Raw genomic sequence first — 69345 nt, forward strand, 5'->3', positions numbered from 1 at the left:
GGAGGAAAGGGAAGAAGCAGGCCCCACCAATCCAGCGTGGACCGAGGCAGGCGGAAGACTCCGACGAGGCCTTCATCACCGCCCCGGACCGCAAAGGACCTCGAGGCCCCCCTCGAGGTGGAGGCGGCCTATTCGATGACATGCTCAAGAAGCCGTGCACTTACCACAAGGGCTCGGTCAACCACACCCTTGAGCAGTGCGAAATGCTCAAGAAGTACTACAACCGCGTCGCGCATCGCGATGAGGACAAGAAGAAGGATGCTGGCGACAAAGGTGGAGATGACGAGTTCCCCCCTGTGGAGAACGCCTTCTTCATCTTTGGAGGACCAACGACGAACATGACCTCTTGGCAGCGCAAGCGTGAGCGTCGGGAAGTCTTCTCCCTCACCAAGGCCACGCCATCCTACCTCGACTGGTCGAAGGACACCATTTCCTTTGGCTGCGAAGACCACCCCGACTATGTCCCGCACCCGGGACGGTACCCGCTTGTTGTCGACCCCATCATCGGCAACACCCGCTTCTCCAAGGTGCTCATGGACGGAGGCAGCGGCCTCAACATCATGTACGCCCACACCTTGGAGCTCATGGGGATTGGATTAAACAAGCTTCGCCCCAGCAAGTCGCCATTTCATGGCGTTGCGCTGGGGAGGCGAGTCCAACCCCTCGGCCAGACCGATCTACCCGTCTGCTTCGGCACGGCAGCCAACTTTCGCAAGGAAGTACTCACCTTTGAGGTGGTAGGGTTTCGGGGATCCTATCATGCCATTCTTGGTCGTCCCTGTTACGCTAAGTTCATGGCCATCCCCTACTACACCTACCTCAAGCTGAAGATGTCGGGTCTGAAGGGTGTCATCACCGTCGGCTCTTCGTTCGAGCACGCTTACGAGTGCGATGTCGAGTGCGTTGAACACGCGGAGGCTCAAGCGGAGGACGAGGCCCTTGCAGCACCCTCGACAAAATGGCAAGCAAGGCCTTGGACTCCACGCATCGACACGCGGGAAGCTTCGAACCCGCCGAGGGTATCAAGAAGGTGCCCCTCGACCTGAATCGCTCCAACAACAAGGCGTTGCAGGTCAGCGCCACCCTCGACAGCTAATAGGAAGTGGTGCTCGTCGACTTTCTCCGCGCCAATGCAAACATCTTCGCATGGAGCCCCTCGGACATGCCTGGCATACCGAGGGAGTTCGCCGAACACTCCCTTGATATCCGACCCAACTCCAAGCCGGTGAAGCAGCGTCTGCGACGTTTCGGCGAGCTCAAGCACTGAGCTATCGGCTAGGTGCTACAGAAGCTTCTGGTGGCCGGATTCATCAAGGAAGTATTCCATCCCGAGTGGCTAGCTAATCTAATATTAGTGAAGAAAAAGAATGGGAGTTGGCGGATGTGCGCAGACTACACTAGTTTAAATAAAGTATGTCCGAAGGTTCCCTTTCACTTGCCACGCATTGATCAAATTGTAGATTCAACCGCGGGATGCGAACTTTTATCCTTTCTTGATGCTTACTACGGTTACCATCAAATTAAGATATGAGAGAGTCTGACCAGCTCGCGACTTCTTTTATCACACCTTTCAGCATGTACTGCTACGTCACGATGCCCTTTGGCCTCAGAAACGTTGGAGCTACATACCAGCAGTGTATGCTCCACGTTTTCAGGGACCATCTCGGGCGGAACATAGAGGCATATGTCGACGACATAGTTGTAAAATCCAGGAAGGCGGACGACCTGGTTGCCGATCTCAGGATCGCATTCGATTGCCTAAGGGCTAAAGGGGTAAAACTCAACCCTGAGAAGTGCGTGTTCGGAGTCCCTCGAGGCATGCTCTTGGGCTTCATTGTCTCCCAGCGGGGCATTGAACCCAACCCAGAGAAAGTCTCAGCTATCACTCGGATGGGACCGATCCGAGACCTAAAAGGGGTACAGAGGGTCATGGGATGCCTAGCGTCCCTCAGCCGATTCATCTCGCATCTCGGCGAGAAAGGCTTACCCCTGTATCGACTCCTGAGGAAAACCGAGCGCTTCACGTGGACCCCCGAAGCTCAAGAAGCCCTCGACAAGCTGAAGGCATCGCTCACTCATGCCCCCATTCTCACGCCACCCGCGGATGGCGAGCCCCTCTATCTGTATGTAGCCGCGACGATCCAAGTGGTCAGCGCGGTGGTCGTTATCGAAAGACAAGAGGTGGGCCATGCTCTGCCTATCCAACGGTCGGTGTACTACATCAGCGAGGTGTTGTCTGAAACCAAGACACGCTATCCGCAGATTCAGAAGCTGCTATACGCAGTGGTTTTGGCACGGCGCAAGCTGCGGCACTACTTCGAGGCCCATCCCGTCACCGTGGTCTCGTCTTTCCCTCTGAGAGAGATAGTCCGCAACAGGGAAGCCGAGGGTAGAATTGCCAAATGGTCTATGGAGCTGATGGGAGAAACTCTCACCTATGCCCCCCGCAAAGCGATCAAGTCCCAAGTCTTGGCTGACTTCATGGCCGAGTGGACGGACACTCAGCTGTCCCCACCACAAATCCAGGCTGAATGCTGGACCATGTACTTCGACGGGTCGGTGATGAAAACTGGCGCCGGCGCCGGCCTCCTCTTCATCTCACCCCTCGGAGATCACATGCGAAATGTAATGCGATTGCATTTCCCTGCGTCTAACAATATGGCGTAGTACGAGGCCCTCCTCAGTGGCCTCCGCATCGCCATCGAGCTTGGCGTCAAACGCCTCGACGTACGCGGTGACTCTCAACTCGTCATCGACCAAGTGATGAAGGAGTCTAGCTGCCACGACCCAAAGATGGAGGCATACTGCAAAGTAGTACGCTGCCTCGAAGACAAGTTCGACGGCCTAGAACTCAACCATGTCCCGCGTAAGTACAATGAGGATGCCGACGAACTGGCCAAGATCGCGTCAGGGCGGACCACTGTCCCCCTGAACATCTTCGCTCGCGACATCACCAAGCCCTCCATCGAATTCAAGGATCCGGTGGAGCCAGGCCCCTCGAACGCCGGGCCCTCTGGCGGGAACCCCCCGGCGGACGAGGCCGAGCTTATGGACATTGACTTCGAGACCTCCTCCACGGACGAGGTCGAAGCAATGGAGATCGACGAGGCCCCCACTTCGCAAGATTGGCCCGCCCAGTACCTCGACTGGATGATTCGAGGGATCCTACCCTCGGACCGTGCTCAGGCGCGGCGCCTCGCTAGGCGGGCCAAGTCCTTCGCCCTAATCGACGACGAGCTGTACAAGCGCAGTCTCTCGGGCATTTTGCAGCGATGCATCCCCATCCCCGAGGGCAAGGAGCTGATTCATGACATCCACGCTGGCACCTGCGGTCATCACGCCGCGCCACAAACCCTCGTGGCTAACGCGTTTCGACAAGGTTTTTACTGGCCCACCGCGATCGCCGACGCCACTGACGTCGTACGGACCTGTGAGGGTTGCCAGTTCTATGCTCGAAAAGACGCACGTCCTGGCCCATGCTCTGCAGACCATCCCCATCACGTGGCCGTTTGCCGTGTGGGGATTGGACCTCGTCGGCCCGCTGCAGAAGGCGCCTGGGGGCTTCACCCACTTGTTGGTGGCAGTCGACAAATTCTCCAAGTGGATCGAGGCTCGACCCATCGGCAGGATTAAATCCGAGCAAGCTATTCTGTTCTTTACTGATATTGTCTTCAGGTTCGGGGTCCCGAACTCGATCATCACCGACAACAGCAACCAGTTCACAGGCAATAAGTTCTTGGCGTTCTGCGACAGCTTCCACATACGTGTGGACTGGTCGGCTACGGCGCACCCACAGACGAACGGGCAAGTGGAACGTGTTAATGGCATGATCCTCCAAGGATTGAAACCAAGGATCCTCAACAAACCGAATAAGTTTGGCCGGAAGTGGCTCACAGAGCTACCCTCGGTTATTCGGAGCCTGAGGACGACCCCAAGTAGAGCCACGGGCTTTACCCCGTTCTTCCTCGTCTATGGCGCCTAGGCTATACTCCCCACGGACCTGGAGTACAGGTCGCCAAGGCTCAAGGCCTATCAAGAGCAGCAGAACCAGCGAGCCCGCGAAGACTCGCTGGATCAAGTGGACGAGGCTCGAGATGTGGCACTCCTACACTCTGCGCACTACCAGCAGTCTTTGCGAAGATATCAAGCGCAGAGAGTCCGGCGCCGAGACCTCAACAAAGGGGACTTGGTGCTGAGGCTTCAACGGGACAACAGGGGCCGTCACAAGCTCTCACCACCGTGGGAAGGCCCATACATCATCGCCGAAGTGCTCAAGCCCGGCACATACAAACTGGCGAACGAAAACGGTGGAGTCTTCACCAATGCTTGGAACATACAGCAGCTACGTCGCTTCTATCCTTAGAGTTCTGAGCTATTTGTATATTGTTTGTACTCGCATTTTCGATTTCCTGAAATAATAAAGAAGTATGCTTTACTTGTTTATTTTTTGGGAACCTTCCGGACCCTCGGGGGCTCGGATGCGCACGAACACTGAGGTACGCCTGGCTTTACCCTCGGCAAAGCCAAGCCTCCCTCGGGGGCTGCTACGGGGGGAACCCCCGAACGTCCCCAAAAATCGCCAACGTTTTTTCGAAACATTTTCGTCTCTAAGCTTCTCGTACACTTGGAAAAAACGGACGCGGGGCATAAGCAACTACGGTACGAGGCCGGCCGAGTCGTGGGGCCGCTTACGCCTCCGGGATACGGCACCCCCCTCACCATCCCACGCCTAAGTCGCTTATGAACGCGAAATTCCCCGCAGAAGTTTACCAAAGTCGCATACGAGAACATGGAAGTAGAGTAAAGAAAACGTGGGCTCGAATGCACAAGGCCTCGATGGGCCACACTATCGATTTATTGATAACAAACTTCTTAATTTACAAGTACAATTACAACAAGTACTAATTCATTACATAGGCTCCGAGGCCCAGTCTCCCTATAGGTTATCATCCCCCCTTTGCGGGTCTGCCACATCGTCGAATTCGGCTATCGGGGGGATGTCAGCTTCGAGCTTCTCGGCCAGGACTGTGGCAAACTCCTCGGCGGCTGCGTCGGCGTCGTCCATGATGGCCGACGTGGAGTCCGCATCGGCATCGTTGGGAACGACGTACCCCGACGACACCCTCTGGAGATCCATGATATAGTGCGTCGAGGCCACGACAAGGGCTCGCAGGACACCGAGGCGGAAGGTGCTCTTGGCATGCTCGGTGATCCGGCCACCTATCGCTCGCAGGCGGCTGATCTCTGAGCTACTAGACACGGTGCGCTCCCCCTCGAGCTCCTGGCACACGCTCACAACGGTCCGCTCCAGGTCAGCGTACTCCGCCTGCGCTCCCATGAGCGCGGTGTTGACCGCCTCCTTCGTCGCAGTCTCGTCTGCCACTCTCTGCCTCAGCTCTGATCAAAGGAACCAAGATAAGCTGCGAAAAACTAGAATCCAACAACAGCAAAATTTCAAGCACCCACCTGCGATGTTCTTCTGCGCCTCCTCCTGCTGGACTCGGGCGGCCTCCTCGAGAAAAGACAAGGAGTTCTCCTCCTTGAGGGCGGCCTCTGCATTCCGGAGGGCCACCTCCTTTCCCTCGAGGGCTTTGCCCATCTCCTCAAGGGTCCCGGTGAGCGTGGCGACGATTGCCTTCTCGCGCTGGAGCTCGGCCTCCTTGCTTTGGAGCTTGGCCTCCTTGCGCTGGAGTTCGGCTTCCTTCTGCTCAAGCGCTATCCTAGTGTGCTGCAGCTCGGTGGTTTGTGCCTCGGCTTCCCGAGCCTTCTGCTCTGCTGTGGCCCTCTGGACATCACGCTCGCCAGCGGCCCGCGCCAGCTCCTTCTCTAGCGCCTGCTGACGCGCTCCCAGATCCGTCATCTTGGTGTTAGCATCGATGTTCTGGAGCACCAAGCCAGCATTGTGCTGCCCAAGCCAGCGCACCTGAGAGTACAGCCGGGTCATCTCGGTGCTCTTTTTGCGCGAGATGCCCATCAACCGCTGCAGGAGGAAAGGCGTGGGTAAAACAAATGAAATCAAGGCCAAAATACGAACGATTCGCGGGAGGGAGCCGCTTAACTGGCTGATCCAGTAATCTGTCGTCCTATGGAGCTCTAGGGTGCGATCGAGGTGGTTCAGAATCTGAGGGCCTGCCTCGATCTGGGCCTGCCAGACGGCCTCCTCCTCCCGCTCGTCGTGGAGAAACTCTGGGGGGACCCCGGACTGGATGATTGCCCCGTGATGGGGCCCCTCGGATGTCCCCTCATCGAGCACCTCCTCGCAGGCCGACGTAAACTCAGCGATCTTGTCGGCGGCGCTTGCCGCAACAGCGGGGTCGATGTCCCTCGAATCCCCGAACTCCTCGCTGCTATCCGGCAGCTGCACCACCGGCGCCACGTTTTCCGGTACTGCCTGCGCCGTCACCACCGCAATGACACCCTCGTCCTGGGCCTCTACAGGCACCGAGATGCGGGTTTCCTCTGCCACCGGCGCCCTCGGCGCCGACTCCTCCCCCGTGATGCTCTCGACCCTAGCCCTCGGGGGCTCGGGGATGAGGGACTCCATCTCCGTTTGGCTGGCGGGGCGCTCCTGCGCACCCCCACTAGCTCCTTCCTCTGCGACTGGCCGGGCGGCACTATTCGCGTTGCTCCGACCGGCCTCGACTTCGACGTCGGAAAGAGCGGCTGCTTCAACGTCACGCTGGCCGGCATCGCCCCCATTCCCCGGCGCTCGAGCCTGTTTGGCCGCTTGGGCCCCTCGAGCCATGGCCTCCCGCAGCTTCGCGGCCTCCACCACAATATCTACGACGGGCGGGGGCTGCGGCGTCGAGTGTGGCATGGCGCGCGCCCCGGTCTTGAGGGCTTTGGCTGGCGCGAGCGGGGCTACATCCTTGGCAACGGCCCCGGAGCTAGAAATTGGGAAGAAAGGCTGAGGTTAGCAGGATTGGGGGATCGATTAAATGAACGCAAAGAATAAAACCAAAAACACATACCCGGACCGGGCGCTCATACTGCGTTTGCCCGTGCCACTCCTTCGGGCCCATGGCACATTGACGCCCCTCGTCGACTGATCCGAGGGTGTTGTCCTCGGACCAGCCTGGAGCCTCGAGACCGTCTGCGCGGGTGTCCCCGCACTCGTCGCGGACCCGTCGCCGCCCGTTGACGTCACGGGCATGGGGATTCCCTCACCCGTCGCCGGCAGGGGCGACCTCTGCTCTGTCGCGGGCGTAGAGGATCTTCCGCCCGCCGCCGGCGTGGGCGACCTTCGTCCCGCCGCTGGCGTGGGCGACCTCCGCTCCACCCCCACGAGGGGCGGGTCCACCAACAACCCCGGCATGGGCCTCGCTTCATGCAGCGTCGCTGGCGCGTCCTTGTCGCCAGGCTCTTGATAGACCGGCGGGGAATCCGCGCCTGTTGCCGCCTCGTCATCACCCGGAAGGTTGGCCACGGCATCCTAGGCGTTCTCCTCCTCATCCGTGGACTCGGGTGTAGCGGGCCGCGGCTTCCCCTCCGCGCGTGCGATCTTGCACGCCTTGTTGTGCTTCTCTTTACTTTTCCTCTTCCTGTCGGCAGCCGCCTCCGCTGCTTCCTTCCGCTTCTTCATCGCCTCTGCGTGCAGGCGGTTGACTTCACGTTCCTCCGGGATCGGAGGCCTCGAGGGGTGGCACCTGCGGCTCACCCCCTGCAAAATGCAATCAAAACAGAGTCAGGGAGCGGGGAAAGGAATAACACAAATCGACAACGGTTCGAAATCGAGACTCACTCAAAAGGTACCCCGGCTCGGGGTGCATCTTGATCTCCCAGAGATCATTTGCGTCGTCGGGGAACTCCGCCACCGTGTTCCTCGCCCTCCGGGCAGCGATGCCTCGGGGGAACAGCATCATCGACGTCCTCGAGCCCGAGGCTGGGAGCCCGGGGGTGAGGCCGAAGATCGGCAGGCTCCTCTCCATGAGAGGAATCACCCTCTGCCGGTGAAAGTTCGCGATGACGGCAGCCGCCGTCAACCCCTTCCTCGCCAGGTGCACCAACGCCTCGGTGAGGACCTTGAGCCTGGCTTGATGCGCTGGGGGCGATACCCCCTAGTCCCACTTCGCTGGTCTCTCCCGAAGTACCTTATTGGTGAACGCCGGGAGCCTGTTGCCGAAGTTGCACAGATAGAACCACCCTCGAGTCCATCCGGCGTTGTTCGTGGTCATCTTGTTGGGAATGTACAGGTTCTTCCGGCTCTGGCGCAAATGGAGCATCAGGCCGCCGGCGCGCGCGAACCTCTTCGGCTGGCCCCGCACGTTCTCGACGAAGAGCTCGCCGCGGAATAGGTGGATCCACAGATCCCAGTGTGCTTCGATCCTCAGGTATCCCTCGCAGACAGCGACGAAGACCGCCGCCTGCGAGATGGAGTTGGAGATGAAGTTGTGCAGCTCCACCCCGTAGTGCTCGCACAACGCCTGCATGAATCTACTAACGGGGACGCCGAATCCCCGCTCGTGGAGACGCACGAGGCTCATGACGTAGCCCTCGGGGGGATTCGGCTCGGTCTCCTCCGGCCGCAGAGGAATCCACGCCGGCCGCTCCGAGCTGATGTTCATCGGTAGCAGCCGGTCGGCGACCAGCTTCTCCAGAACCGCCTCTGTGGCGGTGGATTTCCCCCACGGCAATGGCTCCCGGACATCCGACATTGCTTCGAATTACGGGGGGGATGTGGGAAGGCAAGCTCTGTGGTGCCTAAGGTGCGCTCTCGTTCTCTCCTTCTTCCTCCTCTCGCTCTCGGCTGTGGGCTCAGGATGCAGGGGAGGCGGATGAGGCAACGGAGATGAAGGCAAATGACCAGGTGAGCCCAAACAATCCCCCCATTATCGCTTTTATTTCACCACGACACACGGATACGCCGCCATGGCCCGAATCCACCACATTCAATGCGGTAGATTTTGCCATCGCTGACGGATGGGCCCTATGACCGCGGAGTCTCCCATGCGCGCACTCGACAATAACTACGGCGCGGTACCCGATGGGCACGACGTGACTGTTGAACTGTTCCATCCGTCAGCCGCCTCCCACGCCGCTTCGTCTACCCGAGGTAGCCGCCTGAAAAGGTGCGCCCGCGCTGCACCACACGAACCGGGCCATGTCGCCCACGACCAGCGGAAGACCTGCGCATACGACCAGCGACTCCGCGCCACTCACGGACCGTGACGGAATATTCCTTTCGGGGGCTCTTCACCCTCGAGGGAACCTTATTCCGAGGCCTTACTGATCAGGGGTTCGAAGCCTGGCCCGTCGAGGGTTTGACAGGCGCCCCAGATCACCAGAGTCAGGGACTGCATGGACGTGCCGTACAAGCTACCCTCGAACGCGGAGTTTGAGACGTCCTATGCAGTGTTTAAGGCCAGTCGAGGGTGCCTAGCAGGGGGATCTCATCGAGGGAGAGCATCGAGCCCTTGGACCCTATCGAATGGGTCCGAGCCCCGCCTAGCGAACCTTTGTGAGCGCTTTATGTGACGTGTCCACGGACCATGAGCCGACCCTTATTGAACGGGGCACGGACGTCCACTTGAACTACCCTCACGGCTCGGGCTTGGGTAGCATGGTGCGCTTCACCCCTCCTCCCTGCGGAAGGGCGACGAGGGCCGTAACCAAAGTCGAGGGTTCCTCGAACGCCTTTACGTAGGCCGGGGCTCGGGGGTTCCTCACACACCGTGGCTCAGGCCGCACCCTCGAATGGATCAACGACCGCTGATTATGAAGTTCCGTGTATTTAACCAAAACTCCCGCTCTTGACGCACACCTGCCAGATGGTTAAACTGGACACTGGGTCGCTGTGCCAGCACGAAAAATGCCGATGCCGGCTGAAAGGAGTGCCGATGCCGGCTGAAAAAGACGTTGGACGGCCACCCCAGTGAAGCAACCAAGCGAGGCGACATTTATAGCCCTTGGACGAGTACAAACACTCCTCCAAGGCCTCGGGGGCTACACCCGCGGGTGCGCTGACACGCCCCCACGGAGGAAACTTCACACATTTGAGAACCAAAATCCCCTGCAGGGGTGGCACCCACCCATACACTTTCGGTCGTCTTCTCCGCGAAGGAGAAGGAGACTTCAATGATCTTTGTGAACAAAGTTTACAAAGGGTTACCGGCTTAAAGCCGTTGAAAAGTACAAACGCATTGCCACCCGCGTGGCAATTTTCCCTGTCTTAGGGAAGAGCGAGCGCCGATGAAGAGCACCGAGCCCTCGGCCGGCGCAACAGCCAGGCAGCTCGGGCTTGCAAGGAGCAGCCTCCAGACTGCACGGGTCCAGCGGGATGCCCTCCTCGCAAGTTTTCTTCTAGCGTCTCCTCCACCGAAGACCCTGCGGGAGGCCAAGCTGGCGTACAACGTTCTCCACACCATCTCCCCGAGAGCGACATTGTCGCCAGGAGGGGCGGTGCGAAGAACAGCCACCAAACTTGGCACCAACTGTCACACCCGGATCTTAAAAGAAAACCGAATGCATATGTATATGTATGCCAGGATCAAGTTTCATACATATAGAGACATTATAAGTGAATAATCAGTAACTGTATCACGTAAAAGAGAATTACAACAAATAGAAGATTATCAGAGTTATACAGCTTATCCTAGAAATGAAAGCTCCAAACTTCACAGGCAATCGACTGGGGATTGCGTACGCCTAGAACTCAGCATCATCTTCAAAAGACTTCACAGCAACTTTCCCTTCTGAGCAGCAGTAAGCAAGGGTGAGTACACTTATGGTTGGTACTCAGCAAGGCCACAAGAAATAACCAGAATATGATTTATATCCATCTTTAAGTTTATTAATCATGTGAGGGTCTAAGCCGCTCTTGACCGTGAGCACGGCTAACCGGTTAGTTTTAACTCTACAGAGGTTGTACACTTTCACCACAATTCGCGTAAAAGTTCCGAAGAACTTTGAACCCAACCACGCAATGTGCTAGCTAGGCATAGTATCACACTTCCAAGGTGTGATTGCATAGGGACGCTACGAGGCCTTTACAAAGATTCCCTAACCCGTGACAATCCGCTAAGGTTTCAAGCCAAAGTGGTCATAACACTGTCCTAGTGAGGTGGTACCTTGCCAAAGGACCATTAAACAATACCAATTGCCCCAAGAGGACCGAGCTATACCCCATCGATGCATCCCCTCTTGCCCTTTCGGTAAGACTGTCAAAAGCTAGAGTCTCTAATTAATCAGCCAAGACCAGAGCCATGTAGTATTGTGGTTGTACGGTTTTCTTGTGTGATTCTCCATGTTCCAATTAAATCATCATAATACTCTTGTAAATAAGCATAGATAGAAGGATGGTTAGGGTCACTTGCCTTTCTCCAACGAAAAGCTACTCTTACTGCTCTTCAGCTTTTGCTCACTTGGAACTCTTGATTCTTCAATCTTCGAGCAGCGATCCTTCTACTCGAAGCAATCAACGAGCAAACATACAAAGCAACAAACAAAAGATACAACTAATAACAATACACCAAAACAAAAGAAAGGCTTTAAAAGAGCGTACTAAAGGATAGGGGTCGCTACTACGGTTACGAAAGCGCAAGAAACACAGAAAACGGAACTAAAACGGTGATTCTATAGACTAAACGGTGATTCAGGGATCTAGTCGCGATTAACTATAAATGTGAAAGGCTAGCAAAAAGGATTTGTGAGGCAAAATAAAGTGTGCTCACAAAGGATAACATGATGATAGAGTTATTGCACACGTTACAAGGATCACGTGGGCGCAAGAATCGATGAAAACGGAGCTAAAATGGAGAAGTTATGGCTAAAACTAGGTTCTAGGGGCTTATTTGCGAAAGATTTAAAAGAAAAAGGGCTCTGGGTGAAGAAACCGAGGGCCTAAACATAATTAAACCTTATACGCAGGGGTTGGATTGCAAAAACACGACTCACAGATGGCGGGATGGATTTTAGAAAAACTCAGGGTTTAAAACATAAAAGGAAGGACCTATACGTAATTATTTTTGAACGCTGATGGACTGCGGGTTTATTTTGTGGAAACTGGGGGACTCTTTTGCAAAAGGGGCGGGGCTGACCGGTAAGCTGGAGTTTGACTCGTGCTGGGATCGATCTGGGCCGTTGGATCTACTTTCAGCGGCTCGGATCGGTCAAGGGGCTTTGATCTAATCTAAACCATTAGCAACGGATCGGACGACCGTGATTAGATGGAGCGGACAGCGGCGGCGCTGGGAACGATAGCGAGCGAGACGCGGCGGAGCGCGGCGGCGGGCTCGCCGGAGAACGCTGAAATGCATGATTCGGCGAGGGATTTGGACGAGAAGATTACGCGCGACACGGGGAACTCGACAGAAGCATCCGTGCGGAGGCTTTGCACGGCGGGGAGGGTGCGCGACGGCGGAAAGCGGCTCGGCGGTGAGACTCAGCTCCGGCGAGGAATTACGCACTGCACAGAGAGGTAAACGGAGAGAGAATGGGTTGACGAGAACCCTTACCTCGACACGAAGCGCTGGCGGGGGTTAAGCTCATCATGGTGACGGCATAATGGCAGCGCGGCGGTGGAGCAAAGCTCGGGACGCGGCGGGGAGCTAGGGTTTGCTGCGGGATTGAAGGCGACGCTGCGAGGGTTGAGGTTTCAGGGGCAGCGGGGCGGCACTTTTATAGAGGTCCCAAGGCCGGGGCCTCGACGTGCGGGCCTAGGGCACGGGAAGGCGTGTCCTGGCCGAACTCGAACTTGAGTCTGGTTTGGCTACGCTCGCGGAGGATTGGGTCAGGGACGGTGCGCGCGCGGGAAGGGGCTGCAGGTGGGTCCTCGGCGTGCGGGAAAAAAAGAAAGGAAAAAGGGCCGGGCTGAGATCTTGGGCCGAAAATAGATTTTCTTTTTTTTTCCAAACTCACTTAAACAAATTCAAATCAAATTCAAACTCAAGGAATTTGAATTCAAATTGAACCACAAACATTTAAAACAATGCAAGGTAGCATGGATGCACAACAACAAAACAACTTTGTTTAATTTTATAAAACCAACCAATCATTATTTATTTTTACTAAATTCCCTGTGAAGAAAAGTAAATGTTGCGAAAATTTTAAAATTATGAGAAAATTGTTTATTTATTTTTAATTTTAATCACATCCTGAAATACAAAAATTTCAGGGTGTGACACCAACGCCATGGTCAGGCGTCTCAACCCCCCTTGAGGCTAAGGGACATCGCAGAAGCAGGACCCCACGAGCCCAATGCTCTTCTGCTAATCCCACTGAAGCTAAGGGATGGTGCGCACGCCCTCTCCGGCTTTCCCCCGCCACTCGCAAGCACTCTTCTAGCATCAAAGCCTAAAAAAGCCAGGCCACCCCATCTGGGGGCCGGTTGTGAAAGACAAAGAAAAACATTACGAGACTTAGGAGATGCTAGAAGTAAGAGCAGGGAAGATGGAGAGGAAAGGGAGTCCCACGACCCCTATTTATTGCTGCGTCGGGTGCCATTCTTCAAGCCTGTCGAAGGGCGAAGGCTTGGACCGCCCATGACGAGACAAAGCAAAGCTGAGCCCTTGGACGCTGAGCGGCGCAGCATCGGCGCTGGCCGACTGCCCTCGAACGGCGCATCGCAAGGCGACCAGGGAAAGCGGGGCCGAGACCTTGAGCGCGGGATAACGTGGCAAAAGCACTGGCTGCAGAGTAATAGGCGCCATCGTGGCCCTGGCCCGCTTAGCACGCTGACGCGTCTTGTCCCCGGAACAAAACAAAAAGGGGCGCGCGTCTCGGAGTACTCTCTCCGCAGGTGTACTACCCCGATCGACGAGTTGTCACATCCGCTGGGCCGGCACCCAGGTGCGCCTGGCGGGAGCGCAGCATCGATTGATCACGTCAAGGGGTAAAATCGCCGAAATACCCATTGGCTGAATCCCTTGACTCGACCAAAGCCTCGGGGGCAACTGTCGGGGACCACGATAAGGGACACCCTAATCGGGGTACTAAAATCACCCTAAAAACGCAAACACATATTAGGCAACTGAGCCCACGAAGGCCTACGGCCTCCTTCCAATTTGGAGAAAGGAAAGGACTCAAAGAAGCCCAGCACACGGCCCATCCGCACCCCCTCGGACCCGCGGGGTGATCTCCGTCTCGCTCGAGGGCTCCCCATTGAGACCCTCGACCGCGCCCCGCGTCTCCGCCTCGCTCGAGGGTAGCGAGCCTACCCTCAGGGAGGCGAATCGTCTTTGCCTCGCTCGAGGGTAGCGAACCTACCCTCGAGAGGGGCGAATCATCTCCGTCTCGCTCGAGGCCACCCCTCGATGAAAAGGACAAACGGCCCTTCCGCTCACCTGCCCGTCGTACGGGGGCATTAAATGCCAACCACTCCTCCACAGCGCACAGGACAAACGGCGTCAGGCCGTCATTCCCCACAGTAGCTGTGACCGGAGTCCCGTCCGCCAACTCCGGTCACTGCTCCGCCATCCCGAACACTGTGGCAACACTATGGGAACCAGCGACGTGGTACGAGACGTGCTCGGCACAGCTCCCGTTACTATTCTGCCAACTCCTGCTGTCCGGACTCCACCTCACCGCACCTACGGCACCGGACACGTCCCCTACTCGGGAAGGAATCCGGCATCGCCACGTGTCCCCCAAGGAGGGATGCTCAGCGTTAGCAACCAGAGGCCTGGACCTCCCCCCTCGGGGGGTCCGGGACCTCCGCGTGACTCTCGGACCCCTTTGTGCATGCGCTAGCACTCCGCCCAGGGGGGTCCGGGACCGCCACGTGCCCCATTACCGATGACGCACATATATATATATACAAGACCCTGGCCTGCAGGGCCCACGGAACGCCGCCACGCCACATCTGGAAGATGGTACACCCTACAACGATGACCACGCCGCCTGCTGGGGCTGGCAGGATGCCGGCGCGATCTCCGCAAGACCAAGGACGATACCCAGGACGACTGCCACGCCCGACGCCATGCCCCACAGTGTACTTCCCACAGTACTCGACCTCTGCACCCCCGCGATTCGGGGGAAAGACGACGACTTCCACGATCCCCTGCGCATGTACACCGTCCCTCCTTGTGTTTATAAAAGGAGGAGGCGGGCTTCCTTTAAGGGGTCGCGCGATCAGACCCACTCGATAGGACGCAACACTCAGCACTACTGAGCACCCGATATTGGCACTCGCCTCAATCAACTTCTCCTCTAGCAGAGACTTGGGAGCTTCCCTCCCTCTCTCGCCTCGCTTGTACCCCCTACTACAGGCACCTCCGGTGCAAGATAATACAGTGCCCTCGCACGCCCACTTGCTGGACGTACGGCCCCGCGGCCGGAACTAGAATAAACCCGTGCATTACTGTATTACCTCTTGCATCAACATCTGGGACGAGGAAATACGCAGCATTACTAGTTGGGTCCGGATCACCGGGTCAGGACACCGACAAGTAATACTCGGAGAGGGCGACGGTGCGTCGCTCGGCTTCGTCCCACCTGCGCCATCGTTCCGCCGCTCGCTCCCTCTTCCCTATTCGATCATTCGTCCCGCCGATCGCTACCTCTTCCCCGTCCGATCCCCGGGGATCCCGCACCTCGCTCAATCTCCGCGCTCCTAGGCTCCCGCTCCCACGATCCTGCGCTCCGCACGCAATCCCCCGTCCACCTCGTGTTGCCGCCGCCTCGGACCGACGTCGTCGTCCGTGCGGCCACCGACTCCGTGACGCCATCCTCGCCACATCCACCTCACGCCGCCGGACCCAGGGTTTCCAAATCCGACCAGTCCGGTCAAACCGCCGCCCTCCGGTTGCGGTTTACTTGACCGGTTTGACCGGAAACCGGTAGAAACAGGTTGAATTCAAATCTAAATTCAAAATCGCATGTGCAACCGGTTCCGACCAGTATACCGACTGGTTTGACCGGTTTACCGGCCGGGATGACCGGTTTATCGGCCGGTATGACCGGTTTGGGAATTTTTTATTTTTTTGAATTTAAATTTGAATTTTAAATTGGGGCTGATAGACCGGTTTAGGAATTTTTCTTTTTTTGAATTCAAATTTGAATTTTGAATAACCGGCCCAAACCATAACCGGGCCGGACTGGTTTGACCGGTAACCTGTCAAACCGGACCGGTTCCACCGATTTTGTTAAGGAAAAATTGGTCTCATAGCACTGAAAGATCGCGACTTTCGTAAGATACCACCGAAAACGTGAGCCCCCGAAAAATATCACTCAATGCTGCAAATGTTACTGAAAATAGCATTCCATCACGTTTTCCGCTTCTTCTCCGTCACAAGCGTCTTCTTCCTCCGTTCCTTTGCCTTGCACTCCTCCTTCCCACACCGAGATTCCGTGCAGTCTCCCTCCCTCCCCTCGCCCTGGCCACCACCATGTCCCTCCGCTCCCTCGCCATGGCCATGGCCAACGCCGCGCTCCCGCCGGCGCACAAGCTCCGCTCCACCGTCTCCCTCCCTCTGCTCTCCTCCTCCACCCGCGCCGCTCAGTGGGCTCCAACTCCTCCGGCGCCGCCGCGGCCACTCCGCGGCCGCTCCCGCGCTCCACCAGCGGGCCGGCCGCGCCCACAGCCTCTGCCGCTAGCTGCCCGCGCACCACGGGTCGAGCGCGAGCACCACGACGTCGGCGTCCACCACGCCGTCGCGCCCCTTCATCGCGACGCCGGCGGCGCGGCCGTCCCGCACCACCACACGCTCCACCTCGCCGATGACGACCTTGGCGCCGGACCCAACGAGGACGGCCGTGGTGAAGAGGCTCGGGTGGACCTGCGCGGTGTACCTGCCGCGGACGCCGATGGGTCGACCTCGGTGCCGGACGCAGCGAGGACGGCCTTGGTGAAGAGGCCCGGGTGGACCTGCGAGCGCCGCCGGAGGCAGTGGGGAAGGCAGCGACTGCAGCGTTCTTGATGGTGGACCTGGCCATGACGGCGCCGAGGACGAGGAGGCACCCGCCGGTGGCGAGCAGGAGGCTCCGGAGGTCGTGCCGAAGCGCCCGGATGAGGTCCCAGTATGCGGCGGTTTCTGGGCCAGTGCGATTGATGGCGTCCGTGTTGAGCAGCGCGGCGACGGCAAGCAGCTGCACGGCGAGGGCGTTGCCGGGGAGCAGCGCCGCGGCGAGCGCGGCTGTGAGGGCGAGGAGCGGCTCAAAGGGGCTGGAGGACGAGCTCGGAGCTGGACGCGTCCGCCGTCCAGGGAGCTCGAGGAGGAACATGCTGCCGGCGCGGCCACGGCGGCAGGGTGGGGAAGCGGTGCCGGAGTTGCAGCCTTGGGCTGGGCCGCCACGTCGACGGGGGCCGCAGCCGGGGCGGGGCCTGGGATGGGTGGTTGCCGTGTGGCGAAGAAGAGGCAGTTGAGGTCAGAGTCAGCGAACGGAGGGTCCCCTATACGGTAGTGCGGCAGCCGGGATCTAGCTGTGCGGAGGCGCCGGGGCCGGAGGCATCGGCGGCGCCTGGCGCGGCAGGAGCTGCATCGGCGGCGGTGGCAGGTGATGGTGCCTCTGCTGCTGCTGGTCCACCTGCTGCGCGATGGCCATGAGATTGCCACTGTCCGCACACATGTACGCCATGGCGTCCCTACGCAGCACAGGCATGGTGAGGACGGCAAGGAGAAGGGAGTGCAGTTGACGACGTTAAAACGCAGCGTGACAGAATGCTATATAAGAGAACGTTCTGTCTTTTGATGATATTTTTTTTGACGGAGATCTTTCGATGGTATTTTTCGGAAACGGTGTTCTTTCGATGCTATGTACCCAATTTTCCCTTTCGTTAACCTGCTTGGACCACGCTAAGTGCGGCGGGACGAAGGGGGACTACGGGTATGTCTCCTCCGTCCTAGCGTCCTTTTTCCCACTCGCTGTTGCCCTGCCGCCATTCCCGATCGATCGAGAGGGAGTGCGTCGAAGAGGAGAGGCCCAGCCGCGGTCGGAGATGGGAGGCGCGGCTGCGGGGACCAAGTGGATCCACCACATCAAGCGCCTCAGCGCGACCAAGGTGTCGGCGGAGGTGGTGGAAATGGGGCAGAGCCGGGTCATCGACGCCTCCCTCACGCTCATCCGCGAGCGGGCAAAGCTCAAGGTCAGTGCGTGCATCCATTCGCCGGCTCACTCCCTAAAATTCCCTTCTTTTCTCAGCCTTCTCCTGATCCTACTAATAACCTACTGTTCTGTAGCCGCGCTTGTTCTTCTGAATATTCTATTCCACGCAATTATGCGATTCGAGTCGATTGGGATGCTTCTTGGGATCCCATGCTTCTTTTGTCCCGCATTTCGGCCCCATTAATGGCGATCAATCGGTAACCTTAAAAGAGAATCCGCAAAGCTTCTTTTGTCCCGCATTTCGCCCTTCTTTTCTGGTGGAGACTGAATGTCAATCAGATGTGGGGGGTGATACGGACTGGTCTTTCCCCCCTTTGTTTTTTTTTCCAAATGTGAAGGGTGATACGGACTGGTCCCCTAATCAGCAGTGCTTCTATCCCTGCCGAGTTGCATTCATTATACTAGTAGAATACAAGCTAAGTAATACAGCTGGAGTAAACAGATCTCTTGGTCAACAACAATTTCTGCTGCGGCTATTTCTTTCTTTCTAGTCATTGTTTATAGTTTCTTTCAGCTCAGGATGGGTACTGATCAGAAGGGAACATGCCCGGCGTTACACCAAAAATTGATACTGAATTGCCACTATGCTTTTGCCAGAAAGGTGCAAAAACTAATATTAGCAGAGTTAAAACCACCAAATTGTTTATTTGTTCAGTATCAGTATGAGTTAAGCACGGTCCCATGTGATTGACTGATTGCTACAGTGCAATTAGGTGTGGCCCTCATTCACAAATTGTAAATACCTGCTACTTATACTTGTAAAGTTCGAAATAATTATTCAGAGGTTATTCATGAACACCTCAACCTGAATGTTGTGCTTTCTGTGGTTTTTTACCCTTCACTATTAGTTGGGAAACTTACTTTAGACATATGCAGTTTGAGTCTTTTTAGACCTATAACACGGTTCTCTATTTGTACCATGATTAAGATAGGATAAGAAAGCTGCCATGCCATGAGAAAAGCCCAATTATTATTCACTTCAGCAGGAATCTAGCATTCTGACAGTTAAACAAGTGTTTCATTTCGAAAGCAGGCACATCTGACAGAACAGTGTAGAAAATTTCCTAGTCATAAAGTAAAATTTTACTCCTGTCTTGTTCTTGACTATATTCCTTTTGTGAATAAGTCCCAGTTCTCTTTGATAATTACATCTAATACACCTCTAAAAACAGTTAGGCTTTTTTCTTTCACCATTAGGAAAAAGAATCTGAGGCCTATTCAGACACTTGTTTTCAATTTATCTAGCTGTCCTTCAGGACATGTAACATGGTTCTTTAATAACAACATGGGTAAGATGTGGTCAAAGCTGACATGCACAGTCTCAGTACATTATTTGCTTCAGAAAGGGACCTAATACTCTGCTAGTTTAAAACTGTTCCGTTTGAAAAGGAAAGTCTCATGCGTAACGTTGCCACATCTGAACGGAGGGTGCGCAAATAGTTTATTATTCTGTACATACCATTTTTCTTCTTTTCTAAGTGCTTACTCTGTTCATGTTTGTGATTAAACCCCTATTCTCATTTATAGGTACATTTAATCAGATCAAGGAAAAAGCTTTATTCCTCAATGAACAATAAGTTAACTCTTCTTCAGAAAAAAGCTTCCTGCGCTTTTGTTGTAATGTGTACTTATACTTGTGTAGGCAGAGTTGCTGCGTGCTCTGGGTGGCGTGAAAGCTTCAGCTTCACTTTTAGGGGTTCCTCTTGGTCACAACTCATCCTTTCTACAAGGCCCTGCATTTGCTCCTCCACGCATAAGGGAGGCCATTTGGTGTGGAAGCACAAACTCTAGCACAGAAGAAGGTACGATTAATACAATTGAACATAGAGTAGCATGCATAGAATATCTGAAACATTACAATAAAAAGCATGATTTTTCTGCTAAACAGGCAAAGAATTGAATGATCCTCGGGTGCTAACTGATGTTGGTGATGTCCCCATTCAAGAGATCCGTGACTGTGGTGTCGAAGATGGTAGATTGATGCATGTAATTAGTGAGTCTGTCAAAACAGTGATAGAGGAGGTAAACATATCATCCCATGAAGATTGCTTCGTAATCTTTTTTTTTCATGATTATGCAAGATACTTACCTATTTATAGGTATCATTTAGTGGTACACTGTCTACAGTTTTATCTCAGAAACTGAAAATTGGTTCTGATACTCATTTTTGGGTTCACATATTTATTCAGAGTGGCACATTGTTGTGTAGGAGCCTCTTCGACCATTGGTGTTAGGAGGCGATCACTCAATATCCTATCCAGTGGTTAGAGCTGTGTCTGAAAAGCTTGGTGGACCTGTTGACATTCTTCATCTTGACGCACATCCAGATATCTATGATTGTTTCGAAGGAAACACTTATTCACATGCCTCTTCATTTGCCAGAATAATGGAAGGTGGTTATGCCAGGAGACTTCTACAGGTAATTGTGTTATTTCATCTCTGTATTCCGAGTTTGAGTAAAATATCAGTACCAAATCCAATATCCATCAATTTTGTATTAGGCCAAGGGCTATATGGTTTCAACAATGCCTGACTGGATGTCACTAAGCTTTTACTATGCTACAACTGCAATAAGTTTTCTTTCCTTGATTGAGTAGGCTTGAGATTTTGATGCCTTTGATTTGCAAGCTGCTCTCCTGTCACCAGCATGAATACCAATTTGTTATCATGTTTCTGTTGCCCCTATTATGAACCCAATGTGTTTCAGGTTGGATTAAGATCGATTACGAAAGAAGGACGTGACCAAGGGAAGAGATTTGGTGTGGAACAGTATGAGATGCGGACCTTCTCAAAGGACCGCGAGAAGCTTGAGAATCTGGTAACATAACAATAACGTTAATGTGTGTTTTTCTTGCTTTATTATCGTGTCAGTTTTCAAGGGATTCCAGTTTAAATTGTCAGCTTCAGTTGATATACTCCATTAACAATTCTTTGCTGCATATCTTAATTTTAAAATGAATTGTGCTAGCCTAGGTGGTCCTTGAATTTCTGTAATTTGCTGATCATCAGTGACCCAAACCCGTTTCAATGTTTTCTTTCCCTGCAGAAACTTGGGGAAGGCGTAAAAGGAGTGTATATCTCAGTTGATGTGGACTGCCTTGACCCGGCGTTTGCTCCTGGTGTCTCCCACATTGAGCCCGGGGGTCTCTCATTTCGCGACGTGCTCAACATCCTCCAGAATCTGCAGGGCGATGTTGTTGGCGCTGATGTGGTGGAGTTCAACCCGCAGCGCGACACAGTGGATGGGATGACAGCTATGGTTGCCGCGAAGCTGGTCCGGGAGCTCACTGCTAAAATCTCCAAGTGAACCAATGACTTTTTTTTTTGAATAAAAGTGAACCAATGACTGAAAGTGGATTGTGCTAGCTATCGGTTTTCGCTACTGTGGATGAGCCATGGAGGATTTGACATGTGACATGTGACAAGGATATGTTAATTAGGTTGCATGTAATACGGGAAAGCTTCCCCCATCTAAAAAAATAATTTAAAAGTTCTCTCAATGTAGCATGGGCTAGATTCTTGGTGGTGTGCTATATACTAGACCAGATGCTCTATTAGTCAGTAATTTTTTTAATATTTGGATTGATTAGGCAGCGAGGAATACTAAACCATATGATTATTAACAAATCTTCGAGGAGGAGGAAACATAAGTCCAATACGCGTTATGGAAGACTAGGGATTGCTAATCCGCCCACCATTTGTTAATATCTTATATACTTTTTCTTCAAAAAAAAAAGAATCTGGTATATTTTGGACAAAAATAAATCCACAAAATGTGAGCACTGAAGTACCGGTAGTAGTGAGGAAGGAGAAGATCTCACGAGCTCAGCTATGGGCACCACCGCCGGGAGCCTCCGTGGACCGTGCTTTTCATCTCGATCGCTGATATGTTTGTTCATGAAATTTTTTTCACGCAGCAACGCATGGCCATTCTTCTAGTCTCTATCTCTACTCCTCAAAATTGTCTAAGCGGGACGCTGCCGTGCGTCGTCCGTCGCGGGGTGCGATCTCTTCGCCCTTGGTTTGGTTCAACCTCGAGCAGTCACAGATGACTCGAGGAGCGATCCGAGCCGCTCTCGCACCTCCCCCGACCCATCCGCCCGCCCTCTTTTTGCGACACCCTCCGCCGCGCTGCTGCCAACCCGCGCCGCCCCCCTCACCCGCGCACCCCCCCCCCCCCCCTCCCTCCTCCGCCGCGCCACCGGATCTCCGCTCGCCGATCGTGGCCTCGCCCTCGCCCAGCGCCGCCGCTCGCCGAAGCGTGCAACTCTGCCTCCCCGACGCGCGCGGGTCGCCGGATCTTCGCGTGAGATCGACGGCTCACCTCGCCGCTGCCCTGCTGTCTATGCGCCGTACCCTCGCCCCCGGCCCCCTACTTCACCGCCGTCGCCGTCGCCGTCGCTGCCGCCTACCCCCGCGTCGTACGTCGCCGCTCCGTCCCCGGCCGCCGGTCCGCGCCGTTCTCGCCGTGCCGCCACTCTGTCCCTGACGGATCCGCGCCGGTCCGGCCGCCGATACGAATCCCCGGCGCTCCTCGGCGCCCTCCTCGCCCGACCACCGCGCCGTCCCGACTGCCGATCCGTGCTGCTCCGCGGGTCCGCCGGGTCGGTCGCCTCCCACGGCAGCAGGCTGGCCTTCGTCGTGCTGCGCCAGGGCATGGACACGGTGCAGTGCGTGGTCCACGCCGGCGGAGACGACAGCCCCGGCGTCAGCCCAGGGATGGTGCGCTTCGCCGCCTCCCTCGCCGCGGAGTCGTTCGTCTACGTCGAGGGCGTCGTCGCCACGCCCCGCGCCCCCGTGCTCCGGGACACCGCTCGGCATGTCGAGGTCCGCGTCAGGACGATCCGCTGCGTCGCCAGGCCGGGTAGCCCGGGCCTCCCGTTCAACCAGCCTCGACGACGCGACGGCGGCAGCGGAGGCGGTGGAGCTCGAGGGCCATGGAGCCGGAAGACCCCGCGTGGACCAGGACACCCGCCTCAACTACAGGGCGCTCGAACTGCGAACGCCCGCGAACCAGGCGATAATCCGGATCCTGTGCCAAGTTGAGAACGTGAGTAATGAACGAACTCTAATTTGACGATACTTTTTTCTGCTGATTCTGATCAAATTTGTTACTGCTAACGAACCTGCTTATGCATCTTTCATCAGTCACCATTCACCTCATATGATCTGTAGTTCATCGAGCACTTTGCACTTGAACTGTAAAACTAAAACCGAGCCTGCTGAACCTTTTGCAGCTTATAAGAACCGCTGCCTCCGGTGTATGCACATGATCTTACTCCAACCTTTTGCATCTTATCAGCTTCTGTTTTCTGTTGCAGGAGAGTTTAGTTTATGTTGAGTCATGCTGCTTGTTTGCTATGCTGATATCAAGTGCAGTTTTCCAACCATGCCTACACAATTAGGAACGTCTAGGCTCTACTTCTGTTTTGTTACAATGCTTACCTAATAAACATCACTTAATTCTGGTGAAATGGTTGTACATTCTAATTTCAGATACTATCATGATTTATTTGGCAAAGAATACTGGGTTTGTGGTACTCAATTCCCGACTATGCCCACATATCTCCATAGTGGCAAGATCTTGTTTTTAGGTTTTTTGTTGCCAACCCAGCCACCATGAGTAGCTTATGTAATTTTGGACCATTAGCTTATGCACATTGTCTCCTTTGAGCTAAACACTGAAATTGAATATGCAGAGGATCGACATCACGGAGATAAGAAATCATCCTTGTTTCAGGGAGAACCACCCAGCTGACCTAATGGAGCAATGGACGACAACAGTGTGTGACCGGTATGAGGAGCCATGGATGAGATATGCATATTTTATACTGGCTGAGCCGATCACACTAGCAAACATATCTTTTTATACATAGAAATATTTTTATTCAGTTTATTTTAGTATCATCAAGCATCTCTCAACTATGTGATTGTTTCATCAGATTCACTTGTTTGTTTTTTAGGAATCATTTGATTCAAAATTCACTTTTTTTTACTGACAAAGATGAAGACTGAACACAGGCAAGAAATATATATGTGTCCATCTTCTGATACTGATTAAGAGTAACACAAGTATACTTTATCAGATATATATTTATACATCATCAGTTTATATACTGATGATTACTGAACACAGACAAGGGACAACTTTGTGAAAGAGCGAGCATCAACAAAGTCCATAGTTTGCAAAACTTTTATGAATAGTTTAGAGTTGATCTGATGCACTCCTTGAAGGGTTCTCTGAACTGATGCACTTGTTTTTCTAGATTCGAATCTGGGAACTTGCCTGTGTGAGTATGGCGCATCAGATCCGGGATAACTTCTACCATTTGTTTGTGCTGATTCATTAATTTTTCTAGGACTTGGTAACTATCATTTCTTTTCTGCTTAGGGATGATGCATCTGGTTTCCATTTATATCATATAAACTAAACTTCTTTCTAATTCAAATGGAATGTACTGACCTTCAAGAGTATTGCAAGCAAATTGGTGGAACAGAGGCATGATGGGAGAATCTGATGGGACGGTCTAGAGTTGTTCATGCGCCTGTGGTTGGACGAGCTAAATGCACTACCCAGGTTTGGGAGGTCTTGATGAAACCTTTCTAATTGCATTGAGTGAGCTGAGTGTTTTATATTCTTTTAGTGTCTGACTGGGAGTGAAACATTTTTAGAGCCCACCTAAATGGAGATCAAACGACTATCCAACTATATTGGGTAACATTTTATTTTGCAATAGAGATTTTATTACTGGTTTCGACATCTTTATTACATCACATCAACGACTTGTTTGTAACTAAGGTGTATGTTATGTCTGAGAGAATTGACTTCTACTTTCTGTATAATATGTTTTGTTGTTTGGTTTGTGCTTGTTGCTTCTATCTTTTAAATTGAGATTCACTGTAATATGCAGTTCCAGTGCTATTTTTTTTTAAAAAGCAAATATAGTAGCATTTTATTGCGTAGTTTCTTCTTCTTCTTCTTCTTTTTTTGCATATGCTCATTCCCTTCTCTTCCCTTGGATACACGTCCGTCGGGCCGAGGACGGCGCCTGACGGCAGGAGCACGCGCATGGCACGTGCTCTGGTTTCGCCGTGTGCCAAGGTAGCAGCACACGGCGAAACTTGGTGTTTGCCGTGTGCCCGGTCCTCGCAAACGGTGAACATCGCAGTTTGCCGAGTGTTCTTTGTTTCCCGTGTGTTTTTGTGGAGACACACGGCAAATAGCTGGTTTGCCGTGTGCCCGATATATTGCACACGGCAAACATTCGGGCACACGGCGAATTGCTGTTTTCCGGTAGTGACGGTTGCGGTTCTGTTCTTTTTGTTAAAAGATGCATAAATTAAGAAGTTGGTATGTATAGTCAACGATTCTTTTCTTACACTTCATTTCATCATGTGATCTCAAAACATGTTTTTTCATACTCCCACTGTTGCATTAGAAATTACATGTTTTTTCATGCTCATGCTCCATATATCGCTTTAAAAAAATTCAGCCCCCCTAGCAACGCACGGGTATACACTTAGTAATCTTTAAATTTAATTATGTACGTGCGTCTATGCTAGTATAAAACAAAAGAAAGAAAAACACACAACTCCATGTTCTTTTTAAAATGAGTAGCTAAATAATCTTTCATAGACGCATCTTTCTAATAGCGTTGCAAAGTGATGCTTTGTATGCTTGTAATAATCTTTAATCTGTCATAGATGCATCTTTTATTATCGGAGTCGCTCCATCTTCTTAAGTTTATCTCTTTAGTGTGGGTCATAACGCATGTTCTTAACCTTATCTCTTTGGTGCGAGTCATGACGACCGATTTGAGGGATACTTCAGCTAATCTTTCTATAATATATAGAGGTCATAAAGAAGCGCTAGTTGCATCTTCACTTACGTGCACGCCATGTGCATCATATAGCGCTAGCGGCCGTGGAGTTCGTTGACTTCATCCCATATGTGATAACTACAGATCAAGATGATGCTGTTCTGCTAAGCGTTCCCGTGCCCAAAGCCACCATCTGCGAAGCCGCGAGGCTATGTCTCCCTCTACGCAAACTTCTCCCTTGCAGGCCGAGCAAGACGCCTGTGCAGAAGCGGAAACCAACCCAGAACTCTACCAGCATTTCGCCAACCTGGTCTCCTCCTTGCCGAGCTCGGAAGGCTTGTCCCACAACCAATTCTACCGCCATGACCAAGGTTGGCACACCGGCCTGGTGGTTATGGTCGGCGCCATGGTCGCCGACGCGTGCTTCACCGCGCGGCCATCAGACATCGTCGTCGCCACCCTGCCCAAGTCCGGCACCACGTGGATCAAATCGCTTCTCTACGCCACCGTGCACCGGAGAGAGCACCACCCCGCCGCCGCCGACCACCCTTTAACCTCACTCGGCCCCCACGGGTGCATCAAGTTCTTCGAGTACCAGATCTACACGAGGAACAAGGTTCCGGACCTCGACAAGCTCCCGGACCCAAGGCTCTTCTCGACGCACGTCCCGTCCGTGTCGCTGCCGAGGACCATCGCCACATCGGGAAGCAAGATCGTGTACGTGTGCCGCGACCCCAAGGACCACCTGATCTCGCAGTGGGACTTCGCGAAAAAGTTCAGGGTCATGAACCAGCTCGAGCCCTTCTCGGTGGAGGCCGCCGCCGAGCTGTTCTGCCGCGGCTTGTCGCCGTTCGGGCCATACTGGGACCACGTGCTCGGGTACTGGCGGGCGCACCTGGCGCCCCCCAGCAAGTGCTCTTTGTTATCTTGTAATCCTGTCAAAGCATGTTTACCGTTGCTAGTTGCACTAGGTAGTTGCATATTTCTGTTAGGAGCGTAGATATCGCGGGTGAACTGGAGATGTGCACAGATTACGCCGTGACCGCTCGCCAAGAACTGGTCTCGCCACGATGCCGTTTGCCGTGCATGTCGCGCGGGCGATCCGGAAGATAAGGATGCACCGCGCAGCGACCGCGTCGTAGCAGAGACGGAGAGCCTCAGAGCTTGTGTATCACTTCTTGCATACATAAAGGAATTGGCAACGATCGGGGAAGCTGCGCCCAACTGCAATAGAACACCGAGTCCATCTGTGTCCGTGGTCACCACGTATCTAGTGTCCATTCGTGTGTGTTGTGTGCCACTACTCGCGTGCGTTCGGAGGGAGAGAGAGGAGAGTTCGCCGGAGCTGATCAAGGTCGCGGTGGTCACTGCCGGACCCAACAACTAGCATCAGAGCCAAGGTGGATCCATTCTACTCCGGCTCCGTCAGCCCACTGTCGTCGCCGGCGTTGAAGAAGCAGAAGGTGTTCGAGCGCCGGGCGACAAAGAAGAAGATGGGTGAAGGGTCGAGCAGTTCCTCTGGCGGCGTCAAGGAGAGTTCACTCATGCGGTCCATGCTATCGCGCTCCAATTACACGGAGTGGGCGATGCTCATGCAGTGCAACTATGAAGCCATGGAGATCTGGGATGCTATCGAGCCCGGCGGCGCAATCGTGAAGCGCGCGCAGGATCGACAAGCCATGAGCGCACTGCTGCGTTATGTGCCCAAGGACTTGTGGCAAACGCTGGGCGGCAAGAAATCCGTCAAGGAGGCGGGGGAGGCCGTGAAGACGATGCGGGTTGGTGCAGATCGCGTGAAGGACGTCAACGCCCAGAAACTCTCGAAGGAGTTCGAGAATCTTCAGTTCAAGGAGGGCGAGACGGTCGACGACTTCGGCATGCGCATCACCAACCTCATCGCCGACCTGAAGATGCTCGGAGAGACGATCGACGACGTGAAGGTTGTCAAGAAGTTCCTGTGAGTCATCCCACCGCGCTTCACCAGCGTGGTGGTGTCCATCGAGATGTTCTGCGACCTCAAGAAGCTCATGATTGAAGAGCTGATCGGGTGGCTGCTTGCAGCGAAGGAATGTTTCGACGAGCGATCTGGCGACAAGGTTGATCAGATCACCGACAAGGCTGGTCGGCTTCTTCTCGCTGAAGAAGATTGGCTCGAGAAGCACAAGCACAAGTTCCACTCCGGGAACAAGCCTGGAGGGAGCAGCACCGGTGGTGGATCCTCAAAGGGCAAGGCGCTGGCACGCTCTGACGGCGGTGCCTCGGCTCCGATCAAGTTGACCTCCGAGGGGATGCCAAGGAGGAAAGGTCGGTGCCGCAATTGTGGCATTTATGGCCACTGGGCGCAGGACTGCAATAGACCAAAGAAGGAGAAGAAGGAGGCGGCGAACGTGGCTGTCGCAGATGCTGATCAGCCAGCACTGTTCATGGCGACAGCAAGCGGCATAATGCGTGAATCAAGGGAGAGTGCATCTCTCTGAGAAGAAAGTGGTGCCGGTGGTGTGCGACGAAGACACGTGGGTGCTGGACACCGGAGCCAGCAACCACATGACGGGAAGCCGATCAGTGCTCTCATGCCTGGACGACGGCGTGCGGGGTACAACCAGTTTTGGTGATGGCTCCTGCGTCGAGATATGCAGCATCGGCTCAGTGGTGATCGAGGGTCGCCATAATGAACATAAGGTACTCTCTGAAGTCTATTACATCCCTAAATTGAAGAGCAATATTGTGAGTTTGGGTCAGCTCGAGGAGGGGGGTTGTGATATTAGACTGAAGAATGGCCGGCTTACTGTTCTTGATCATGAAAATACTCTGCTGATAAGTGCACCTCGTACTAGCAACCGACTGTACACCATAAAATTTGGAGTAGTGCCACCTGTTTGTTTGCTAGCAAAGATGTCTGATGCAGCCTGGCTTTGGCATGCCCGGTATGGCCACTTAAACTTCAGAGCCTTGCGCCAGCTTGGTCTGAATGGGATGGTCAGTGGCATACTGGTAGTAGATCGTGTGGAGCAGGTATGTGATGGCTGCACCCTGGGCAAGCAGCATAAAAAGCCTTTTCCACAAGTGTCAAATTTCAGAGCTGAAAAGGGACTAGAACTAGTCCATGCTGATATGTGTGGCCAAGTTACACCACCTACATTGGGTGGGTGTTCCTATTTTCTGTTGGTTGTGGATGATTTCAGCAGGTATATGTGGGTGGAAATGCTTAAAAGCAAAGATCAAGCATTGTCCTTTCTGAAGAAGATCAAGGAAAGAGCTGAGGTAGATCATGGTGGCAAGATGAAGGCATTGAGAACTGACAGGTGGAGAATTCAATTCTCATCTGTTCACAGTGTTCTGCAAATGAGACAGGCATCAAGCACTATACAACCACTCCCTACTCCTCTCAACAGAATGGAGTGGTTGAGCATCGAAATCAAACTATGATTGAGATGGCTCAGTGCATGATGAAGAGCATGGCTGTACCACCTGAATTTTGGGGAGAGACTGTGGCAACTGCTGTATATGTGCTGAACCGGGCTCCTTCAAAGAGTCTGGAGAACAAGACACCTTTCGAGGCATGGCATGAGAAGAAACCCAGGGTGGACCATCTGAGAACCTTTGGGTGCACTGCTCATGTGAAAATTGTAGGTCCTGGTGTGAACAAGCTCTCTGACAGATCGGAGCTTATGGTGTTTTTGGGATATGAGCCTAGAACCAAGGGTTACCGGCTGTATGATCCAGAAAAGAAGAAGTTAACGATCAGTAGAGATGTTGTGTTCGAGGAGGATCGAGCCTGGAAGTGGAGCAGTGACAAGGATAGCACAGCAGAGACTGAAACTTTCATTGTAGAGCATTTTCAGTCTACTGTAGCTGGATCGACAATAGCACAAGATGAAGAAAACACTGCAATTCATAGTGTGAGCAGTGGAGATTCTGGAGGGCAAACACCTCAGCAGCATCCTGGAAGTCCCTCATCGATTGTAGGACCTGCTGGATCACCAGTAGGGTCACCAAGTGCAGGGCAGCCGAGCACACCACAGAACAGTTCAGGCTCTGGTTCTGAAGAAGGACCTCACAGGTACAGATCTCTGGTTGATCTTTATGACAACACTGATGAAGTCCAGAATTTCGAGTATAGTGGGTTCTGTCTACTAGCTGCTGATGAACCTACGAATGTGGAACAAGCTCTGAATGAGGGATGTTGGAGGGAAGCAATGCACTCAGAACTGCAAAGCAATCCATGAGAACAAGACATGGGTAATGACTGATCTGCCAAAAGGGCATAAAGCAATTGGCCTCGAATGGGTGTTTAAAGTGAAAAGAGATCCTGCCGGTGATATTGTGAAACACAAGGCAAGATTAGTGGTGAAAGGATATGCACAAACTCAGGGGATTTTGAGGAAGTATTTGCTCCAGTTGCAAGAATGGAGACAATCAGACTTCTCTTGGCCCTAGCTGCACATGGTCAGTGGAAAGTTCACCACATGGATGTAAAGTCTGCATTTCTCAATGGAGATTTGCTGGAGGAAGTATATGTGCAACAACCACTTGGTTTTGGTGATCCTAAACACAATGGTAAAGTTTTGGAACTAAAGAAAGCATTGTATGGCCTGAAACAGGCACCCAGAGCTTGGTACACCCGACTTGATGCAGAATTAATTGGACTTGGTTTCCAAAGAAGTGATGTTGATGTTGGAAATATGCCCTAGAGGCAATCATATTTCTTTGTATTTATGGTTAATAAAGTGTACCTTGAATATTTATGGATGACAACTTATATTGATTAATGCTTATGTGAAGTATTTGTGAAACTCTATACTTGTATGAATATTCTAAAATGTTCCTAGTCGGAGTTCATGTGAGGACACACATGAATATTAGACTAGCACATGTATTAGTTGATTGACTACGTTTCACAAGTCATGGATATGGAGATATCAAACTAATAATGTGGGCTCATATGAGACATGAGACTGAACTGACCCAATACGAGATGACTTCTCATTACACAATATGTACGCTGTGTCCTAAGATCTGAGATCGTCGTATGTACTCAAGATGTGAACCGACTTACTTAGGAGCCATCAAACGCTGCACCAAAATAGGGTAGTCATAAAGGTGGCTTTCGGGTCTGTCAAGAAGCATGCTGTGAGACATAGTCGGTCAAGATGTGATTTGCCCCTCTCTACAAGAGAGATATCTCTGGGCCCCTCGAGTGATTCGGATCACAAAATACATGGCCATGCTGGGGTTAGGAGTTAACCAAGGATTCCGAATCACATGATCGAGAAAGAGTGGTCGGCTTTAAGCTAGACCAAATATCGTGAGGCAAAGGGAACAACATGTATATGATATTGTGGCGGCTCGTCTGATATGATCTTTGTGTGCGTATAGGAGTTGACATGTCTTGCTAGAGGCCACTGTCTACTATTGGGTTGAGTAAGAGTACTCGGGCCATGTCTATTCGCATGTGAGCCCATAGAGTCACACACTTAAGGAAAAGAAGCCTGATAAGGATGAGATCCGAATTAGACTGGGATTAAATGCACTAATGGGCCTTTTAGGCCCAAAAGGGGGCACCCAAGGTGGGGCCCAAGGCATCCCACCTAAGGGGCTATATAAACAGAGGAGGGGGCGCCTAAAAACTCTAACCCTGGACGCCACTACGTTACCGTGAACAGTACTTCGGCGCTACAGTACCGTGCTGCAGTATCCACGGGTGAATAGTGCCACCCCTCTTGTGCACCAAGCCCGAGGTCGCCTTCGCGGACCTAGCAGTCCGGATCGTGACGCTTCATCCCGTACGTGTGGATACCTTGGAGGTACCGCATCTGCTGCACAAGGACGAGCCGCACGTGAGGAGGTTCACGCAACTGCCCTACCGGCTTCCATCTGCACTACACCGACGCGCTACAGAAGTTCCGCAACCGCGCATCTAGTGGTAATCCCGTGATCTATAACTGCAGTAATCCTGGTTTATGCGGTAGAAAACTTTTGTTTTTGCTACCCCATATTCCTGCAGTTGAACATGCTGTTTACAGAAGGGTAGAAGGATCATCCTTTCTGCTGGTTGGTGTCTATGTGGATGACCTTATTGTCTGTGGACCAGACAGCCAGAAGACCACTGAATTCAAGGAACAAATGAAGAAGTTGTTCAGTATGAGTGATTTGGGGCTGCTAAGCTACTACTTGGGCATGGAGGTGAAGCAAAAGCCTGGTGAGATCACTTTGAGTCAGAGGGCTTATGCCTCCAAGATAGTGGAGCTGTGTGGGATGAAAGGTTGCAATCCAACCGATACACCAATGGAGCAGCGTGTAAAACTGATGAAAGGCTCCAAGGGAGAAGTTGATGTCACCATGTATAGAAGCATTATTGGGAGTTTAATATACTTGGTGAACACAAGGCCAGACATAGCTTATGCTGTGGGACTGGTCAGCAGGTTCATGGAGGGACCAACAAAAGAACACTGGTCAGCTGTGAAAAGGATTGTGAGGTATATCTCTGGTACACTCAACTATGGCTGCAAGTACATCTCAGGGAAGAAAGAAGAACTGCAACTATTGGGGTTCTCTGACAGTGACCATGGTGGTGACATGGTGAACCGCAGAAGCACCATTGGCTTGGTGTTCTTCCTGGGTCAGAACCTGGTGCATGGAACTCTCGCAAGCAAAGGTCAGTAGCTCTGTCATCCTGTGAATCTGAATACATGGCTGCAGCAGATGGCGCTTGTCAAGGTGTTTGGCTTAGCAGACTACTCGCTGATCTGACTGGAAGTAAGGTTCAGAAGTTCAGACTGTTGATTAACAACAAGTCAACAATTGAATTAAGCAAGAATCCGGTGTTTCACGAGAAGAGTAAACACATTGACACTCGCTATCATTTTATTCGTGAATGTGTCAGCAATGGAGAGGTGGATGTTGAACATGTGAGCACTGAACATCAGTTGGCTGATATTTTGACGAAGGCGTTGCCCAGGGTCAGATTCATCGAGCTGCGAGGGAGGATCGGCGTCATCAATGTTCGACAGGATTAAGGGGGTGATTTGTTATCTTGTAATCATGTCAAAGCATGTTTACCGTTGCTAGTTGCACTAGGTAGTTGCATATTTCTGTTAGGAGCGTAGATATCGCGGGTGAACTGGAGATGTGCGCAGATCACGCCGTGACCCCTCCCCAAGAACTGGTCTCGCCACGATGCCGTTTGCCGTGCATGTCGCGCAGGCGATGCGGAAGATAAGGATGCACCGCGCAGCGACCGCGTCATGGCAGAGACGGAGAGCCTTAGAGCTCGTGTATCACTTCTTGCATACATAAAGGAATTGGCAACGATCGGGGAAGCTGCGCCCAACTGCAGTAGAACACCGAGTCCATCTGTGTCTATGGTCACCACGTATCCAGTGTCCATTCGTGTGTGTGTGTGTGTGTGCCACTACTCGCGTGCGTTCGGAGGGAGAGAGAGAGGAGAGTTTGCCGGAGCTGATCAAGGTCGCGGTGGTCACCGCCGGACCCAACACTCTTCTTCAGGTACGAGGAGATGCACAAGGACCCGGCGGCGCATGTCCGGAGGCTGGCTGAGTTTGTGGGCCACCCGTTCGGCACTGGGGAGGAGGAGGACGCCGCGGTGGACGCCATTGTGAGGCTGTGCTCTTTTGAGCACATGAGCGGGCTGGAGGTGACCAAGACCGGCAAGACTGATTTGGTCGTCGGCGCGGTTGAGAACAGCTCATTCTTCCAGCGTGGCGTGGTGGGGGATTGGGCAAACCATCTCTCGCCGGAGACAGCGCGCCACATCGATGCTATTACCGCGGCTAAGTTCATGCGTTCCGGACTTCCGGTCTTGTCTTAGCGTCTAAGAGCGTCTGCAGTGTAGTCGAGGCTTAAAATGTCATTTCACTGACGAGGCTTCGAAACATTTTACGCTGCAGTGTGCAGGCATCAATGCTGAAAGGGCTGTGGGGCCAATGTCGAAGTAAAAAAAATAAACTGGGCCCAACCACCTCTTCGGCCACCGCTTCATTCGCGTGGTGAGCCCAACGACCATGTAATTGTATAATCTTATTTTATTGACTGGAAAGAGTGAACATCGGTGATATAGTTAGCCAATGGGCCGGCACGGCACGGCCCGGGCACGACTCGGCCCGGCCTGATTAGGCCCGGCCCTATTGGCCCGATTATTTATCCGTGCCGGGCCGGCCTGACCCACATGCCGAGGCACTGTGCACGAGCACGGCATGAGACCAATTTGGCATGCTGGGCCGGCACGACCGGCCCATTTGGCCCGTTAAGCGCTGCAGCCTCCTGCTGTCGAGCGCCCGACGGCCCGAGGCCCCGAGCCACCGCGCGGAGGAGTAGTCGGGCGCCGGCCGTGCCACTGCGCGCCGGAAGCTGGCGGGCAGCGCTGGAAGCGAGGAGATCGCGGCGGCGCCAGAAGCGGCGTGGAGCACCGGCCGCGGTGGGGGGAGAGAAGGTGGCGCGGCGGGCTGGCGGCGACCGCGGCCTGGAGGAGGAGACAACGTCGGCGGCCGCGCGGAGAGAAGGGGTCACCGCTAGTCGGGTGCGGGGAGAGGAGGTGTCGCGGCGGCGACGGTGGCGGGCGACGTCCACGGCCTGGACCAATTGACCATCTAATCGGGCCGGGCTAGCCAGCCCACGTGCCTGAGGCGCGGCTCAGGCACGTCACGACGCCCATGCCAGGCCGGCCCGGCCCGGGCCTGTTTTACTTCGTGCGGGGTCGGGCCTTGTACCGGGCCGAAATCTCATGCTTCGGGCCGGCCCATGGGCCTCGAGCCCAATGGCCAACTATAATCGGTGATAGTACTGTCCCCGATGCTTGATTTTTGAAACTGAGCATCAGATGTTGCAATGGGAAAAGGGATGCCCAAACAAAAGAGAGAAAAACTGGGCATCGCGGCAAGCAATCAAGCTTTAATTTTGATTGAGAAGCAAACACGCGCGACTATAACCTAACAAAAAGCCCTTTTCTTTAATCCCATCAACGTAAACAAAAAGCTTCTTCATTCTCTCGTAATGCGCGCAGGCTAGCCTGCTTTGCAGCATGATTCGTGCAGTTGCCGGTCCAGCGGTCCTGATCAGCTGCCACATGGTGGAGGCCCATCCTTCCAACTCCTTGCTTATTACGGTCACCGATCATGTCATAATCTATGCTGCTCCACTGCCTTTACTGGGTTGTTAACTTTCCGTCTGACGAGACGATGGAGCCCATTGGAGTATTGCCCTTTTTATTAGGACTTTGTTTACACACTGGCCGGCTGCTGACCCGGCCCTATCTTTACCATGCGCCCCCGTTAAGCAAAGAGCTAAGGCAAAGACGTGACGGTATTCAGAAAGGTGGAGGTTTAAAAAAAAAAGAAGCAGTGGCTGTTTTGGGCGCGTGGTGGCTCTAAAGCCTGCTGCCTGAGGTCGCAGATTAGGAAAAGAGAACGGTAGGAGAGCTCGTCAGTGTTTGAATCGACAACGAGAATCGATCGTGTGTGTGCCCTGTCGTCAGCTCCACATGTAATGAAAGTTTAATACATCCAAGCTGGGTTGATTCATTTTGGTGCCCACCTTATAGTCATATATAATGGGGAAAAACGAACTAAGCATAGCTCAGCTGGTAAGGTTCCTTGTGATGGAACCTATCCACCAGAGTTTAAGTTCTCGACTCGGTACTAATGCTCGCTTTTTCTGGATTTATTCCAGGATTTAACCGGTGATATTCTTTCAGTGGTAGATGATGTGCCCGTCGATAGCAAAGCGTCAGTGGTGATTTTGTCAATCTTGACGATCTGCGGGCACAGTCTCTCGAAGGTGCTCATAGAGATACGGTTAGGTGAGTGTGAGTGTGTTTATGAGCGTCTACGTCTGTACTGTGTTTTGAAAAAAAAGTAGGGAAAAGAACTAGTGGGCCTTGATCCGAGTTTATCAACTCATAGCACATACACTAATCCCTTCACGAAGAAAATAAAAATAAATATTGCAGAGCACTCGCACTTGCGGCTAGGCACAAGCTGAATGCACTTCGTGTGTGCAGCCATATTGATCTTCGGATGAGTCACGGTAACTCTGAAAAGCTTATCCATTCCTTGACCTTAGCCAAAGGCGCTCAAGAGCTAGCCGCCGCAATAGTCCAATACAATAGGAACTTGAACACTATGAATGAAATAGGTAACAGTTAAAATAGTGCATTGCAATTAGTGACCTCTGTATAGCGTCCGCTTATATATATTGTAAATTTCTTTTTCTGTTACCTCATTGTACGTAGCACGCAAGCTATGTTTCAAAAATCCAAGTTTTAACGAAACTTAGGCAGTTATTACTTATTAGCTAGGTTACTTATACACCATTACATATATTTTCTTTTGTTGTTTTCTTAATAATAAGAGTACTAGCTAGCCAATGTGCTTCAGCTAGCCCGGCTAAACGGAGTACTGTTTCGATCGACAGTTTATGTTCATCTGAGTCGCCGCCGCTTTCCGCTCCGACACCAATAAAGCACCGAACAATATGGCACTATGTCTTGCAAGCACGTTTTCCATATATCCGGATCCTTATCCATCCAGGACTATATTCAACGTGGCGACCAAAGTATTCGATGTGCTCTTGGTCGTCGAGTACATGCATGCCCCGAGATTTCTCGCCCTTTTCCTGGTGCGCGCACGACCTTTCCGTCGCAAGTTGCAACGCAACAGCTTTAGCTGCTGGGGTCAATGATGCGGATCCAGTACCAGTACACCGAGCTTATTCGTTTTGAGTGACCTTCCGGAGCCGGCCCCAACCACCGCGAACAATCCCGATCGGCCTCGACGACGCGCACAGACCAGACCCAGATGAAGTTGCCGGGCCGCATCACCGCTGGCGAGGCAAGGTTGAAGAAAGGCTCCTCCGATCTCACGCTCGCGCTCGAACCAGCCAGCGCATGGAGGCATGGAGCTGTGAGCCTGTGACCAATGCAAGCTCACGGTTTTATGATAGAAAATGACAGGCGGCCGGGCCGGTCGGGCTGTGCCTCTCGGCCGTCGGCCCGGCCGGCTATGGCCCGATCGGCACCGGCGACCAACCCACGGCCGGATCGGTGCTGTCGACCTGGCGACCGGTGGGCCTCCGCTCGCGGAGTCGCGGGTGTGACTCGGCGCCGAGTCGGACGCGACGCTGACTCAGGGCCGCCGTGGGCGCCAGGAAAAGCAAGCGGGGGGAGCCAAAGCGAAAAGCAGGGGGGAGGGGACGAACGGCAGGCTTGTGTGGCCGTGAGTTGTGACCGAACGTGTGACGGCGTCTTCCATCCATCCGCACCCACGCGCGCGAACCTTCTCCGTGGCCATCCATCGGCCGGTACGTCGTAGTGGGGGCATGCTTCGTCCACGGATCCTTCCACCTGGTTCCACGTCACCCCCGGCGTCAAATGAGCTCCTGCAACGTGCAAGCGATCATCGGTCGCTGAATGGCGTAGTACTGCAGGGTGCGATTCATTTCTGTCATTCAGTAGCTTTCCGTGGCCGAACAATGCAAAGTAATCGCAAGCTACTAATCCGAGCGAACGATTTCGTCTGCATCAGATCCTACTTGATTCTTTTTCCTCTCTCTCTCTCTCTCTCTCTCTCTCTCTCTCTCTCTCTTGAATGAACCATTCGGAAGCACGCCAATATTTTAGGCCACATAATGGCACGGATATTTCGGGCCCCGGACTGCATGCGTGGATGCCACTCATGGCACATGAACAGAGAGCAGCAGGGGGGGGGGCGCCTTGCAGTTGCACATGCATGTGAATTAGGTAGGGGTCCAACTGCACACTGGAAATCTTCTTCTATCCTCAGCTCCTCATGGGGATGATGACTGTTCCATTCAAAAGCGAGTTAGATAGGCACCCAGCTTTTGATCGTCGTGAACGGCAGAAAAAGCTAATTGACAGGTTCCGGGCTTATAAAAGACACCCCGCGTCTTCCCGTTTGGAGCACGGAGCTCGAGCAGAAACAAGAACAACCCACGCACATTCAGCAGGCCACCCACCGCTCACCAGCAACCACCTCGCCGCAGAGTACGGGAGCTCACCGCGTGATCAAAGAGAAGAGAGAAGTCTTCGGTTCCTCGGTCGTCGCGCGATCAACAAGGGATGGAGAAGGCACGGCGTGAGCATGTGATCGGCATCCCCGTGAGCAACAGGGCGTTCGGCATCGACGAGCCGGATTTCCCGAGCAAAGCCAAAGGGGACGGCGCCAGGAGCCCAGCCACCGCGGGCGCGGGGCGGGCTGGAAAATTCGGCAGGAACGGAGACAGGGTTGCCCAGGGCCTGAAAGAACATGGTGAGTTCGATCGCCAACCAATTTTGGATCTGGATGGCTTCCTTTCATCCTTCGCCATCTTTTTCCTGTTCATAGATTCAGCTCTGAACGTGTTCTTGCCTCATTTGCAGTGACTCTCGGCCCGAAACTGTACGAGACCGTGAAGGGCAAGCTGTCGCTGGGGGCGAGAATCCTCCAGGCGGGCGGCGTGGAGAAGGTCTTCCGGCGGTGGTTCCCCGCCGAGAAGGGCGAGAAGCTCCTCAAGGCCTCGCAGTGCTACCTGTCCACCACCGCCGGCCCCATCGCCGGCATGCTCTTCATATCCACCGAGAAGATCGCCTTCCGGAGCGACCGGGCGCTGGCGCTGACCTCCCCCAGCGGCGACACGGCGCGGGTGCCGTACAAGGTCGCCATCCCGCTGCGGAGGGTCAAGACGGCCAAGCCCAGCGAGAACAGGCACCGGCCGGAGCAGAAGTACGTGCAGGTCGTCACCGACGACGGCTTCGAGTTCTGGTTCATGGGGTTCGTCAAGTACCAGGTGTCCCTGCAGGAGCTGGAGAAGGCCATCGCACGGTCGCAATGACCCGAGGCGTGTCCGTCGATCGGCTCAGTTTGGTCGGCCGTGTCGTGTTTTGTTTGGTCGTCTGGTTCATCTGGTGTTCATACGCAGTAGTAGACTTAAAACTCTTGGTGGATTGCTTGGCGTTTTTGGCAGTGGAGCAAGTCCGATATTCATGATAGGAGAAATTTAGGTCAAGAGAATTTGTGGTGTCGGGTAATTCTGCTTTGGTGCCACGGCAAAAGTGGCTCTTATGCGGTTTTACCAATGGAATGAAAATACAAAAAAAAAAGTTTGTGCAACTCTTGGAATGTGAACTGAATTCTGATCCCACTTTTACTTTGTGGCTGCTACTGATCCAGCCTGTCCGTTGCTGTTCTGCAAAGAACAGGTGAATGTCAATCCCCCCCCCCCCCTCCTTGTTAATTATGTTACCCTGGCTAGTTAAAGCTTTGGTACCAAGGTGGAATCTATTCGTGAAGAATTATTACGAGTGAGGTTCTGATAAGATCTTAGTTTTTTTTCAAGATGACCAGATTGTTTGTGAACATACAGGTGGGCTATGTTGCAGCGCAAGACTATATAGAAATTTAGTACTAACAAACATTCAGACTTGATTTTACTGTGGAGAAATGCTAGAAGAAAAGTTTTCTATCAGTGTAGTGATTTCCTTTATTTATTTGGTTATCTTGGTTTTCCCCGAATGCAGTGACCTTTAGTTTACTTGCTCAAGTAAATATTCATACAAACATCCATAAAAGAAGATGCTAGGTAGGGTTTGCATACGCGTGGAACCAGTGAATAGATTTGTAATAAATTTTATAGACTCATGCATTTAGGATCTGTTTGCTCGCCATGTGGCACCACCGGCCACACCTAACTTACAGCAAAGGAAATGATCCCATTCCTTAGTCGTTGCGCGGCGGCAAACACGAATAGCATGGCTACGACGCGCCTAAGCCGTGGCGCTAACCAAAGGTATGGCTGGCCACAGTTCGGTAGTGAACCAAACAACTCTTAGTTCTATCAAGGTTCGCGCCAAAAAGGTTGTACTTTTGCTCTAATGTCGAGCTAGACTTGTCTCATTTACATATTAGGCTCAGCAGCCCTAACATGATGCAGCAACAATTTGGAGAAGCAGAAGTCTATAAAAGCACCGCATACTAGCTAGTACTCTCGTCATTTAATTAAAATTACTCATTTTATGAGGATAAGAATTTAACCCATGGTATTTGATATAATAATGTAATTTATGTGATACAAAGATCGTATTTGTAAGTATTTTGTAATATGAATTTAATAACATCAAGTTCATGCCACAAAAGCTATGCATGAAATATATTAATTGTCATAATAATGAAACCTCGACACATGTTATAAAATGGAGTGAGTTTGTTTTACTCTAAAGAGTGCCTTCACTGACGGGATCAAAATCAAACGCAGGCGGCGCGCTGTCGTACCTAAACTACCGAGATCTTGCAGGTATAACACACGACAATCTATGATTAAGTTTCATGAGACATTGCAACAATATTTTGTTGGAAGTATACCATCAAGTTGTAATCTTTATATGATTTGGCGAGAAGTATAACCGGTGCCCTTTTCTTTTGGCACTTTTAATCAGTCTCACTAGCTAGTACAGTAGAAAGTGAACCCCGGAATCTAATCAATAACGCACAGACAGCACAGAGCTTGGCCTTAACAGCGAAGCACCAGCCGTGTTAATTAGCCCGCGGGCGTAAAGAAATGTGCTGATGCTACTTTGTTAGTTTGGTGCCTTTGCACCAGGATTTCTGGGTTCATTTTTTCTGTCAGTTTTCATCCGGTTTCGGAATGATTGGTTGGCGCCGTTGCTCTACTTTTGGAACCCTGAAATACTAGTAGTTGTTGCATTGCATCGTATCATTTGGTATAAACATTAAAATATACTGTTACGTTTTAGGCCGTTTGTCGTTGGAATATTTGGCTTTTGGGACAATAATCGAAAGAAGCAGCTCGCAAAAAATAATAATAATCGAAAGAAGCATATTGTGTTAGATCTTCAGGAATGAAGCTACGCTTTTGTAGCTGGTTCGGCGGTTGGAGCAGAATATAGCAATGCTGTCTATTTAGGCGTTCACAACAGTGCACTAAAATTCGGACCACTTGAGTTACAGTCTTACAGAGACGTAATGTTTGTGATTAGATCCTAACTAGTAATGTAGAGCAACCGGATTTTTTTTTTCAAAACTGGGGACGTCGTCGAACTTGTACTCCGACGCCATTCCTCTCTTCTCGGAAGGACAGCACGGTCGGCCAGAAAAGCCATTTCGTCGTTCCACCCGTCGGGTCGGCAACATGTCCATGCATCGATCCGGCATCCCCCGCATCGACACGTATGGCACGGCGGGGATACGCCGACGGCGACGCCGGAACGAGAGTGAGGAGCCCACTGCCCAGTGCCCCACCCCCCAAATCCGGTCCTGATTCCGGAGTGGGCAGTTGCAGTTGCAATGCAAGCCTGCGAGGCTCTCGCCCTCCATCTGACAACGCAACGCGCAAAGCCACGGGACGGCGACGCACGCGCACGCGCACGCGCCCCGCGCCGTCCCCGTCCAGGAACGGCAAACCCGCCGGCCTCGCGTCGCCGACGCTGGCAACGCCCCCTCCGGGTTGCCGGGTTTATTGCGGGCGAGGGCGACAGGGACGGCGCGGCGCGCCATGCCGCGGTGCCCGCCGCCTGCCGCCGCGCCGCGCGCCACAGGCGGATGGACGCGCGCGCGCGCGCGGGCCAGACGGTTACGCCGGTTAGGTGAGGCGGTCGCGGTTCGTCCGAGTCGGCGCTGCGTGGGAGGTGACCGGGACGGGCCGGACTCGCGGGGGCGCAGCCGGGAATGGCGACCTCGACGGGGGCGGGGAGGGGGACGCAGCTTAGCTGTCGCCTCGTCGGCCAGATCCATCGCCTCTGGAGCCCGCAAAGCTGGTCGGCCGGCCGTTTTACACGTCGGGTCCGGGCCCCTGCCTCCACATCACCGGTGGGGTCACGGCCGCCGATGGACCGCCGGCTGCGGACGAGCGCGATCTCGGGAACAGTGTTTTCTGTCGCTCCCCCTCTTTGCTGTGCGATCTAGGCCGTCGACATCACCCGATCGGCCACGCATGTTACTCCTAGCCACAGCACACACCGTGTCCCAGTGCGACGCACGAACGGCCTCTGCTCCACAAGAGCACTGGTGACACCGCGCCACACCCCTTTCTCTCCATGTAGCCCCGGTGCGGGCGAGAATGTGCGGGCACATGGGGCGCTTCTCGGAAAGCCGCCGGGCCTCCGGATCCCGTAGAGAAATCCGGAATCGTTTCGCCTTTGGGGGCCGGCCGATGAATATCCCTCGCGCACCTGGCCTTCACATGGCCGACGCGGCCGCACGCGAGGCGAACCGAACCAGTAGGCCGACGGGAGGAGGAGGAGGGGTCTACGTCTCTACGCCTGCCTGCTTTAGGCGAACGGGGACCGCGCCTTTCTGAGCCGCTGGTGACTCGGCCGGCCCGGCTGCTGACTCCGCAAATCCACTCGCCTTTGCCAGCGTCGCCCAAGCAAAGCTTCCACCACCGCGCCGCGCCTATAAATGGCGCCCTCGGCGGCTGCGCTCCGGTACCAATCCGCGATTCCTTACACGCTAAGGCGTCGACCTCCAGCTCTTCTTCTTCCATCCTTCACCGCGACGCCGGCGAGACCAGCGGCGCCCAGATCTCTGCTCTTTTCCGCTGAGCTTGCTCTAGCAGACATGAGGAAGTCGAGCAGCACCGGCGCCCATGTCATCGGGGTCCCGGTCACCTCCAAGGCGTTCGGGATAGAGGCGGCGGCTTCCACCAGGGATCCGTCGTCGTTCAGGAAGGGCAACGGCGACCACCTCGCTGTCTCGCTCACGCACCCCAGCCCGTATGCGTCTTTCGGCTACAACCACAGTGAGTACCGATCGTGGCCATGCCAATTGAAAGCATGTGTGTTTACTGTTAAAACATTTGATGCTGATGTGCTTTGTGGCTATGTGTTTCTGCAGGCAGCAAGGGCCAGGTGGTCCACTGGGTCAGCAAGCTGAGCAGGCGGGCGCAGGGCTTCAGGGAGCATGGTGAGTTAGAAAGCATCCCTTCTTCCCGAGCACCGATGATCAATCAAGATCATGTGAGCGTTTAGTCCTGATGAAAATCCTGATCCGTGATCGTGTTGCAGTGACCTTGGGCCCGAAGCTGTCGGAGACGGTGAAAGGGAAGCTAAGCCTGGGCGCGCGGATCCTGCAGGCCGGCGGCGTCGAGCGCGTGTTCCGGCAGGCCTTCTCCGCCGACAAGGGCGAGCGGCTGGTCAAGGCGCTGCAGTGCTACCTCTACACGACGGGCGGCCCCATCGCCGGGATGCTCTTCGTGTCCACCAGGAAGGTCGCCTTCCGCAGCGACCGCCCCATCACGGTGAGCTCGCCCAGGGGCGACACGGCGCGGGTCACCTACAAGGTGGTGGTCCCGCTCCGGCGGATCCGCGAGGTGCGGCCCAGCGAGAACGCCGACAGGCCGGAGGAGAAGTACATCCGCGTCGCCACGGTGGACGGCTTCGAGTTCTGGTTCATGGGGTTCGTCAGCTTCCAGCGGTCGTGGAGGTGCATGCAGCAGGCCGTCTCGGAGCTACAGTGACCGCGCGGCCTGGGTGGTGAGGAGGAGGAGGTCCGGTGCATGTATGGCTGCCCTGTCGGCACGACGAGAAGAGGATGCTACGGCCTGCGTCGCCATCTTTTGTTGCGAGGTAGCCGTGTAGCTAAAGGTTGCCCCAATAATCTAAGCCGGGGCAATTGAGTTCCTTCCGCGTACGATTTGGATCAACTTTGTGTTGCTCGAAGCGGTTGCGTGAAGCATGGACCGGGAAATTAACCATTTATGCATGTTGTTGTTGAATGGAAGAGCTCGCCTTTTTTAAAAAAAAAAATTATGCTGTGCCTCTCTCATCTTTGTACTACTGTGTGTCCAGAAGATGGTGAAAATTTACCTCTGACGAGTTTTGGTGGTACGAGATTCAAAAACTGAAAATATTGTGGACTATTATTATTCGAGACGAGTTTCTTCATGTTTGTTGGCGATCTGCGTATTCGTGTTTGTTGGCGAGAAAATAAAATAATTTTCCGAGGTACTTAAAATAGTACGGATGTCAACACTGCCAGTTATGTGGGCTCGCACTAGTAGCGAAAAGCGGCAACCAGCCCAAGATCAGGCCGGACACAAATTGCTGAACTGAGGAGGCCGAATATCGCGTGCGTCGAAGCTGGGCCATTAGCCAGCACCGAACGACAGATGTTTGGGCTGGGTCTGAACCGAATTCTCAAATGGGTCGGATGCTTTGATCGGCCCAACTAGGTTGCTCTCGGAGGCACAAAACTACGACCAGAAGACAAGGTGGCGGTGTGCCGCGTACAAAGAACATCATCCTGCGGGCTGTGGCGGTGCCGACGGGCCACGGTGCAACGTGGACGGAGTCACAGACAGCGTTTACAAATACGACCCGTCCGGTCAAACCGGCGGGCTCCGGTTCCAGTATACCAGACCGGTTTGACCAGAAACCGATCCAAATCGGTTAGATTCAAATTTGAATTCAAAATCCCCAGTGCTACCGGTTTGACCGGTTTACCGGCCGGTTTGACCGGTTTACCAAGTGGGCCTTAATGGGCCGTCTTATTTTTTTCCTTTTGTTTTTTGATTTAACTTCAAATGCCCGAAAAATATGTTAAATGAACAAATTTTTTATTTTTATGAATTCAAATTTAAATTTTGAATTTTGAATTTGGGCCGGTTTGATACCGGCCCAAACCGTAACCGGCCCCGGTCAAACCGGACTGGTTCCCACCAATTTGGTTAACCCTAGTCACAGAACGCCTGAACGGCCGAGAGCGGTCGGTGATGCAATGCAAAAGTTGATCCCAGCAGAGCCTACTACTCACTGAGCCTAGCGTTCCGTGTACGCGTGTAGCGCATGCGAGCTTGATCGGCGCCGATCCGTGATCAATCACAACCTCCCGCCGGCGGCCGCCTTGCTCCGCCGCCGGAGCCAAAATAGGTTGGTTGGGAAGCCAAAACAGGTGAGGTGATGCACCACCGCAATCTCCAAAGCCCAAATGCTGCGTTGCTTGTTCCCAGAAAGGCACACGGACGAATGCACCATCAATGCAGTGCCATGCTGCATCACACCGCTGCAGTTTCCCTTTCCCGGTAGTCGCTGGTAGCTGGGTACAGATGGGCACCGCGCGGTGTGGCCTGACGACAAAGAAACTGGCTTCACGTCACGAGCAAATCCCGGAGGAAGGAACGAAACCCGGCAGCTCCACTCCACGACGGTATAAATACTGACCCGAGGTACTCGTGCTCGTGCAAACCTCGAAGCTTCGAAGTCACGGGTTCACACTCGTGCTTCAACGCAGAATCGGAGCAAAGGCGCCCGCGGTTTCTTCAGCCATGGGCGGCGTTCCCGGCGCCTTGCGCCGCCACATCCTGCTCCTCCTCTCCGTCGCCCTGGCCGCCATCTCCCTCTACCGCGGCGCCGCGGCTCCCTCGCCGGTGTACGACACGGACGGGCAGGAGCTGAGCGCCGACGCGGACTACTACGTGCTCCCGGCCGCCCGCGGGGGCGGCGGGCTCACCATGGCGCCCAACGTGTTCCGGTGCCCGCTGTTCGTGGCGCAGGAGGCCGACCCGCTCCGCAAGGGCTTCCCCGTGCGCCTCACCCCGCTGCACGGGCACGGCGGCGACCGCACCGTGCGCGTCTCCTTCGACGTCGGCGTGCACTTCGCCGCCGTGACGACGTGCGTGCAGACCACCGAGTGGCACGTCGCCGGCCGCGGCGACGAGGGCGGGGGCGGCGCCCGCCGGCACGTTGTCACCGGCCCGGTCCTGGCCCCGACCGCGGGCGGCCGGGAGAGGGTGTTCCGCGTCGAGGGGCACCGCCACGGGTACACGCTGGCGTGGTGCGGGGTCCCCACCGAGTGCCAGGACCTGGGCGTGTTCAGGGACGACAGGGGCCGCGCGTGGCTCACCGTGGCCGACGACCAGACGCCTCATGTGGTCGTGTTCAAGAAGACGCCGCCCATACCGGCGTGATAGGGGGTTTCCGCTTGCAGCGTGCGTGAGCGTGTGCGTGCCGAATAAGAAGGCGCTTGTTCCGTTACTAGCGACGAACTCTGCTGTTGTATTACGTATACGGTATACAAGAGGTTCTGTACCTGAGCACAGCTATTTCTACAGGACTAGTCCAGGCACACGTGACGTGATGGTATAGCTCCTTCAGTTGGTTTGGACGGCGCCCTAGGTATAAGATGGTGTTGGGAGCTTGCTAAATTCAGGGACCATCAGTTGTTCAAAAATAAATTCATTCACCAGACCAGTACCAGAAATCACATTGAACACAATGCAAGAAACACATCACATGGAGGACGTACGATACTACTGATCGAACAGCAGCACAGACATTTCATATGTGTTATGGTATTGATCCCTGGCTAAACGTTGAGGCCGGAACCCTTGAACCTGGCCTCGGTAATGGCGTCGATGCGCCGCGCTGCCTCCGGCGACAGATGGTTCGCCCAGTCCCCAACCCCACCGCGCCGGAAGAAGGAGCTGTTCTCCACCGCGCCTATCACAAGCTCCGTCTTGCCGCTCTTGGTCACCTCCAGCCCGCCCATGTGCTCGAACGAGCAGAGCCTCACGATGGCGTCCACCACGCCGCCCTCCTCCTCCTCGACGTCGAACGGGAGGCCCACGAACGCGGCCAGCCTCCGGACATGCGCCGGGGGGTCCCTCCAGACCTCCTCGTACCTAAGGAAGAGCACCCGGTCGGGACGGGCCAGGTGGGCCCGCCAGTACCCGAGGACGTGGTCCCAGTAGGGCCCGTACGTCGACATGCCGTCGCAGAACAACGCGGCGGCGGTCTCCACCGGGAGGGGCTGGAGCCCTTTGCTGACCCTCAACCTGTTGACGAAGTGCCAGAGCGAGACCAAGGTGTCCTTGGGGTCGCGGCACATGTACACGATCTTGCATCCCGAGGATACCACGGCAGCCGGCAGCGCCACGAACGGGACGTGCGTGGCGAAGAGCCTCGGGTCAGGGAGCTCGTCGAGGTCGTCGGCGCTGGTGTTCCTGCCGGTGTAGATTTGGATCTCCAAGAACTTGACGCACTCGTGGGGGCCGTAGGAGTTGAAAGGGTGGCCGGCGGCTTGCGGGGGATGTTCTCGGCGGTGCACGGTGGCGTACAGAAGCGACTTGATCCACGTGGTGCCGGACTTGGGCAGGGTGGCGACGACGATGTCCGAGGGGCGCGCGGCGAAACACGCATCCGCGGCCATGGCGCCGGCAATGGACACCAGGCTGCCGTGCCATCCTTGGTGGTGGCGGTGGAGTTGGAGGAGGGACAGGCCTTCCGCTCTAGGCCAGGAGGAGACCGAGTTGGCGTAACGCTGGTAGAGTTCTTGGTGGTTGATCTGTGTTTCCCCGCCGGTTTCTTGCTCGGCTTGTGAGGGAATGGTTCGCATGGAGGAGGAAGACATGGCCGTGCAGTGTGCAGTACGACGAGCGACGCTGGATTTGGTTCTTCTTTTTGTGCCTTCTTGGCGACACAGCATCTTTGTGGTTACAATAAATGGAGCTAACTCTACTACCTACTAACTCTACCAATGGGTCGCTGTTAGCGTGATGCACGAGATTGCGAAGTACTTACTAGCTAGTAACAGTAGTTTCAGTTATTTAAATTTGAATGAGTACATGTGCTGCCACTCAGTTATTTAAATTTGAATGAGTACATGTGCTGCCACTTTCCATTTCTTTTAAATATAGAGACACATCATTTACAATCAAGTACTATCAAATATTTGCAAACCGAAAACTGAAAACTTGAAGAAATATCGATGGAACCTATATCAACTATGCCCATGATTATTATTCAAACCCGTGCTCTTTTATCTAGTAATTATAAAAATAAATGTTATATCTAGTAATTATAATTATCTATCTCACGCTCTCTTTTATCTATCAAATATTCTACCACATACTCTAAAATACATATTTATCATTATCTACTTGCAATAGATTTTATTTTGCATCACAATTCTATGTGTGTTTGATATATATTTAATTAAACTATTTATTTGTGAACTAGTATTCTTTCTTCCATTATACATGAATACATGGTGACAGATATAGTAGGTAGTATTTTTATATAAAAAATAACATAAATACTATATTAATAATTATAAAAATAGTAATTTAGAGTTTTATATTGGTGCAATATCATATTTGTTATAGTTATAGAATTTAGATTCAAATTTATCGGTTACTTTAACTTTAACAATAACATAATTGGATATTTTATATGCAAATTTGGAGGGTTATTTGCATTATTTTTATATTGGCATGGGTGGATAATTTACACGAAGATTAGGAGGTTACTTTAAATTTTTTATAATTGCAGAGGTGAGTAATTTTGATACATGTTTAGGGGGTTACTTTAGTCTATTTTTATAATAGTTGAGGTGGGTAATTTATTAGAAAAAATGACAGATGTAATGACTATTAAGATTAGAGTTGTTGGATTGATGGCGGGATGTTTCTGATTTTTATGAGAATTTCTAAAATTTCTCTATTTTTTAGAGTGCCCATCTAAAATCATAGGTGGGCTTCACATGGAGACTTCAAAGAAGCCTTCAGTTAGTAATAGTAAGATAAGATACATTGTAGCAGTATTCACACATGGCATTACCTGAAGCATACATTTCTGTAACTTTGGGCCGAGCACCCCCAGTGTGGTGGGAAAGCGACGCCCAAACAAATCAGATCAAATCGATCAAGGCGAAAGGGTGTTTTGCGGTGCGGACACAGCCTGGCCTGGTGGTTCAGGTTGCAGTGTTGTGTCACTGATGAGGCGATGAATCAGCAGCTATTACTCCCTAACCAACTCTTTGATTTGCCCTTGTCTTCTCGCATCGGTGGCCCTGTGGTGTGGGATCTTCTCTGGAGGACAGGATCACGTGTGCACGGGTGTGCCGTGTGTATGTTCATGAAGCATGATTTTGTTTGTTCTCTTTTTTTTTCATATTTCTTTTGTGGCTTCTGATATGGTCTGAAATCGTACTCAGAGTGTGAATAGTCCATCCTGCATTTTATCACGTTCAGTGCAAATTCGGAGTCTCCGGAAAACACAGCAACTGAAACAGCAAATGTAACTGGAAAAAAGGTTTATTAACTCACCTAATTATCTAAGATCATTTCCAAAGCAAGGTGTAACTAGAACGTTAATATCTTTAAAAAACGGAGGGAGTACAGAACATACGTGTCAAGACTCAAGATACATTGGTATCACAAGTCATAAGACCCAACATTTTCCTAATTTTTTTTGTGTGTGGATAGTATGGGCGACGGTACTGATAAAGACCAGCGTGACAGCAAATTCCAACCAAAAAGACCCTTCCTCACACTTCGGAGTACAAAGAAACCACGACTAATAAACTAAGTAAAAAAACAAGACAAGGCCAATCAGTCATCAGCCGAGCTGTCACAACGACGATGCTCGTTCCAAATCAATAAAAATCGCAAATCCCGTGCACCGACTGTGGCTGACGAAGCGTAGCGTGTGCGTGTTAATGGCGATTAGAAAGCTGCCAACTAAACCGTGTCCCCTAATTCTAATTCTGTTCCGGCCGGTGGCGGGTCATCATGGGCCTCGCGGTGCACCGCCGTGGCGACACTTGTGGCGCTCTCCGGCTTCGCTGCACGGTGCTGGGAGTAGGACGACGAGAAAGTAAGGATCGGCGGTGATGTTGATCGCGGAAATCCTTCGCTCCATTACAAGGAATCTGCCGAGTTCGTTCCATGGTCAATGCACAAAGACCAGCGGTCCTACTAACGCGGAAGAATCGAGATGGATGGCTCTTTCCTGGAAGCAAATTGTGGCACTGCAGCTGACGAATCATGAAGTCAGTGTTTAGCCGGTGAATCATGAGTACTATCAGCATGTGATGCTCCGCGATGTGTAACCAAACTCTATTTTCTTTTTCTTAATACAAAGAAACACAACTCTCCTGCGTTTTCGAAAAAAAGAATCATGATTACTATCCATTTCCTCATCTTATTACTATTACCCAAAAAAGAGATTTCGAACTAGTGGTAGTGAATATAGTTTCAACAATTGTAGCATGGTTTTCAACACTTTTATGCTATTTTAGATAGAGAGGAAATCCGGATAGGTATCGACTAGAAAATGGACTCGGAGGGAGGTTTTTTTTTTCTTCCGAAACTTGGAAGGACTTTTTCGATGAATGCACAAGATTTTGGGGATGTAGCTCAAATGGTAGAGCGCTCGCTTTGCATGCGAGAGGCACGGGGTTCGATCCCCTGCATCTCCAAACTAAAAACTTTGGTGCTTTTCTGAACAACTGGGTACTTTGAGGTTCCGGGCTGGACGGCTGGTCATTTTGCCACTACTAGTCATCACTGGGGCTCCTAAAAGTCATCTTCGCTGCGTGTCTCGAATGAAAAGCACAGCCAAATGCATGAGTTCATTACCTGTCTCTCAGATGAAAAGGCCCCGAGTTTGCTCCCAGTCTCGGATAAAATGCAATCGGCAGGAAATACCTTTAGTTCTGAGACGTCAGAGGAGAATTCCAGACGCGACAGGAAGATAACGACGCCTTTTTCCAGATTGGGTTTAATCGGAAGATAACAAAAGTTCAATGCGATGCTGAGCTCTTGCGTTTCTCGGTAGACAGAACACGTTGCAAAAAGGAAAAGGTGAAAGTAAAAAAAAAAAAAGGTGTGGAATACAGAGGAGAGCTTTCATTTTCGACTCCTTTCAATCCTTTGTCAAATGGAATTCCCTAGATTCGACTATCACCTGAGATTTGCTCACTCCCTGAAGAGATCACGAATCAAGGTGCTAATGGTTTAGGATCCAAATCAAAACTGCACCAAACTAGTTTTATTAAATATACTAACATAAACCACTCCAAACCAACCCATACTATGTAAAAATCAAATCAAACCACACCATCTGAGCCTGCTAGAAAGTTAGATTGAAATAAATACTTTGTGCAAAACAGTATAATTATATATACAAATATAAGCCCTTTGAGAATTGAATCATAGAAATAAAATATTGCGTTCACACCATAAAATTTTGTCAAAATTGACTGAAAATTGTTAAAGGTGACTTCATATGACTGACAGCTACTCTATGCAAAGCAGTGTGGCAACACATACATGTGGGCACCATGTCAAGAGCCGGACCGTGAAAATAAAACCTCGCGTTAACACTATAAAATTTTATCGAAATTTATTGAGATTTGTTGGAGATGACTCAGTATGACTAGCCGCTACTCTATGCAAAGTAGTGTGGTTAGAACTACACATGGGCCCCACATCAAGAGCCGGACCCCAGAAATAAAATCTCGCGTTCACACTATAAAATTTTAGCGAAATTGACTGAATTCTTTTTTGCGACGACTCAATATGACTGGTAGCTCCTCTGTGCAAAACGGTATGGCTAGACGTACACGTGAGCTCCACACCAAGAGTTAGACCCCAGAAATAAAACATCGCGCTCACACTATAGATTTTTATCAAAATTGACTGAATTTTTTTTTGAAACGACTCAGTATGACTGGTAGCTACTCTGTGCAAAATAATGTAGCTAGATCTATACGTAGACCCTACGTCGTCAAGAGAGTAGTCACTCGGTGGATCGCAGCGTCGGCGGCGCACGACAGGAGCCCTAGGATAGAAAGTTCATGGGATGCGCGACCACAGGGATTGAAGTCGTGAAGACTGAAAGCGAGCGGCTTCCTCGTGAAGAATGAAGGTGCCACTCGATCTGCATCAATTTCGTAGGAAGAAGAGAAAAATAATAATTCAGCACACAGAGGTCATCAGGTGCTGGTGATTTAGAGATGCTTATGAAAGTTGCTATTAATATTTTTAATATGTTAGCTTTTGAGTCCAGTGTAGTTGCTTCTGAAAGTTGCTATTAATCTCTGAATATGTTAGCTTATGAAGTGGATATGCAACGGCTAATTAAACCATGTATGCAGTAGCTAAATGGAAGCTCATGGGATGGCCTCTCATGGGATTGTTGGAAGCTCAGATGGCACATAAGAGAGGGAAAACAACTCAATTAACATGTGCTCTGAAGGTGTCAACCTCAAGTAAGGAATCCTTTTCACACAACTGCTTTTCTTATACTTTAAATGCAATCACTTCAATTTCAGTTCCTTGTGTATTATGATTTTTTTGTCCACTGCTGAATATGTATTTCTTTTACTTTTCTACTTTGAAAGAACCAAGTTTAGAGGAAGATGTTAGTACAGAAATTTTGCTTGCTAATACAAATCTAATACAAAATTGGTCAATTGTCTGGAAAGAGTTTGAGTTGACTATGATAGATGATGGTACTTATAAAGCAATATGCAAGCGTTGTAAAAAAGATTTTGTAAAAAAGATTTTGTAGCTGGTAATGGAGCTGGAACAAGCCATTTGAAGTACCACATTGGAGTTTGTTCTAAGCTTGAGTTAAAGAGAAGAAAGTTCGGCATACTATATCGAACATATGATGATATTACAAATAACAACTCCACATATTTACATAAATCTGTCCCAATTCCTTTATACTTGAGAAGGTCAACAAAGCTTTCTGAAAGTGTAGTATTCTTATCCCATGTTTCTCAGCTTCTAATCCATGGTTTAATGGCATGCGTATTGATTGATGGGCACATTGCACGAGATGTGTGTTGGAACAGTCAGTGGATGGTCATGTCATAATAAATCCTGCTATTGCTCCACCAAGGTATAGCCAGTAGGAGGAGAGGCTGACTATCAACGCCTCCATGACATTATTCTGGGTTCCATTTTCATTGATCAAAGTACTAGACAATATCTAGTTCATCTTGATCATCTTCTGTTTTTATTACGGAACAGTTTCCCAGACCTAAGGAAGAAATATTTGTTTGTGATGTTTTTGTTAAACCACCCCAGTCTACTAAACTACACAGAGAAGTATGGACTACATGCTTTAGTGGATCAGGTTATAAAGAGGCTTGACAATACTGAGTATGTTGAAGTGACAGATTGGTTAAAGTATGAACTTGGAGAAGCGTGGTATCATCTTGTCAGGGGTTCTCCAATCTTCTATAGAACTTACTGTCATAACTCAGTGTCACGGTATCAAGTTGGTTTCTAGAATGTTTCAGATTTAGCCGGAACTTCCTTGCTCATCCACCCATGATTAGTATCTTTTGAAGTACTTGTTCTGTGAAATGATTTAATGCACCGACAAATGTACTTATATTATTGTGTATTTATGAAATTTCGTGATTACTAATGAGATTTTTTTTGTATTAGTCCGATGAGTCGTCAGTACCTGTGCCAGCTTTGCCATATTCATTCCCACTCCAATTGAACAAAGTAACGGTATATTCATTCCCACTCCAATTGACCAAAGTAATGGAATGTTTGGTGTTGACGCTCCTTAGCGCCCCAATTTGTATACCGCAAACGCACGGATCGTGGTAGCTTTTTCCTTAGAGTACTCCCCAAGGTTTATCAATCCGTGGATCGACAAAGAACTACCTAAGGTTTTCCATCTAATCTAACGGATCTATCCTAACATGAAGCATGAATTGCACATATAGAGTAAATCTTTGATAGATATGAGTGTTGTGTAAAGGTTGATTCATCCATGAATATCGGTAAGGATAAAGCATGACCGAATGTATGACTAAGCCTATCACACGCATTCTAGTTGTAGTTCTAGCTAAACGAGTAAGTACAACATGCATCTCATCAAAAGCCTCTTTAAATCGCGACCTTTAAATTGACCCTCGAAACCCCAAATCCTACACAGGCTACGCCCTGTCACGGCGCTCCCTATCGGTAGAGTAGTTTCAGAGCACGAAGATGTGTCGAACCCCTTTGGTATGTCCGGCATGAACCCTTAGCCACCACGGCTACAAGAACACCCTAAGTGACCTATCTTAAGAATAGATCTAAGAACAAGTACACCAAAGAAAGAACGAAATCAACAAAAGAGGTACTCCCAAGCGTCAACCTAGGAGATACTTGATCGCTAAATAGATCGGATGACATGAAGACATTATTCACATAATAGATTCGTTTGGATCGTCACCACCGAGTACATACCATCGACAACTCCAACTAGCTCATGAACTCCACCATGACACAACCATGCAGGGAGGCCATGGCGGCTAGGGTTGGCCTAAGCCATCTCCTAGACAACTTCGAAGACTTGCGGCGGCCGTCGTCTCCCTCCGGTCTTGGCCCTAGGTTTTCGTTGAGTTCTGGGTGGATGGATGCCCCGAGTTGAATAAGGTGAGAGCTATTTATGAGCCGAGGAAGCCACCGGTCGAAGGGGAGGCCGAACCGCCTCGGAAACGGGCTAGGCCGGCCGGCTCATGGGCCTAGGCCGGCCGGCCTACCCTCTTTCGGGCCCGCCTTGGTCTCATCTTTCGCGTGTAGACTCCTCGCATCTTCTAGAGTTTACGTCCTTCACGATTGCACCCCTTTGGACGTTGTTATCTTGGAGATATCTTCGAGGAAAGGATATGATAGGGAATCCTTCCTTAAATCTTCATTTGCCTTGCTTAATCCCGAAGTATCTTGATCTCATCTTCGTGGGCTTGGTCCTTTGGGCTCTCTTGGAGGATGGATGTGCATGAATGGGCTTCGAATCAACGTGGGCTTTGGTCCTTCCTTTGGGCTTTGGCCTTCGTCTTTCTCCGTGTTAGCGCTCGATCACGGACCTCGTTATTTCATGCTCCAAAATAGGCCAAAACCCTGCAAAAATGAAGTTCCTCCAAAATATATGTGCAAATGTGAAAATGACCAATAATTAGGCCGCGGTTAGGACAGTTAGTGATTTTGATATTAAATTCATGCCATTATCAAGGATAAACAAGGGATAAAATGGGTACTTAAGGAGCGCCAACATTCCCCCCATGGTTAAACCTTATTCGTCCTCGAGTAAGTCCAGGAGCTTTGCTTATAAAGAAATCAGCGTTGTCCCTTAATGTCCTCTCTGCAGGATTCAATTGATCGCTGCGATGCATTGGACGAGTTCGGCAGAAAACAGAGGCACCGGTTTAACCGATGCATGAGCATCGGTGCATCCGATGGTTGTCGGAAGATCCGACGCCCTGTCATCGGTGCAAGTCTGAGCACCTCTGGAGATCAAAGGAAGATCAACTGAAGAAAGAGTGTAGCATCGGTTGAACCGACGGTCCATTCAGAGGCATCGGTGCAATCGATGTACCATATTCCAGAGATGATGTCAAGCGTGCAGCAGCCAAGCCTTCAGCACCGGATGAACCGATGGCCATCGGAGCAATGCGTCGGTGCAATGACGTCAGCAAGGTGTAACAGCTATATGAAGATCAAATGCACCGGAAGTTCCGATGCTATAGCATCGGTTCATCCGATGGTCCCTGAAGTTGCTGCAGCAGTGTCAGAGAGGCCAACGGCTACTTCAGAGCGCAGAGTGACCGGAAGAACCGATGCCCTATGCACCGGAAGTTCTGATGCCTACGCAGAAAACTGGCCAACGGCTAGTAACGGCTCTCTTGAGTTGGTGACCTATATATACGCCTCAATCCGGCCATTTTGAGCTTGCTGGAGTCCCAAGACATCTCATAGACACCCAAAAACACCTCCAAGCCATACAAGAGCTCATTGATCATATCCTTAGGTTTTAGCACTAGCTTTGTAAAGTGTGAGTGCCAGATTAGCTCTTGAGTGAGTGAACAAGCAAGGTTGAGATCCTTGCGGCTGGTTCTAGAGTGAACCACACTTGTATTACGGTGCGCCGGCCCCTTGGAGCAATTGGTGGCTCGCCGGCAAGTCAACGACCCTCCGGCTTGGTGTGGAGCGGCATCGACGACATTGTGCGGGGGACAGAGACCCCTCCTTCGTGGGCAATCTCCCTTAGTGAAGATCGGGATCAAGGTGACTGTGATTGTGTTCACAGAAGAGACTTGATTGCCCGGAAGCGATACTCTTAGTGAGTGCTTCAACAACGTGGACGTAGGGACGCTTTTGTGGCAAACCGAACCACGAGATAAATCCTCGTGTCGAGAGTTCGCTTCCTCTCATCCCTCCATTTAAGCTTCTGCATTTCATATTGCAACTTGTGTGCCTTTACTTTTTTAGTGTAGTATCTTGCTAGGATTGGCTATAGGTTGCAAAACTCTTTTGGGATGAGAGTTTCACACTAAGGTGAACCGTAGTTGCACATCTAGATAGCTTGTTTTAGTTTAAGTTTTGTGCAAACTAGTTGGAGCCATAGGTTAAGGTTTTAATTGTGCCTAATTCACCCCCTCCTCCTCTTATGCTAGAGCACCCGATCACTTTCATCTAGCATCTGGTTTTGAATTGTCTGCCTACCTGGACAGTGATACTGTTAACCAGTATGATGATGATTTCAATATCTTGCACTGGTGGCATGAGCATAAGCTATCATATCCTGTTCTTTCAATTCTAGCTAGAGATGTAATGACTGTTTCTGTTTCAACAATATCATCAGAATCTGCATTTAGTATGACTGGTAGGATTATCGAGGAGCGACGACGGCGTCTGGGCCCTGAGGTCGTGGAGATGTTGGCTCTGATCAAGGACTGGGAGCAAGCCAATGCAAGACTTCAACACCTCATAGAGGATGAAGAACTTGAAGAATCATTTGAAAACTTATATCTAGATGTTGAATCTGTATAACTATGTAGTGTGGACTGTGGAGTGCAAGACTTGAACTTGTGATGAACATTTGAACATTTAGAGGTGGCTGTACTCTTTTCCTTTGCAGGGTTTTGTCCTCACGAGGTGTGGGGTTTTACCTACAAAGGTTTTTAACGAGGCAACACCCAAAACAACTCAATTTAATAAATTTGTTATCATGAAATGTGCTTCTGTTCTGTGATTTGTGTGTGTATGATGTATCATTGATTAAGTTTGAACTGTGTATCTGTGATTCTGTGAAATCTTCAATGTATTTGTGAATTTGAATCTTAGATTTGAAATCTTCAAATCATTCTGAGTTGAGAGAGTAGCGGCCTGGTGCAGATGCCTAGCCGGGCTCGAGCTAGCACGGCCATGTAGCCCGCCTGGCATATTGGACCGGCCTGGCCCGGCACGATTAGTTATCTAGGCTAATCGTGCCGGCCTAATTCTCGGCCCGTTGGACAACTATAAGTCAGAGAGACCTCGTCGTCAGCGCCCGTGGGGCAAGTTCGCGGCGGTGATCGGAACCCCACCAAGAACGGCGCGCGCGTGTGGCTCGGCACCTACGACACCGCCGAGAATGCTGCGCTCGCCTGCGACCGCGCCGCCTACCGCATGCGCGGCTCCCGCGCGCTCCTCAACTTCCCGCTCTGCATCGGGACAACCGGCCGTCATCGTCCTCTTGCTGGACGAGCGGCTCGATGAAGCGATGGAAGCGAGGCGAGGCCGCGGCCGCGATGTTGGCCATGGTCCTGGTTCCCTCGCCTTCCCAGCTCAACCGGCTGGCCCAGCCATAGTTCCCCGCCGCGGCGCACAGCCGGCGCCCATGGCGCCATGCGTCGTTGGTCATCTAAGGCGCTGACCTGACCAAGGCGAAGGCAATGAGGCGTGCCACGACGGACTCGACAGCAGAGGTGCTGCGCAGGAACAAGGCGAGGCTCTCGGTCTCCATGGTGCACGCTGCTCCGTCGGCGGCAGCTGGGGCGCTCAGGAAGCTCCTCGTGCCCCGCACTGCGCTGGTGCCGGCGCTGGCAACATCGGCTGCGCCGGCTTCTGCTCTTGAAACGGCGGACGCGAATCAGATGCCTCCGTCCTCGCCTTTGGCTTCGGCCGATCGGGTCTTCTGCCCGGCGCCATTTGTCGCTACACTGGACGACAGAGTCGACAAGATGTCCGTCATGATCGAGACTGAGCTGGCACCGCCGGGGGCAGTTGGGGCCGCGGCACTACTGGATCTGTGCATCGGCCTCCAATCAGGGCCTTTCAAAGAAGAAGATGATCTCCGTGAACAACTTCGTCAACGATGTCGGCGCCATTGGGTACTGCTATGACGTGAGCTCCCCTTTCTCTTCCCTCTCCCCTTATCTATTTGCATCAGCTCCTACATATACCTGCCTGTCTACATCTGATAGTACATGCATGCATATGACTTTCGAGTTCATCCTGCTTCCTGCTTAGTGTGATTGGCCGCTGCTTTTCCATTGATGTTCGATCCATCTGCTGGAGAGTCGCCGCTGGCTTTGGTTTGTGCCAGTGCGCACCATATTAGATTTCTTCTTGCACACGGTTTTCAACGCTTGATTGGGCGCCGCACCCAATCTTTTGAAGTGAAACAACTTTCCTCCAGTAGCATTTAGCGGCGCGTTTTGGTGTTCCACGTGATGGTTGCTTAATGTTTGTGTTTAACAGCACGCAACTCTGGAGGCATTAGTAGCATTCTTCAATGTACAGTTTAATTTCTTAAGTTAGTGGACGCGGCACATTAGCTCAATTCTCGTTTTGTGAAAAGATACTCTTTGCCCAAAGATCTGATATTTCTGCCTATAATTTAGTGTATAATTAGTTTTTTTATATTTCAATCGGAACATGACAAATATGGTAGGGAGAAAGCTTGTGCGCTAAGTGCTGCAGGAAGGATGATGAGAAAGGTGATGCCATGCTGAGTTAAAAATTTCTTTTAGGTTATCTGTATCTACCAGTATGCATGCATCGGAGCGGGGCGGCAATGCACGACCAGCGCCGGCGCGGCATGGCCTACGACAGCCGCCGTAGCGCCGCACTACCCAGCTGGTCATGATTGCCCAAAGCCCACCCGCTCACCTTATCCATTCACCCAAGCGCCTCACCACCCCTCTGCCCCTGCCCCTGCCCCGACATCGTCTCCTCCGCTCTCGCCCCTGCTTCCGCCGCCGCCACCGCCGCCCGACGAGCCTCCTCCACGGCCGCCGCCCGACGTCGCCTCCCCATCAGCCGTAGCTCTCCTCCCTCGCCGGCGCCCAACATCCCCTCCTCCCTCGCCAACGCCGGACGTTCCCGCATCCCCCACGCATCCTTTCCTGGGCGGATCTGCACGGCGGCGCACCAGGGACAGCTCGCCGGCCCTCCTTTTCCCCCTCCTTTCCTCGCCGATGAGCCGCCGCCGCCTGGGGTACTGCCTACCCCCTAGGCGAGGCAGTACCCCGCCGCCTAGCGCATAAGCGCGCCTAGGCGAGCGCGGATCAACGCCTTGTGGAACATTGCTTTGGATGTATAACTTAACAAAATTAAATAATAATAGATAAACCTGTCACATTTCACACATGGTTACGGTTTTACAAAGATAAGGTTTACAAGCCATAGCTAATCATGAATAAGTTTATAATACATCACATGCTTTAACATAAGCAAAATCACACAATTATATATGTTCCACACATGAATAGAATAGTAGATAGAGTGAATAACATGGGATAGCTGCATTGGACATTAAGTTTCTTCATCTCTCTGTTTGAAATCCGGCACCAGCTCTCATCTCCTCAATCCTAAAAGGGTTTCACGGCACCTGCATATGTCTTGCAGTACTCGCCTTGCGATTAGAAAGGCTGCAATACAAGATATGTTTAATACTCATTTAGATAGTCTAAAAACAAATTAAGATGAGAATATACATATATGTGGAGTGATCTATCATGAGAAAAAAGATCAATGTGCAACGAGAGATTTTTCTTTAGCTTTTTTTTTTACCAAACATTCGATTACTTTGGTCAACTGGAGTGGAAATAAATATGCAAAGCTGCCACAGCTAATGACAGCTCATTAAACTAATACAAAAAAATCTCATTAGTAATCATGAAATTTTATAAATATATAATAATATAATCATATTTGTCGGTGCATAAATTTTTTTTATAGAACAAATACTTCAAAAGATACTAACCATGGATTGATGAGCAACTAAGTTCCGGTCAAACCTGAAACATTCTAGAAACCCAACTTGATACCGTGAGACTGAGTTATGCCACTAATTTTATAAAAGCTTGGAGAACCCCTAACCAGATGATACCACGCTTCTCCAAATTCAGACTTCAACTAAGCTGGCACTTGGACATACTCAGTATTGTCAAGCCTCTTTATAACCTGATCCACTAAAGCATGTAGCACATATTTTTCTGTGTAGTTTAGTAGACCGGGATGGTTTACCAATAGAATCACAAATAAATGTTTCTTCCTTAGATTTGGGGACCTCTTCCGTAATAAAAATAGAAGATGATCAAGATGAATTGGATATTGTCTAGTACCCTGATAAATTAAAATGAAATCCAGAATAATGTCATGAAGGCGTTGATAGTCAGCTTCTCTTCCTGCTGGACTATATCTTGATGAGCAATAGCATGATTTATTATGACATGACCATTCGCTGATATCATGATATCAGATAGAGTGAACTGACCGTTCCAACACACATCTCGTGCAATATACCCATCAATCAATACACAGGCCATTGAACCATGGATTATAAGCCGAGAAACATGGGATAAGAACACTGCACTTTTAGAAAGTTTTGTTTGACCTTCTCAAGTATATAGGAATTGGGAGATTTATGTAAGTCAGTGGAGTTATTATTTATAATATCATCGTATGTTCGATACATCGAGTGGATATTAACATGGTAAAAAAATAATAGCATTTAGAGAATTGATAAAATGATATAGATAAACATCTGTTCTTATTGCAATAGTTTAGCAAATTTGATGTGACATAAATGAGAAAGAACTTATACCCCTCCTCTTAATCTGGGACAAGCATTAACACGTAATTCTTCCAATAATAATAAATTATTGATTGGAATGCTCATCTAATAACTTCCCATCAAACTTCAAATAGAAATCAGTAGTCTTAATATTATTTTCCAACAAAACGGAATGGACAAGATTAAATATAGTTGTATCTTTGATGAGTGATATCTCAAACTTCATGTCACAAAAAAAAAATCTGCAAAGTAATAAGCGCATGTAAGATCTGTTGTTGTGTGAGATTTGGATACAAGAAACCCTATTGTTTACATGTACTTATTACTTTGCAGATTATTATTTTTTTGTGACATGAAGTTTGAGATATCACCCATCCAAGATACAAGTATATTTAATCTGGTCCATTCAGTTTTGCTGGAAAACAATATTAAGACTACTGATTTCTATTTGAAGTTTGATGAGAAGTTATTGGATAGGCATTCCATGATCAATAATTCAACATTATTGGTAAAATTACGTGTTCAAGCTTGTCCTATATTAAGAGGAAGGGTGTAAATTCTTTCTCCTTTATGTCTCATCAAAATTGCTAAATTATTGCAATAAGAATAAATATTTGCCTATATCATTTTATCAATTATCTAAATGCTATTATTTGCTTAGGCATGTTAATATCCAATCAATGTATCGAATATACGATGATATTATAAATAAAACTCCACAGATTTATATAAATTTGTTCCAATTCTCATATACTGCAGAAGGTCAACAAATCTTTCTAAAAGTGCACTGTTCCCAGCTTCTAATCCATGATTTAATGGCCTGTATATTGATTGATAGGAACATTGCACGAGATGTTTGTTGGAACGGCGGATGGTTATGTCATAGAGGGAGAGGCTGACTATCAACGCCTTCATAACATTATTCTAGATTTCATTTTTATTGATTAGGCCTAGACAATATCCAGTTTATCTTGATCTTTTCTGTTTTTGTTACGGAACAATTTCCTGAACCTAAGGAACAAATATTTGTTTGTGATCTTTTTTGGTAAACCACCTAGTCAACTAAACTACACAGAGATGTATGGGTTACATACTTTATTGAGTAAAATGCATGGCGGGTCCCTAAATTTGTCTTGTTGTGTTATCGCGGTCCCCAAACTCCCAAAAATGCGATTCTGGGTCCCTAAAGTTGTTAATTGGTTCATGTAAGGTCCAAATCACAATTACCCTTATTAAACATGGACCTGACATGTGGGGCCCACATGTCAGATTCACCTTCCTCCTTCCTCTACCTGCCACAGCGAGCCGAGCTGCTTGCGGCGCGGCCCTCCTCCCTCCCAGCGCCGGCCTCCACACGGCTCTCCTCCCTCCCCGCATCGGCCGCCGCGCGGCCCTCCTATCTCCCCGTGCCGGCCATGGCACGCGGCCCTCGAGATCCGGCCATGGCGAGCGGGCCGGCTCGAGCTCGAGCTCCCTCGCCGGTGCGCCCCCACTTCTAGCCTCCCTCGCAACTCTCTCCCTCCGCCACTGTGCCCCTCCTCCCCAGCGCACTCCGCTGCTCCCTCGGCCGTCGGCCACCTCCGCCGCTGCCACGCCGCCCCCCTCTGCGCCCTCCTCCCTCCCCGGCGCGCTACTTGTCTCGGAGGAGACCGCACCGTGCCGGATCTGCGCACAGTGGAGGCTATGGCGCGATGCGTCGGCGGTGTGCGCGCGCAGTGCGGCGACTTCCGGCGAGCGGCGGCGCGTGCGGGGTGCGGCGACGGTGGAGGCTCCTGCTCCCTCCGTCGACGTGCTCGAGCTCGAGCTCGGCCGCCGGCGACCGTCCTCCCTCCCTCCCCTGCGCCGTCGAGCAACGGCCGAGGTCTGCCGTCGAGCTCGGTGGCCTCGAGCGCCGCGCTTCCTCTGCCATTGCGCCCCTCCTCCCCGGTGCCCTCCGCTGCTCCCTCAGTCGCCGGCCACCTCCGCCACCGCTACGCTGCCCCCTCTGCGCCCTCCTCCATCCCTCCCGGCGCACTCCCTGTCTCGGCAGAGGCTCGCACCACGCCGGATCCGCACGCGGCGGAGGCTGTGGCGCGGCGGCGCCCTGCCGGCTGCTCTTGCCCGCCGGCCGGATGCATGCGCGACGGACACGGCTGCGTGGCGAGTAGGTCCGAGTAGCTACGGTGCGGCGACTTCCGGCGAGCGGCGGCGGGGCACGCGCGGTGCGGCGGCTTCCGGCGAGCGGCGGCGCGCGCTGGGTGGATCTGACATGTGGGCCCCACATTCCAGATCAATGTTTAGCAAGGATAAATGTGATTTGGACCTCACGTGAACGAATTAACAACTTTGGGGACTCAGAATCTCATTTTTTGGAGTTTGGGGACCGCGATGACACAACAAAACAAGTTTAGGTACTCACCATGCATTTTACTCTACTTTATTTGATCAGGTTATAAAGATACTTGACAATACTGAGTATGTCAAAGTGACATTGTTGAAGTCTGAACTTGGAGAAGCGTTGTATGATCTGATTAGGGGTTCTTCAAGTTTTTATAGAATTTACTAGCATAACTTAGTGTCACGGTATTCACCGCGTTCGGCAGGCTGGAGCTGGAGGCTGGAGCTGGAATGCTGTGAGAGAAAAATACTGTTGGGCTGGCTGGAGCTGGAGCTGGTGGCTGGAGTGGTGTGAAAGGAAATTACTGTAGCGTTGGAGGAGAGTAGACCAGCCGAACACAGTGATTAAGTTGGGTTTTTAAAATATTTCAGATTTGGCCGGAACTTCCTTAATCATCCAACCATGGCTAGTATCTTTTGAAATACTTATTCTATGAAATGATTTTATGCACGACAAAGAACCTGTTCGTCTGGTCTGATGAATAGTGTTTGGCTGGTAGAATAAATAGTATTATGTGAGAGGAAATAAGCCGAAACAAATCAAGACAAGCCGAGAGCTGATCAGCCGAACAGGCTCAAAACGAGAGCTGATCAGCCGAACAGGCTCAAAAGTACTTATATTATTGTGTATTTATAAAATTTCGTAATTACTAATGAGACTTTTTTGTATTAATCTGATGAGCTGTCAGCAGCTGTGGCAGTTTTGTCATATTCATTGTCACTCCAATTGACCAAAGCAATCGAATTTTTGGTTAAAAAAAGCTGAAGAAAAATTCCCATTTGCACATTAGTCTTTCTCATGATAGGTTGCTCCACGTATATATATATTCCCATCTTAATTAGTTTTTAAACTATTTAAATGAGTATTAATCATACCTTGTATTGCAGCCTTTCTAATCCCAAGTCAAGTACTACAGATGCAGGTGCTGTGAAACCCTTTTGGGATTGATGAGATGTGAGTTGGTATCGGATTTTAAATGGAGAGATGATAAAAGTTAATGTCCTATGCAACTATCACATGTTATCCAATCTATCTACTAGTCTATTTATGTGTAGAATATATATAATTGTGTGGTTTTGTTTATGTTGAAGCATATGATGTGTTGATGAATTTATTCATGATTAGCTAAGCTTTGTACACGTTTCTCTATTGTTGTTTAATTTCGTTGAGTTATACATCCAAACAGCCATTCCGATTAAGAAACGCACAACAACCCTTCACAGGGCACATGCGTATACAAAGCACAACACATCATCACGACCAGCTGGGTAGCGCGGCGCTACGGCGGCTGCCGTAGACCATGCTGCGCCGGCGGTGATCGTGCACCGCCGCCCCCACACTAATGCATGCATACTGGCAGATACAAGTAACCTAGAAAAAAAAATTAGCTTAGCATGGCATCACTTTTCTCATTATCCTTCCTGCAGCACTTGGGCACAAGCTTCCTCCCTACCAAATTTGTCATGTTCCGACTGAAATATAAAAAAAACTGAGTATAAATTAAATTATGGGCAAGAATGTCAGATCTTTGACAAAGAGTATCTTTTCAAAAAAAACAAGAATTGAACTAATGTCCCGCGTCCACTTGCTTAAGAAATTAAATTTCTTTACATCCAAAAATGCTGCTTAATGCCTCCAAAGCTACGTCTTGCTAAACACAAACATTAAACAGGCATCACGTGGAACACTAAAACGCGCCGTTGCATGCTATTGGAGGAAAGTTGTTTCACTTTGCGGCGACCAATCAAGCGTAAGAAACCGCGCGCAGGAAGAAAACTAGTATGGTGCGCAGTGGCACAAAACAAAGCTAACGCCGGCTCTCCAGCAAATGGATCGAACATCAATGGAAAAACAGCAGCCAATCACATCAAGCAGGAAGCAGGATGAACTCAAACGCCATGGCCGTGTTTGGTTAGGTTTGAAAAAAATTTCGCGAATTTTTTTATATCTTTGACTACTAATTTAGAGTATTAAATAAAGCCTAATTACAAAACTACATGCAGGACCTCTAGTAAATTCGTGAGATCAATCTAATGAGGCCTTTGACTGCACGATTAGATGATGGTTACTGTAGCATCACTGTAATAAATCATAGATTAATTACCATCATTAGATTCGTCTCGAAAAGTTACACTCATCCGTAAAAAAATTTCGCAAATAAACTTCGTTTAGTACTCCATACATGCATTTGTCTTTTTGTGAAAAAAATTTCGTGATGTTAACCAAACGCGGCCCATGTATAGGCATGTACTATCATATGTTCAGATGTAGGCAGGCAGGTATATGTAGGAGCTGAAGCAAATAGATGACGGGACAGGGAAGAGAAGGGGAGCTCACGTCATAGCGGTACCCAATGTCGCCGACATCGTCAACGAAGTTGTTCACGGGGTCATCACCTTCTTCGGGAGGCCCTGCTTGGACGTAGGCGCCAGATCCAGTAGTGTCGCGGCCCCAGCTGCCCCCGTTGGCGCCAGCGCGGTCTCGGTCACGACAGGCATCTTGTCGACCCCGTCGTCCAGTGTAGCGGCAGATGGCGGCGGACAGAAGACTCGATCGACTGGAGCCGAAGGCGACGTCGGAGGCACCTGATTCGCGTCCGTTGCTTCAAAAGCAGAAGCCGGCGCCAGCACGGTGCGGGGCACGGGGAGCGTGCACTACACCATGGAGACCAGCTGCAGCGCTGCGCAGGCGGATGCCCGGTAGAGGACCGCCGTACGCGGCCTTGTGCCCCAACACCATGGGCCACGCGGTGGAGCATCCCCGTTGCCGGAGAGCGAGGCAGCACCAGACGCGGAATGGATGGCCGGTAGAGGCCGACGGGCCTGCGGTTGGCGAGACCTCGTTGAGGAGTTTTTGGCAGTGAAAGTGTGGCCGATTATCTCCGAGTGGTATCCGTTTGAGCTACATCTTATAAAAATGTGCTGTCGATTTGCATGAACAGGCTAAAAAAAGTTATGTTATTCTCATCAGGTCGGAAAAACACTGTGCTGGCGTGCTGCTTTCTGGGGAGAATCAATTTTGATGGTTCCTTTTGTTATTCTAGGATTTGTGATAAAGCCACTAGAAATGAAAGGTACGTGCTGCCTTTCTTTTCGTACAGTTATTGTTACTAAGCAACACCACTACTTATGTGTATCACATCATTTCGTATTTGTCATCCTGTGTTACCTGACGTTTTTCACTTTTTTGTGTCTTTGGGGGATGTGGATTTTGTTTGCCAGGACTTTCTCACAGCGGAATAAAAGAATATGGCCAGATGCATCCTGAGGTTCAAGATCAGATAAGTATGCGCCTTGTATTAATTTCATCCTCCCATTGGACAACAAACAGTTTTTCCATAATGCAATTTAGCGTTTTGGTAGAGCATATAAGCACTAGTCTCTGTTGGAGCAAATTGTTCTCTATGCTGAAATTCCTCTGCTCCTTTTCATGTTTGTTAAACAAACAATTCTGAATTGCAGAGCTAATTTTTTATTATTTGAACTTGCCTGGCATTTATAAGCATCTCAAATGATTCATAAGATAAACAATTTAAGGATAAGGCTGGTACCAAGGACATTGACTTATTTTGACTTCCCTTGCATTTAAAATTGAAAGCGGTGATTAAATACTTTTAGGGAAGTTAGCAACTAATTAATTTATATGTCTTTTTGGTGGCCTTTTCAATGTGCGATTGTGCATAGAGCTTGTTTGCTAATGCCTAGTTTTATTGAGTTGTCTAGATTGCATCAAGATTCATGCTAATTAGAAGCTGCGTCCTCTTGGCTTATGGCTAATGCTCCCTTATTTTTGCTTTTCTATTTAATTTCATATGTTCCAGATAATAATGGGACAAAGCATGTTATGCCTGGTTGAATCGATGACCTTGCAGGTGTAAGCATCTAGGCCCTCAAGGTATGTTTCGGTGATTAATGACAACCATTATTGTGACTAATGAGTTTGTGCAGCTTAAAAGATCATTATCGCTCATTTGGTCATATGTCAAAAGAGGCCCCTCAATTTCGGTTATTCTAAAAGGCGATCTCGGTTTTCAACTTATATATATATGTCAAGGCTAAGGATCTTTCTAGTCCTAAGTGTCACAAGGTTGAGAAGGACACTTAGGTTAGTATAGGTTTTATAGTTTTGTAGTGATCGCACTATTAAGAGGGGTTAAGGCTTAGTAACTTGAGCATGGACATGGTCATTTGAAAATGGATGCACACTATGGTCACTCAGGTTTCTAGAAGTTCAAATAAGTGGTTCTCAAACTATATCTCAAGAATATTTGGATTTCACTCAAGACTCAAATCAGAAAAGACAAAATCAGAAAAAGTCTATACACCGGTTTAACCGACGCTCTCAATTTACCATACGTCGGTTAAACGAAGTCAGCAGAGTCTGGACAAATTCAATACACCGGTTAAACCGACGTGTTTGAATTTAACGTCGGTGCATTGGTCCAGAGTTGGTTTTTCCAGGGAAATTCAAGTTCTATTCACCGGATTAACCGACGCTGTTTGAATCAAGACGTCGGTGCAATTGACCAGTGAGATGGTTTTTTCAGAGGAATTCAAAAGTTGTACTCACCGGTTAAACCGACGATAGGTTTGAGTTAACGTCGGTGCAGTTGTCCAGAGACTTGATTTTTCAGTGGTTCAGTGGACAACTACACTCACCGGTTAAACCGATGCTACGTCGGTTAATCTGCCCCAGTTGTAACGGCTAGTTTTCAGAAGAGGCAGTTTACATTCACCGGTTAAACCGACGATGACAATGGGGGGTACGTCGGATTAACCGGCGCTACGCAGTTTTCTGGCAGCTTTTCTCCAACGGCTCTATTTGTGTGAGCTGCCTATATATACCCCTCCAATGGGTCATTTCGCCCACTCTTGACACCAGGCAACATCCAAACACTCATACCATAGTCAAGAGCCACCTTGAGCTTCATCATTCACATACTTGTGCTTTCAATCAATCAAGAAGCAAGATTAAGGACTTGAGTAGAGAGAAGCTAGTGTGCATCCGTTCTTGGTGATCGGTTCTTGCTCAAGTGAAGGCCTTAGCTTGTTACTCTTGGTGATTGGCATCACCTAGGCGATCTTGGTGATCGAGGTGTTTTCTCGCGGAGCTTGCCAAGGATTGTGGGAGCCCGGAGAAGAAGATTGTACGTGGCTTGATCTCCACCACGCCGGGATGGTGAACGGAGACTCTTAGTGAGCGCCCTCGTCTCGGTGACTTGGGAGGTGACAAGACTCTTTGAGAGTGTCACAACGTGGATTAGGGGTGTGTGCCAACACATCGATACCACGGGAAAAAATCCGGTTGTCTCTTGTCCATTCCTTTTATTCAAGCATTTTCCTTCATGCAATTTACTCATGTGCTTGACTTAGAGATCATAACTTAGCTCTACCTTGCTAGGCTTTACTTTGTTTTTATCTCTCTTAGCTTGTGTAGGTAGCTTAGTTATCCGGTTGGTGAATTGGTGCCCCACTAGCTTTGCATAGGTTAAGGTTGCCTTACTTTGTTTTAGAAATTGAAAAAGGCCCAATTCACCCCCCCTCTTGGTCCATCGATCCTTACAATTGGTATCAGAGCCTCGTTGCTCATTTGGATCATTAGGCTTCACCGCCTAGAGCTATGGCCAAGATGGGTGGTTCGCCGCCTCACTTCGAGGGCAAGAACTTTGCTTATTGGAAAGTTCGCATGGCCGCATACCTTGATGCGATTGCCCCCGAAGTGTGGTTGGCCACTAAGACCGGATTCACCGGAACTCCCACCGCCGAGCAATTAAAATGGAATGCAAAGGCTAAAAATGCAATTTTCGAAGCCATTAGTGAGGAAGTCTTTGCTAGAGTAAATGGCATGGACTTAGCAAGTGATATATGGAAAGAGCTAATTGAAATTCATGAAGGCTCCACAAAAGTCCGTGGACAAAAATATCACTTGTTTAGAGCTAAGTATGATTCCTTTAAAATGCTAGCTCATGAAAATTGCAATGATATGTACTCTCGCTTGAATGTCATTGTCAAGGACATTAATGCTCTTGAAGTTTCCAAAATTGACAGTGGCTCCATCAACCGCAAGATTCTCATGCTCCTTCCGAAGCCCAAGTACAACATTATCAATGCTATGCTTCAAAAGGAGAATCTTGATACAATGGAAGTGGGAGAGCTTGTGGGCGAAATTCGCGCTCATGAAATGAGTATCCTTGGTATGACCGAAGAGCCAACAACAAGCAAATCAATTGCTCTCAAAACCAAGGCCAACAAGCACCGCAAGCTCAAGATGATCAAGCAAGACTCAAGCTCAAGCAATGAAGAAGATGATCATCATGAAAGCTCATCCGATGTTGAAGATGATGGAGAGCTTGCTCTTATGATGAGAAAGTTCACCCGCTTGAATGACAAGATCAACAAGAAGGGGTTCAACTTTGACTCTAAGAAGGGAATGTTCCGGCCAATGGATGTCAAGAACAAAATTTGCTACAATTGTGGAGAAAAAGGTCACATCCGTCCAAATTGCCCCAA

At 50.8% G+C, this 69345-nt stretch overlaps 7 protein-coding genes, 1 long non-coding RNA gene, 1 other non-coding gene and 1 pseudogene across 9 annotated transcripts in view; 9 read left to right on the forward strand and 1 right to left on the reverse strand.

Annotated features, from left to right (window-relative positions):
• Window positions 1–16665: 16665 nt before the first annotated feature.
• On the forward strand, window positions 16666–21572 carry LOC120682048 (arginase 1, mitochondrial-like). Its single transcript, XM_039963791.1, has 6 exons — window positions 16666–18019; window positions 19682–19841; window positions 19928–20061; window positions 20249–20458; window positions 20747–20857; window positions 21086–21572. The coding sequence occupies exons 1-6, from the start codon at window positions 17654–17656 to the stop codon at window positions 21344–21346; spliced, it is 1242 nt and encodes a 413-aa protein (XP_039819725.1). The 5' UTR covers window positions 16666–17653; the 3' UTR covers window positions 21347–21572.
• Window positions 21573–21870: 298 nt separating this feature from the next.
• On the forward strand, window positions 21871–24964 carry LOC120681230 (annotated as a pseudogene).
• A 1036-nt stretch (window positions 24965–26000) lies between these two features.
• On the forward strand, window positions 26001–33687 carry LOC120681231 (cytosolic sulfotransferase 5-like). The gene is made up of 2 exons (XM_039962747.1): window positions 26001–26755; window positions 33335–33687. The coding sequence occupies exons 1-2, from the start codon at window positions 26071–26073 to the stop codon at window positions 33685–33687; spliced, it is 1038 nt and encodes a 345-aa protein (XP_039818681.1). The 5' UTR covers window positions 26001–26070.
• Window positions 33688–37734: 4047 nt separating this feature from the next.
• Window positions 37735–38992, forward strand: LOC120683597 (putative GEM-like protein 8). Its single transcript, XM_039965685.1, has 2 exons — window positions 37735–38140; window positions 38251–38992. The coding sequence occupies exons 1-2, from the start codon at window positions 37951–37953 to the stop codon at window positions 38700–38702; spliced, it is 642 nt and encodes a 213-aa protein (XP_039821619.1). The 5' UTR covers window positions 37735–37950; the 3' UTR covers window positions 38703–38992.
• A 3151-nt stretch (window positions 38993–42143) lies between these two features.
• LOC120683108 (putative GEM-like protein 8) lies at window positions 42144–43730 on the forward strand. The gene is made up of 3 exons (XM_039965129.1): window positions 42144–42623; window positions 42719–42787; window positions 42889–43730. Exons 1-3 carry the CDS (start codon window positions 42284–42286, stop codon window positions 43338–43340), a joined length of 861 nt encoding a protein of 286 aa, XP_039821063.1. The 5' UTR covers window positions 42144–42283; the 3' UTR covers window positions 43341–43730.
• Window positions 43731–45048: 1318 nt separating this feature from the next.
• Window positions 45049–46059, forward strand: LOC120683109 (alpha-amylase/subtilisin inhibitor). The gene has a single exon (XM_039965130.1). It carries the CDS (start codon window positions 45147–45149, stop codon window positions 45786–45788), a length of 642 nt encoding a protein of 213 aa, XP_039821064.1. The 5' UTR covers window positions 45049–45146; the 3' UTR covers window positions 45789–46059.
• Window positions 46041–47300, reverse strand: LOC120683107 (cytosolic sulfotransferase 13-like). Its single transcript, XM_039965127.1, has one exon. It carries the CDS (start codon window positions 47228–47230, stop codon window positions 46187–46189), a length of 1044 nt encoding a protein of 347 aa, XP_039821061.1. The 5' UTR covers window positions 47231–47300; the 3' UTR covers window positions 46041–46186.
• Window positions 47301–50007: 2707 nt separating this feature from the next.
• Window positions 50008–50080, forward strand: TRNAA-UGC. Its single transcript has one exon. It is a non-coding gene; the product is annotated as a tRNA-Ala (tRNA).
• Window positions 50081–56228: 6148 nt separating this feature from the next.
• On the forward strand, window positions 56229–57155 carry LOC120681232 (ethylene-response factor C3-like). The gene is made up of 3 exons (XM_039962748.1): window positions 56229–56441; window positions 56536–56552; window positions 56927–57155. Exons 1-3 carry the CDS (start codon window positions 56229–56231, stop codon window positions 57153–57155), a joined length of 459 nt encoding a protein of 152 aa, XP_039818682.1.
• Window positions 57156–66476: 9321 nt separating this feature from the next.
• Window positions 66477–69345, forward strand: part of LOC120680521 — a 13783-nt gene continuing 10914 nt past the window's right edge. Inside the window, exon 1 of the long non-coding RNA XR_005677698.1 lies at window positions 66477–66707. This is a non-coding gene — a long non-coding RNA (uncharacterized LOC120680521). The remainder of the gene's footprint in view (window positions 66708–69345) is intronic.

Source organism: Panicum virgatum, chromosome 7N (assembly GCF_016808335.1).
Source record: "Panicum virgatum strain AP13 chromosome 7N, P.virgatum_v5, whole genome shotgun sequence".
NCBI classification, from domain to species: Eukaryota; Viridiplantae; Streptophyta; class Magnoliopsida; order Poales; family Poaceae; genus Panicum; species Panicum virgatum.

Excerpts from the sequence above, each read along its gene's own strand:
- LOC120682048 (XM_039963791.1), top strand. The coding sequence starts at position 17,654 with ATGGTATTTTTCGGAAACGGTGTTCTTTCGATGCTATGTACCCAATTT. Across the intron at positions 18,020-19,681 it reads GCGAGCGGGCAAAGCTCAAG|GCAGAGTTGCTGCGTGCTCT; the intron begins GTCAGTGCGTGC and ends ATACTTGTGTAG. Across the intron at positions 20,459-20,746 it reads ATGCCAGGAGACTTCTACAG|GTTGGATTAAGATCGATTAC; the intron begins GTAATTGTGTTA and ends AATGTGTTTCAG.
- LOC120681231 (XM_039962747.1), top strand. The coding sequence starts at position 26,071 with ATGTCTCCCTCTACGCAAACTTCTCCCTTGCAGGCCGAGCAAGACGCC. Across the intron at positions 26,756-33,334 it reads CGGGTACTGGCGGGCGCACC|GGTCACCGCCGGACCCAACA; the intron begins TGGCGCCCCCCA and ends CAAGGTCGCGGT.
- LOC120683597 (XM_039965685.1), top strand. The coding sequence starts at position 37,951 with ATGGAGAAGGCACGGCGTGAGCATGTGATCGGCATCCCCGTGAGCAAC. Across the intron at positions 38,141-38,250 it reads CCAGGGCCTGAAAGAACATG|TGACTCTCGGCCCGAAACTG; the intron begins GTGAGTTCGATC and ends CCTCATTTGCAG.
- LOC120683108 (XM_039965129.1), top strand. The coding sequence starts at position 42,284 with ATGGCGCCCTCGGCGGCTGCGCTCCGGTACCAATCCGCGATTCCTTAC. Across the intron at positions 42,624-42,718 it reads GTCTTTCGGCTACAACCACA|GCAGCAAGGGCCAGGTGGTC; the intron begins GTGAGTACCGAT and ends GTGTTTCTGCAG. Across the intron at positions 42,788-42,888 it reads GCAGGGCTTCAGGGAGCATG|TGACCTTGGGCCCGAAGCTG; the intron begins GTGAGTTAGAAA and ends ATCGTGTTGCAG.
- LOC120683109 (XM_039965130.1), top strand. The coding sequence starts at position 45,147 with ATGGGCGGCGTTCCCGGCGCCTTGCGCCGCCACATCCTGCTCCTCCTC.
- LOC120683107 (XM_039965127.1), bottom strand. The coding sequence starts at position 47,230 with ATGTCTTCCTCCTCCATGCGAACCATTCCCTCACAAGCCGAGCAAGAA.
- LOC120681232 (XM_039962748.1), top strand. The coding sequence starts at position 56,229 with ATGACTGTTTCTGTTTCAACAATATCATCAGAATCTGCATTTAGTATG.